This window comes from Gymnoscopelus microlampas (genome assembly GCF_963454915.1).
Source record: "Gymnoscopelus microlampas genome assembly, chromosome: 20".
NCBI lineage: Eukaryota > Metazoa > Chordata > Actinopteri > Myctophiformes > Myctophidae > Gymnoscopelus > Gymnoscopelus microlampas.
Genome location: NC_139957.1, coordinates 31,209,193 through 31,279,886, shown reverse-complemented (window position 1 = coordinate 31,279,886; position 70,694 = coordinate 31,209,193). Strand labels below are relative to the sequence as shown.

At 42.4% G+C, this 70,694-nt stretch overlaps 4 protein-coding genes across 11 annotated transcripts; 1 reads left to right on the top strand and 3 right to left on the bottom strand.

Moving 5' to 3' along the window:
• Positions 1 to 1,642: 1,642 nt before the first annotated feature.
• LOC311035594 (E3 ubiquitin-protein ligase pellino homolog 2) lies at positions 1,643 to 19,085 on the bottom strand. Its single transcript, XM_084043888.1, has 6 exons — positions 18,729 to 19,085; positions 9,664 to 9,793; positions 6,841 to 6,942; positions 5,680 to 5,877; positions 5,381 to 5,569; positions 1,643 to 5,116 (listed from the first exon to the last, which is right to left on the bottom strand). The coding sequence occupies exons 1-6, from the start codon at positions 18,803 to 18,805 to the stop codon at positions 4,538 to 4,540; spliced, it is 1,275 nt and encodes a 424-aa protein (XP_083900014.1). The 5' UTR covers positions 18,806 to 19,085; the 3' UTR covers positions 1,643 to 4,537.
• Positions 19,086 to 24,376: 5,291 nt separating this feature from the next.
• Positions 24,377 to 49,635, bottom strand: ktn1 (kinectin 1). Of its 8 annotated transcripts, none has more exons than XM_084045785.1 (36): positions 49,349 to 49,635; positions 43,203 to 43,864; positions 42,891 to 43,055; positions 42,663 to 42,788; positions 42,421 to 42,551; positions 42,221 to 42,325; positions 41,531 to 41,671; positions 41,151 to 41,257; positions 40,373 to 40,517; positions 39,533 to 39,629; positions 39,255 to 39,439; positions 38,797 to 38,886; positions 38,651 to 38,688; positions 37,398 to 37,488; positions 37,042 to 37,110; positions 36,541 to 36,578; positions 35,994 to 36,084; positions 35,620 to 35,688; positions 35,402 to 35,439; positions 35,216 to 35,306; positions 34,942 to 35,060; positions 34,273 to 34,369; positions 34,119 to 34,156; positions 33,896 to 33,986; positions 32,925 to 33,011; positions 31,202 to 31,291; positions 29,646 to 29,738; positions 28,933 to 29,022; positions 28,745 to 28,837; positions 28,542 to 28,610; positions 28,196 to 28,279; positions 27,498 to 27,581; positions 26,078 to 26,161; positions 25,871 to 25,963; positions 25,523 to 25,633; positions 24,377 to 25,391 (listed from the first exon to the last, which is right to left on the bottom strand). In XM_084045785.1, the coding sequence occupies exons 2-36, from the start codon at positions 43,861 to 43,863 to the stop codon at positions 25,362 to 25,364; spliced, it is 3,831 nt and encodes a 1,276-aa protein (XP_083901911.1). In that variant the 5' UTR covers position 43,864; positions 49,349 to 49,635; the 3' UTR covers positions 24,377 to 25,361. The 8 variants fall into 8 exon arrangements, with proteins under 8 accessions (XP_083901911.1, XP_083901916.1, XP_083901909.1 ...); XM_084045790.1 differs by having other exon boundaries at positions 42,663 to 42,785; XM_084045783.1 differs by having other exon boundaries at positions 34,119 to 34,159; positions 49,349 to 49,632.
• Positions 49,636 to 50,669: 1,034 nt separating this feature from the next.
• On the bottom strand, positions 50,670 to 57,739 carry msh4 (mutS homolog 4). The gene is made up of 18 exons (XM_084044958.1): positions 57,653 to 57,739; positions 57,397 to 57,507; positions 57,191 to 57,306; positions 56,482 to 56,655; positions 56,207 to 56,379; positions 56,033 to 56,100; positions 55,572 to 55,646; positions 55,335 to 55,399; positions 55,055 to 55,224; positions 54,813 to 54,949; positions 54,482 to 54,585; positions 54,122 to 54,246; positions 53,234 to 53,434; positions 52,886 to 53,004; positions 52,656 to 52,784; positions 52,277 to 52,451; positions 52,097 to 52,185; positions 50,670 to 51,173 (listed from the first exon to the last, which is right to left on the bottom strand). The coding sequence occupies exons 1-18, from the start codon at positions 57,722 to 57,724 to the stop codon at positions 50,964 to 50,966; spliced, it is 2,313 nt and encodes a 770-aa protein (XP_083901084.1). The 5' UTR covers positions 57,725 to 57,739; the 3' UTR covers positions 50,670 to 50,963.
• A 2,074-nt stretch (positions 57,740 to 59,813) lies between these two features.
• vcpkmt (valosin containing protein lysine (K) methyltransferase) lies at positions 59,814 to 64,873 on the top strand. The gene is made up of 6 exons (XM_084045112.1): positions 59,814 to 59,870; positions 60,288 to 60,507; positions 61,803 to 61,916; positions 62,979 to 63,051; positions 63,202 to 63,321; positions 63,448 to 64,873. The coding sequence occupies exons 1-6, from the start codon at positions 59,831 to 59,833 to the stop codon at positions 63,550 to 63,552; spliced, it is 672 nt and encodes a 223-aa protein (XP_083901238.1). The 5' UTR covers positions 59,814 to 59,830; the 3' UTR covers positions 63,553 to 64,873.
• Positions 64,874 to 70,694: the final 5,821 nt, after the last annotated feature.

Genomic DNA, 70,694 nt, shown 5'->3' with positions numbered 1-70,694 from the left:
GAGAATGGAAATAGTCATAGTTTGTGTTTTCTTTTTTAAGTTTCCTTTTCCTTTTTGGGGCGGTGTAGCCGCCCCCTATAAGTGAGTTTTGGACACCGACCAAAACATTTGTGTACCCCCTAACCCTTCCATTGTTAATGCAAATCGATACTTTTTTCATATCAGCCAATCACATTACAGCTAGTGTCATCACCACTAACTTTAATGTGATTGGCTGACTTTGCAAATTCAGGACTGTGATTGGCTAGCGAAACACATGACACATGTGCAGCCCTATGAATAGCAGTATGGACTTTAAAAAAAGTCATTTATCCTTTTTTTAAAGTGAGTCATGTTGTGATGACCACACACCGCCCACTTCACACTGGGTGTGATTTTTTCCTTTATACCTAAGTCAGCATCAGTGTCATCGTATGAAAAAAAACATTTAAAAAAAGTAATTGTATTTTTTGTATCATTCTACTTTATTTGCATAACCCTGCCCTGCTTAAGGGAGGGGAGCCAACCAATGATCTCTACATTAGCATGCTGTCACCTTCCCTGTCTTTTCTGTCATTCAGAAAAACAGGCTGGTGTGCGGACACATGAACCCCCCTCACATCCACTGCAGAAATGTTAATTAGCAAGCACGGCATCCCACTGCTCCCAAATGCCTGACTGACATGTTATGTATTTAAATCCTTTCCATATGTCCTTATTATAGGGGAGATGGACTTCCCATGCAAAGAGATGGAAATTGTCACTATGAATGTGGATGAACATAAAGACTAGAAATGATATGCAAATGTTTATATTTTCCACAAAAATGTCTTCAGGTTAATATAAATTATGCATTGCATTTAATTTGAGAAAGGCAAGTTTATATGATCTGAGAACAGCTGAATTTTATTAGTTATTCCAAAGCCAGAAAAAAGTTCTTACATAAATACATACACGTAGGCTCCTTATTGCTCGTCTTCTTTCTCATTCGTTGTGGGAACTTAACATAAATAGGCCCACTACTTTTTAAGCCACAGCCATAGGCAAGTTAATTCAGTTAATTAATTTACTAGCTAAGGGTTTGTAATGTATTTTACTAGCTATTTTTAGCGGCGCTAGCCGCTCTATACCTGGCTTTTGCGTCAACGTTCTGATTGGTCAGACACGTCAACAAAGTGATTGGTCAAGCTTCACGTGACACGTGGCTATAAACACATTATAAACACATATCGATGACAAAATGTATCAAAGGCGCCGCTACCTTCACACAGGGTGTGATTTTTTATATTCAACATCAATCTTCTATGTCTTTGCTCTGTGTTATAGGTTGTTTGATGCTTTGGGCCCCTACGGACAATGCCAATATTGTCATTGTTGATGAGGTAGTGCCCTCCTGTGGCTTGAGAGGAAAATTGCATCACATAACACCAGGGAATACAGCTGATGTAGTGTCATACCTGTATGCCTGGCTATAGTACTGTGAGAATTAAAATTCTATTCATCGTGTGTAAAATTTCAGTGAACAAAACAGACTTTAAGAGAAAAAGAACCGTGCTTCTCATCTAAAGCAAATACGGTGCTCTATTGAGCTTTCAACATTCGTTGTCAATTTGGCAACCAAGATAGTGGAGAATACCGAGGAATGATGAAACACGTATGCAACTGAATTATCAGACACTTTTATGTTATGCTGTGACTACACAGCTCAGACATATGCAGTTGAAATCAAGTTGCAGAGTAAAAAGAGGAACTTTTCCATTGCACAAAAATACATCCATCCATATACACCATTCTGTATACACCAAGTTAGATGTGATGATGCAAATCTTTTTCCAAATAGCCTCAGGGTCTCAGAGCATTACCTTTAATGGAATGACTCCTGGGACAACATAGAGAAGCACTTGAATAACACAAGCTCATCATGAGCCTATTCAGGATTATGATTATACATGGAGAATGACATTTCTTTTAAGGCGGTCATAATTTGAGCAGGGCTGAAGGCAGACATTCAACCACAAGAACACCAACTCGCTATACTGAAAAGTTTTTAAAATAAGTTTATTCTTTGCAACGCAGCATTCGGATGATCAGTGCGTTCTATGGCCTGTGAACAGAATTCCTGTAGCAGGCAAATTTATAGAACAAGCCCTTGTGTGAACTGAGGGCCCCACCCATGTTTACCAAGGAGGAATGTTTGTGGCAGCGATGTACGTTGCAGCTGTTAACAGAGCAACAGTCTCTACAGCAATGGGCACAGTGTCGTTCAGCTGAAATGTGTTAAAAGGAATGCTACTGTAGAACGTGGCTCAGTCCTTGACCCTGCACGGCAGTTATATTAACTGTTTTTCTTTTGAAAAATCAAGCCATTCAAGGACCTGTGTGTGCCGTCAGTGTCATGCTGCTGCTGCTGCTAATGGCTTCATACTGCCAAGTGCACACCTCGGCAGTCCACCGTTAATGACACAGTTTTGTGGTCTAGAGTTCATGTATATGTATTTTGACTCAAAAGGCGTTGAGTGTCATTCACTTTGACCTTTTTAGCTGACAATGCAACTTGGACAAATGCTTAAAAGCTATAATAATTGGAACACTGCTCTCAACATCATGCTCACTACCCTATTCAATAATCTAGTGGTCAATTTAAACTATACATATGGGCACAGTCCAGTAAGCCAACATTGCAAAGAGCAGTGCACAGATTTGTCTCTGAAATCTTTATTTTCAATAGATTTGCACTTAACATCAGGGTTTTGGCCAATTTTATTCATCTACACACAACTGGATTAACAAATTTGGCATCGTGTGCGATAATATCATTTTCATGGAGCTGATGAGTGCAACCAAACAGCCTCGACTGTAATCCAGAGCTGTCAGCATTCCACAGTGGTAGTAAGTTTGGCTTGGATCAGTTATGGGAACGCTTTGGATTGGAAGGAGAGGTTGTTGGGGGTGGGGGGTGGTAGATTGAGAGCGAGAGAGAGAGACTGTTCCTTATATTTGGTATAATCATGCCATGCTTCTGTGACTGTGCCCAGGTTTAATGGTGTATAAATCATTGGATCAGACCCAGCAGGGGATAAAGCTAAGAACAGTGCAGATCGAACACAGTACATGTGAGTGTGGGGCAAAAAGAACCACATCGAACCTGCAGGTGTGGATTGACGTGCATGGGAGTACACTTCCAATGTTCATTCTCTCTCAACACAGATGGAGAAGCCATTCACAGCCAGTTTTTTTACAGTACGTTCTTAAAGGAAACCGCTTTGCCATTGCGCAAAAATGAATGGCTTAATTCAGGATAAAGCACTAATGGTGAGGAAAGTCAATGTATTTGAATACATTCATTGTCGAGTCACACAAGGGTGATTCTTGTGTTCTCGCGGTTATGGTTGCAATCACGGGCCTTAGGATGAACTGTCTCCATGTTAGCAGAACAAGAAGTTTTAAGCACACCCACACAATCCAACCCACAAACACATAATAGTTACACAAGAGAAAGAAAAAAATATATTAACATTTTCATTACAAAACAGTACATGGGCCTCAGTGTAGTAAAATATCTCTTCTGACATAAAAATGTGAAGAATTTTTGTGTGGGTTAACATTTCATTGAAGTTTTTTTGTAGGCAACACCATCTCTCACTTTGCTTCCAACAAAATAGCTTTTCTCATGTAGCAAAAATATTCCCAACGTTTCAATGGGACTGGAGGCACTGGAATACATCTCTGTAAAGAAACAAAAGGGGCTGTTGTTTTTTGTTTTGTTCTCAAACGTCTGTTCACCAAGTGGACTGGCATCCACCTCTGGATGCACAACATGGATGCCATTAACGTCTCAGGGCTGAGGGCCCAATTGGGAGCATTTTACTCGTTTAGCCATGAACCTATGTGGACTCCATGGGCCTTCCTCCCAGCCAACAGTCCAGCTGTCTGGCTCTGTAAAAACCATGTGTGTCAGACCCAACAGGAACCAGACTACAAACACGCGCACGCACACACACACACACACACACACACACACACACACACACACACACACACTTCCATTTCTCAGCAGACCCCAAACTACACCTGTTCAGACTAAGGATTTATGGCAAGCAGTGAAAACAGCTAACTCCTACTAGGACCCTCATCCCGTGGCCCTATGACACGAGGCGAACGGCCGTTGGAGCCAAGACAACCCAAGGCTAAAACTCGGGTGAAAAGCAGCTTGTTGGCAAAACAGTTGGAACAGTTAATTCACTTTGGAGGAGTCTGGCATGTCTGGTGCAGTGTGTTTAACATGTTTGAATCCAACAGGGGCCGCCCATACAGCCAGAGGACGACCCAGTTAAAAGCACTACGTAACGGACCTCTGAAGGTTCCTCTCCACAGAACCTCGGCCCACAAACCATGTGCAGAATCCACAGTATATGAAGAGCCTTGATGGGCTTCACTCCGTTCCACAGTTGGGCAAAAAAAAAGAGAAAATCATAAGAGAAAGCACAAAATAATCTTAACAGTTTCACAGCATGTCGGCATTCCTGCCTAATCTCTTCCCAAGAGCAGAACCCCAGTCTCAGTCAATTGGGCCCTGGAAGATGAGCTTGGCACAGCCCTGGGTGAGGTTGAGCTGGGTGGCACAGAACGGACAGGCGGCGTGGAAGGCGTGGGTACCGTGAGGTAGCGGGATCTCGGACCAGTACTTAGCCGACTTCTCCGAGCACACGTGTCCGCACGGTACGAAGGCATGCGTGGGTGCGCCTGTGTCCACATAGAAGGCGGGCTCGCAACCCAACCACAGCGGCACATAGGGCCCCACCGTCCGGCACATGGGGCACTCCCGCTGGGCGTTGGGCTCCTGTTCCGAACGATGGCCCCAGTTGTGGTAGCCGTGCACATGGCCGCAGGCCAGGTAGACCCAGGGCTGCTTGTCCTCCAGAGAGGAAAGGGCGCGGCTGCGCTGCATGCTAGGAAAGGCCAGGGTGTTGAGACCTACAGGACACTGGGGACGTGCCGCGTTGATCTCCTGCCGCAAAGCCTCCAGGTGTTTCTGGGTGGGGGTGTGGAAGAGGCCATCGGCTGTACGCCACAACAGGGTGGCTCCACACAGGTCCACCAGGGAACCATCCTGCAGCACGTTGCTCTCATTCTCCACCTGCAGGGGGCAATGTAGTGTTTACACATTTCGCTCCAGCGGGACAAAGGGTTTGTTAAATTAATGTTTAGAATGCTGACACTGTGCATATAATGTGATTTACTGTAAGTATAGTGCTGTCTCGTATATCATAACATCGCACAGTTTCAAAACAGAGTAATCGACAGTTTTTGTGTTGATTCTAAAGTTTCACCACAGCCCCGAAGTATCTAAGTGAAGGTGTGTATATGTGTGTGAGAGAGATGGGGGGGGGGGACTACTAACCAGTTTGCCGCGGGTTTGTGCCGATCGAGTCTCCCTCAGAGTGTATACGTCCCCGCACACGGAGATCTCCCTCCAAACGCCAGGCTTAGACTCCTCTGTGAACCCGCCCCTGGGGTGCATCACCAACACGCCGTTGGTCGTCAACCCGTCCATGTGGCCATCTGGGTTCTTCCACTTGGCAGCTTTTTCCTGCGGGTGAGACGGAGCAAAGTCACTTTTTGCTTTAACCCTTGGAAAACAAGTGCTTGCAGCCCAAATCCTATGGATACAATATTAGCGTACAGTATATGAATAATTACCCCGAGAAAGATATTTTTGGAAGAGTCAAAGCCAGCTGCGAAGATGCGGGCGGTGAAGGGTGGAATGCGCTCACAGACCACTCTGCAGGCGAAGCGGGAGATGGTGCTTTGAGTGATGGGAGCTTCCTCTCCCTCCTGTCCCCCCGACACCGTGTCCGTCACCACAAAGTCTATAGGGCTCTCTGTGGAACGTCCAATCTGTGGAACAACAACACAGAAAGTAAGTTACCGAAACCATCTACAGCAGTGATTCTCAACTTTTAAGTTTCAAGGACCCCCAGTTTGGGACCCGGCCCCATTTGATATGTTTTTCTATCTCTGCGACCCAAATAGACCCAAATAGTGTTCATTTAACTTAGCGGGTCCACTGATATACATTACCACAGTCGACGTGACTCTGATGACGACAAGGCCACACTTTGCCGAAAATGTGGCTCGTAAAAACAATAATGTGAACCACACATGTGCAAGGAAGTAAAAAGTCCAGCCATTATGGGCGATGAGAAATGGTCTTCTGTTACTGTGAGCGTTCACTAATGGGCTGTTTGAAAAACGTATAAAGACCTTTTTGTTGTTAGTATTCCTCCCAAGGCATTAGTTTTTGTTTCTTCTGAAGACACACAGCATAAGGTTGTACATTTCTACTAAGCAGTACCCATTTCAAAAGTCCATTCATTTCAAGCTGAACAAACACAAGCAAATTACGCATTTTCTCCTTTTATTTTCTTTATCGTTTTTTGTCATTTCCTCTATAGTTTTTGGTCTCAACTTTTGTCCTTGACCCTCTCACTGCCCCTCCTTTAATCGTCTCCCCTTCTCCACTGTGTGTCTGCGTTTCTGTTGACTTAGTAGCGTTCACAGACACATGGACACAATAAAGGCCTGAATGTGAAGCACGTGTCTGCATCAACTTCACTCTGCTGGGAGAGAGGAGCCGTCTCTTTGCTGTACATTCAGATTAATGCTAGGGGGGGCCGGTAGAATGGTTTACAGTACACACACAGACAGAGCACATGCGCTCACAGTGGGAGGCAATGTATAACACAAACACTTATGATAGAAAATAATTAGTCTTATCGGATATATAGGATGGTATACATATGTAATGTGACGTAAAAAAAGGTGCAAAGCAGATTGTTGTACCACTAAGCTGGCTTTTACCTGAAACATGTCTGTATCTTTGTCATGACAGTACTCGACGACTACCGTCTGGTTCCTGGACAGTGTGTAGGAGATACTGTGCTGGCCTTTGCAATTCACAGCCTGAAACACAACAAAGTAAATCACTGCATGTTGTTATTGTTCACACACTATGCTTAAACAAACAACGCGCTAAGGCAAGTGATGAGCCCCAGTATAATGACGACGACAACAGGGTCTGTTTATTTTGGTCGTCTGTGTTGTTGCCATTATGAAATCAGGAGGAAACCATGTGACAAGAGTCTGTTCCTTCAAACGCTGGATCATGCAGCCACAGAGCGTCAACGGGTTTACAAATGGGAAGTAGCAAAATGCATTCTGCAAGCGGAATCACAGATGAGAGGCAAAAAAAAAAGAAGAAAAAAAAAGAAAGCTCTCTATATTACTGGATGGAAAACAAAAGGTTCCAGCCAGGAATTCCTGGAATGGGAGTTGCAGGGAGCATTATGTTCCTGTGAAGTAACACTCCTATGACAGTGACCATAAACACACACAGGCTTGGCCATCGGCTCAGCTCAGAGAATGTGTGGAGGGGTGTGTACGTGTGTGTTGGGGATTGGAGCCAATCGGGCCCCAGCTCACACAGACACTTTTCCACATGCCACTGCCATCCCACTGTAATCTGTGATTTCCATTTCCCTAAACATCTCCCCTCTCCGTCATGTGTGTGTAGGGTAGAGAGGCAGGGGAAATGGGTCATTGTTTGCAGCCTCCACTGCCATACTCTGCAGTAACATCAGAGGCAAACAGAGACGTTGTCAGCTGGTGTAGCGAGGCTTGCATCTTTCTTAACTGTATCGTATAGCACCTAGACTCATCCACCTGTTTGACAACCAGACAGAGTCCAAAAACACTTGAAATGGACCCAGTGAGCAAATTGTCACACAGCCAAAAATAACATGCAATCCCAAAGGTGACAAAGAAACATGAACAATATATACAGTAGATCAAGAATGGAGATTAGAGGACAGAGACAGGATTTGAATAGGAGGCTGGCAGTGCCAGAGATCATGAGAGCTCCAGTCATTATGTGCCATGAGCAACAGAGTGTGTGTGCACAGACATGTGACGTGTGCTTGTTTTCCCCTCTCAGTTCTCAGCCAGTGAGTGTTTTCAGCTCATTCGCATGGGACAGCTGCATTGTGGGAAGGACCCCCGGGGTGGACAGGGGTGTCGGCTCTAAGACAGGAGAGGATCATTTATAAAACGTTTCTTTCAATATCACCTTCTGTTTGTATGAATTCAACAGTAGCCTAAACTTATAGAATCAGCCGGGGAGGGAGGAAGGTATGTCTCCTAACAGGCTGCTCTCACTGCTTGCTTCTGAAGGACTGCTATTTTTGACTGTGTGTACACAGCTGGGAGTAGAGGGTTGGCCAACTGCAACAACGTATTCCTTCGTTTACCCTCCTGGTCTAGGGCCTGGCAACAGTGTGACAGAAGGGAGCGGAGGTGAAGAGGAAGGTCAAGTCAGACTCACACCTCTAGCCCGCATATACATCACCCAGGCATTCGTAATTGCCGGAGGTTGGCTATTACGAGCTACAACAAATGCCCAGACAATAATTTGTTTATCACATACTACATCAAAAAGCAATTGATCAACAGTCAGCCGGAGTTCCTTTCATAGGGAGGAGACTATAGGAATAGGTCAACATGTGGTGGCAATTTATACTGTGCTGATTGGTCAGCCCTAGGGATAACGGTACACCGAAGGGCAGCAGAGAATCAGGAGATAGAGTGGCTGTTCGATCCCCGGCTCTGCCTGGCTGCATGTCTAAGTGTCCTTGAGCAAGACACTGAAACCGCCGTCTGGAGGGGAATAACACCTAACAAATAATGTTTAATGATGTTACGCAATTGCGGGGTGTGTTTAGGTGAATGTGAAGTACTTTGTAAAGAGCATGTCTATTCACCATTTATCAGCCCTAGGGCTGATATCAGCTATCAGCCTCTCTGTCTCTTCATCACTCTTCTCACCCAGGGCAAATAAAGGCTGGGTATGTGATAAAGTGCACTATTCATTCTGGTGTGTTACACCCCAAGTACCACAAGGCCCAGTACAACATTGCTTATAGGCTAGACCATGTGAGAAATAATTCCTAAGAAAACCTACATAAGCTATACACTGCAGAATCAATGCAGCATTCTGCACACTCTCTCAACTGTGTTTGATTGGCACAAAGCACAGTCTAAACACAGAAAAATCTCAGGCAGATATTATAGTCAGGTTCCAGTATGTGAGAGTAACCTGAACCCAAGGGCCCTGGGCCCAGAGACAAAACTCCAACAAGTGTCTGAAATATTGGAATCAGAGGTGCAGACGTAAGCAGGCCCTATGGCTTGTTTGGCAGTTTTTGCTAGGGAACCAGAGGATGGAATGTAAGAGGACAGACGAGTTATACTGGCCAGGGCAGTTTCTGGCAGGCACTCTACCACAGAGCAAAGCTAAGAGGCCTGGCTACGTTATGCAGTCATTGTACTGGAAATGTCAACACTGAGGTCCACCAAGAAAACAGTAGTTTCCACGTTGCTCGCCCTCTAAGACACAAATAAACCTAATGTTTTGCAGCCACCACGCAAAGGTCTCAAAATCAGTTAGGTGGTTTAGCGTTTGCTCTTGGATTGACTGTTTACATTGCCCTTTGTATGCCAGTTGACATGAAAACTGCCATGTTTGGCCAGTTTGACAGCATATTAACCAGAGGGCAATTGTTTCACAGATCCACAAAGTGAAACAATTGCCCTTAATTAACAGTGTTAATTAATACCTCCATTCTTTACCTTGCTGGCCTGTGGTGTGTTGAGGATGTGCACGGTGCTTGGCTTAACACCGTTAGCTTTGGTTCTCCTGTATAGGGCGAATCTGCTTTTCCTTCTACCCCGATCTCCATTGGGCAGAGAGCCATTGTACCTGTCAGACAGAGGGAGGAGACAAAAGTGAGCACATTCTAACCACAGATCATTCAGTTGAAATGCAAAGTTGCAAACAAAGTCTGCTTGTTTGTGTCTGTAAAGGGATGGGCTCAAAATGTTTCAATATCAATTTGATACTTTGATTTCGATACCGTTTCCTGAACAATACTTTTTCCGATAGCAATTCTTTGAAAATCCATTTTTAAAAAGGAAACTATATTACACATTGAAATTCCTTTTAAGCCATTTTAAATTAGTTACAGCGTAAATAAAGCCTATAAGTTGTCTGTGACTTATTGCCGCCCCAACCAAGAATGTACAAACAAATTAAATAAATGTAGAAAAATAAATAAAAATAGGGCAAATAGTTTTCAGTTAAAGTTCCACATGCAGTAAGTTTTCACTAAAACGTAGAGTTGCTTCATACTAAGGCATGGCTTGACTCAAGAGTTCTTCAGACAAATCAACATGTCTGTTTTCTCAGGAAGGTAACAGACAGGCCTACTCCTGGCTGATGTTTAGAGCATAAAGAAAATAAACCTAGTGTATTTAACACAACTTGTAACTCATCTGTAACTGCACCAACAAAATGAGTTTTACACAAAAGTAATGTACATAAAAGAAACAGGTCAGTGCTAATGGTTTTGATAGCCCTTTCGAAACCCCTTAGGTTTTGATAACCCTTAGTATCTGTGCTTTCATTTCTATGCCATCGAACTTGTGTCAGAGTCTTCGCTGGAAGCAGCCCACTTCCATCCAGCGAAGTTAACCATGGTAGATCGAAATTAGGGGTTTGTGATATCACAATATTAGAACGTGAACGATTAAAATGTCTGATGATCTGCTTTTACAGAGACATTGTTCTAACGTGATACAGGGATTGAGTGCAGGTTCTATTAGTTGCAGTTCTACACATGATGCGAAGCCTGCGGAGCTAGTTCAGGCAGACAACTCAAAGGAGCGCCAATTCCAGATCAGCTGATCAGTCACATGCTCTCTCCATCTGATTGGGGTGGGCTATTTAAACCTCCCTGCTCACAGCTCTTTCTTCTTGTTGCTGCTCTGCCATCTTGCTGCTCTGCTATGCTGCTGCTATGCTGCTGCTTTGTGCTCTGCTCTATGAAGTATTTTTTGTGCTCCCACCACCACCCCAGCATCCACCTGTGGGCTCTGTTTCTATGATTCCCTTATGGGGGTCCATTTCATTCCATTCTCTGTAAAATCTAGTCGTCAAATCAATTATTATAATTTATACTTACAGGGAATTAATGAAATAAGACAGAGCCGTGACGTGAATATACTTAATTATTTGTGATCTATATATTTATGCAAAGTTTAGGTTTGCACATTGGATGGCAACACAACAAACCTTTTCAACCACCTCAACTAATAAGCACTATTTCCCAGTACGTCTCATCCCCGTCCCCCACACACAATAATAATAATTAATGAATAATAAAACCATAATAAAAAATATATAATATAATAATTATACAAATAAAAAGAAAGTGATTTATGTTGCTTTTCGTATTCTCTTGAGTTGATATGTGGTAGGGTTGTGTTCATTTCACAAACAAAGACCAATGTCTTTATGCCTCGTACTGTATGTGATGCATAGTGAGCTTGTAAACCTTCTATTTTGCCGCATGACACCATCATGATGATGAGTATAAAATCGGGCTAAAACGAAGCTTGGCTGACGGGCATTGAAAACAAAGATGCTGTGCCCGTTATACAGAGGTATTATGAGGGGTGGAGCTAAAATCATGGTTTGATGACAGTGCTGTAGTTATGATTGGAGCATATAGCAAGACCGTGGTGTGTCATCTGGACTGATTTCAACCCCATGTTTACATGTTTTCAGCCATGACATTTTTTACATGTATAATGTGTTGTGTTTAGAAACAAATCATTGAATTTCCTTTACAGTGTCTTTAATCTGGGGTTATTTCACATTGAAAATAGCATAAGTATGTACTTTTTAACGTGCCTCCAAGTTTGTGTGATTGGTTTCAATTCCCTTTACCTGTCCCTTCCTTGTGGATTTGACTCATTTGGCTTGCAATATTCTGTTCTCCAACGGACAGTAACAGTTGCACCGTCTGTTGTACAAACTATTTCCCTCTACAGCTTCCTCTATCCTGACGGCTGCAGACCACGACTGACACAGTGCTGGGTATATGCAACACTGGAGCACACTTTTCTAGATTTCTTCTTTTTTTGTTACCCTGTAGGGCTATAGTTTTTAATTAAGGAAATGTGTGTGTTTGTACTGTTCAGTAACTTGCAAAAAATGGTCTTATATATCTCTATACATGAAAAATAATTGTAATAAGATTGTGGATTGTGATGCCTGAAAACCTGTGATATCTTTACCATCGCCCACCATGAATTGAAATGTCATCAGTTTGGGCTGTTTTCTAAGTGTTCCCTTAATTTTAGACTAGGCGTGTAGTTGGTTACAAAATCACTGTTTAAAATGTTGGTGAAATTAGTTGCTGTGCACATCCCTATTAATTAAACCAAAACATTGCAGCATTTTCAGAAGCAGCTTTGGTGCTCATTTCATCACTGGAAGTCCATTTCTCCTCATTAGCAACTGAAAGCATCACCTTGGATTATGCTTGTTATTATTACATAATGCACGTTGGTGCTTGTCGTGATTTCAGCAAGGCAGCTCTACGTAAACTACTGCTGTTCCATGTGGTCCCATACATCCCAGGCAGGAGCAGGATTTAGGATGTGCGTCAGGTTCACTACCTTACTGACGAATTTGGGTGGAGCTCTGATTCACAGCTCAACCGTGCGTGCACACACACACACACACACACACACACACACACACACACACACACACACACACACACACACACACACACACACACACACACACACACACACACACACACACACACACACACACACACACACACACACACACCTCATGTCTGTTTTCCTGCAAGGAGATTAGGAAACTCCAGGGACTCGTTTAAAGTAAATACAAAACACACCTGAAAGTTTGGTCCATTTTGTCCTTTCACACAGTTGCTTCTGATACCCTCCCTGTCACACTTTTCTTCCAGTCGGCTGTGAGGCGAGCAGCGTAGGTTTGGTGAATGGAGGAGTCCCTTCCGGACCGGTCTGACCGTCCCTCTCCCTATCCACCAGCTGGTTACTACAGCTGGGACACCCCATGCTCTGCTCCCATCCAACACACAGGCCTTCTGTTACACTCCCTCCCCACACATAACCACAGTGCGTTTAACTGACCCACACTTTATGCAACAGTAAACGGTGCATCAAAGACTTCATGAGGTCAGGCTCATATGGCAATATCATTTCCCCCATCATGAAAAAAGAATGAACGCTACCAACCACTAAATAATCCAATATGTCTGCCCAACCTTTGAACATAAAAACACAAAACGGAACAGACCACAGCTTCTTCCTGCTCCTAACCCACCTCCCTCTTAAGGCTGGGCCACCTGTCCCCTGTCTCCACACGGCTGGCCAGGCAAGGAAACACATGGTCCCAGTCAGCAGAAAGCAGAGAGCCGGCCTGGAGGACAACCCACCCACAGAGACCTGGATATGATCATATTCATGAAAACACAATAACTGATAGACTAAATACAAAGTGAAGATGATAAGGCTGCGACATGTGAGCTTATAGATACATTTTGTTAATGTGGGTTAGTCCAGTGTATCGAAAATTCACAATTTATTTGTCATTAAATCAAAAAGACATAAAACATCCACAACTGCTTATATCATACATGGAGATCTAAGTTCTCTCGAATTCTCCATTTATGGTTTAAAAAGTTGGCCTAATTGGTCAGTCATTAGTGCATGTACAGGGCCCAGGGAATCCCCACAAAGAATGACTTCAGTTTATGGTTCCTATCCAAAGCACTTTACAGAGTGCATTACATTCATAGTTACACCCGTTCATATACTGACAGAGGGAGAAACCATAAAATGTACCACCACCACCAACCTACTCGTTGGGAAGCAGTTAGGGGTTCACTGTAGCCAGTATGAGCTGGGGATTGAACCGGGAAACCTCCGGTTCCCAAACGTTCACTCTACCTCCAGTCCTGAGCTCCTGTTACAACTTAATAGTCAGCAAAATGCTCAGCTGTCCATCTTTCTAACAAATAAATATAATATATTAATTTATAAGTACTGTATTATTTCAGGGCCAAAAGTCTGAGTCTGATAATGCCTCTGCAAATGGAATAGTTGTTGATTGCCATTTCCCTGTAGAAAAGCCTTTTAGATCATGGTGAGACAGACTCCACCTGACAACACAACGACATACAGTAAATGTGTTGCATTATTCATCATTACATCGAGGAAAAAGTGTGTTGTATCGCTAGCTTGGTTGGGACAGGCTCTATAGAAGCTGCGCTCCAACTAAATTGCAATCCCTTTCCCTTTTGACCTGTGCCAGACAGACAGCGGATTTACCTTCCAATCCCCAGCAGGGATTAGAGGCTTGCGAATATCATCACCTGTCCTCCAGGTTTGCGCTACACAACCAACAGCTCCTCCCACAAGCCATGCCAACTGAAGAGGATAGCAGAGGGAGATATGATTACTTCTGTTAAGTGGTAACCCTCATTTATGAATGAGAGAGAGGCTACAGAGGGCAGGTTCAAAGGAGTCTTAAAAGAGTATTAGAGATGAGACTGTGGTCAGGCCATTGTACACAGAGTTCAAATAGGACTAGGTGGATTTCAGCACACTCCAGATCACAATAAACGTCACAGCTGCACTGACGCATGCCTGCTTTCAGTGCTTTGGCCTTGCTCTGTGCATTACATTGCATCTCAACCGGCTACAACCAATCTGTCATAGACTGGATATCTGTGTTCATCAGGGTGGAAGACATGGCCCCAAGTTGGTCTTCTCCACTTCCTTTTACCATTGGTTCTTGAGGGAGCGATGTACAAACTTCAAATCAATAGGATCAGTCTCCCCCAGTCACAATGAACAGAGGGTAGTAGAGAGAGGCAGTGACTGGGTCTCTGGATCAATCCATCCATTCATTCCCAGGGTACCCACTCACTCAGCCTGCTCACTGCCCCAGTGCCAGGCCAAATGCTGCCAGGCAGAGCCAGGGAGGAGCCATGGAGGCACAAAAGCCACCTTTGGTCATGGAAAACAAACCATTGAGAGAATGGCTACTCAAACAACCTTTGTTTCCATTATACTATAGGCTATCTTGTCCACCATCAGCATTAATCCTAGAGGATGTGATGACATGGCAGTGTTTCTACATGCATCAGTGTGATCAAAATATACAGTCTCTATAGTTTTTCCTGTGAGAAAGAGGTGCAAAAGCAAAAACATCAACTTCCATCAACCCACACTTTCAACGTTTGGGTAATAAGCAGTCAGCACTTGGCCTTGTAATGATGAGCAGTTAATGTGACCGTCTGTGATTGTGTGGGAGGACACGAAGCACAGAACCACAACCCCCCATGCTTAGTAATAATATCAAGCTTTCGTGTCAACACCCAATTCAATTCACTCTTTCAATAACCACATTAACCCTTGCATCAATGTTTGGGCACAATTTTTAAAAATGTTAAATGTTTCTCAAATTTGTAATTAAAAGAAATGAAATCTTCAGAAATAGAGAAAATAGCATCATTAAAATAGCAGCATTATTGGATCTTGTATTGTTTTATTGGATCTTGTTTAGTCGATACACTTATTTGTTTTAGCTCTTGCTCATTTGATTTTGCTATTCTGTCTCATCTGTTTAAGAAAATAGGTAGCTGATATATTGCACTTTTACCTTAGCGCTAGGTATACTCTTGGTTGCTTGTTTTTGCAGAAAATGCACTTAAGACTTCTGGTGATTAGTAGTTTCGTTCCCTACCTATGTTGAATGCACTTATTGTAAGTCGCTTTTGATAAAAGCTTCTGCTAAATGACTGTAATGTAATGTGCACCCAATTCAATTCATTCTTTCATCAATATACTTCACACAGCCAACACACAAACAACTGAACATTGCTGATGAATGATTTCATACCCTTGATGTCTAATAATCACGGCTTTTCCAATCAAAGTACCCTGACAAGTTTCAGAACAAGTCTAGGAGAACTACATAGCATTTAGTAGGTGTGCCTGAATGGTGAAATAAAACCGTGACACTTGTCTGACACAGTTTCTTACACTACTCCCAGACACTGCCTATATTGGGATGCTCATGACATCTGCCAAGTTGTTTTTTTCAGCCTAAACCCTTATTTAGACCTCCTCACACAAGTTATGTGCTGTTCATTGCCATTATATTTATCAGTGTATTGATTTTGATGACTTTTATACATTTTGCTTAAATGACCACATCCATAGATGTCATTGGTGGCTGTAGATTAATTGAAACCAATAAGACACAGATAAACTGGCATGTAAAACAAAATGTTGTCCTCCCTACTTTCCTGCAAAACCATTACAGACATCAACATTAGAACAATACAATGTGATACTTCTAAATGTCCTGTGCTGGCCATGGTATGCTATAAGATGCCGTTATTATGCAAAAACTACTTTTGAAATGAAGGCCCTGCCCCAAGCCAATCTTATGCATGCATGTGCACCACCTTGCGTGTGTACCCCAACTATAAAATGAAACCCTTATGCATGGGCTCTTTATAGAAACATCTGCCATGTCAGCTTTGTGTGTGTGTGTGTGTGTGTGTGTGTGTGTGTGTGTGTGTGTGTGTGTGTGTGTGTGTGTGTGTGTGTGTGTGTGTGTGTGTGTGTGTGTGTGTGTGTGTGTGTGTGTGTGTGTGTGTGTGAGAGAGAGAGAGAGTGTATTTGTTATGAAAAGAAAACCTGTGGTCTTTCTGGCTCTCGATTCTGACCTACAGATAGACCTGTGGTCTTTCTGTCTCTGGGTCCTGGTCTACAGAAAGGCCTGCGGTCTTTCTTTCTGTCTCTGGGTCCTGGTCTACAGATAGACCTGCGGTCTTTCTTTCTGTCTCTGGGTCCTGGTCTACAGATAGACCTGCTGTCTCTCTTTCAGTCTCCTGGTCTACAGATAGACCTGCTGTCTCTCTTTCAGTCTCCTGGTCTACAGATAGACCTGCGGTCATTCTTTCTGTCTGTCTCTGGGTCCCGGTCTACAGATAGACCTGCTGTCTTTCTTTCTGTCTCTGGGTCCTGGTCTACAGATAGACCTGCTGTCTTTCTTTCTGTCTGTCTCTGGGTCCCGGTCTACAGATAGACCTGCTGTCTTTCTTTCTGTCTCTGGGTCCTGGTCTACAGATAGACCTGCGGTCATTCTTTCTGTCTGTCTCTGGGTCCCGGTCTACAGATAGACCTGCTGTCTTTCTTTCTGTCTCTGGGTCCTGGTCTACAGATAGACCTGCGGTCATTCTTTCTGTCTGTCTCTGGGTCCTGGTCTACAGATAGACCTGCTGTCTTTCTTTCTGTCTCTGGGTCCTGGTCTACAGATAGACCTGCTGTCTTTCTTTCTGTCTCTGGGTCCTGGTCTACAGATAGACCTGCTGTCTTTCTTTCTTTCTGTCTCTGGGTCTTGGTCTACAGATAGACCTGCTGTCTTTCTTTCTGTCTCTCTGGGTCCTGGTCTACAGATAGACCTGCTGTCTTTCTTTCTGTCTCTCTGGGTCCTGGTCTATAGATAGACCTGCTGTCTTTCTGTCTGTCTCTACGTCCTGGCCCCAAAGCCAAACAGATAGCTCTACAAAGTGTGCAGACTCAGAGCTGGGGGAGGGGGCCATCACCACTTCCGAATTCCTCAAACTCCACGAACCCAACTTTAGGTAGGAAAGTGCGCAGCAGCAGTCATAGTCGAGGAACAATGTAAAAAGAATCTACCCATAATAATACTGAAAACAAAAACCAAGTGCCGTTATTTGGTACAGAACTATGTTTTAATGGATGGCCCTTTGCCTTTTTTATCTTGTGCCTGGGTAAATGGAATGAAACAATGTTGCCAGCTCGGGAAATGGAAACACACACACTTGTTATTGCGCACGTGTCTGGTTTGTTGAGTAACGTGAGCACTGGGTCAGCTTTCTGCGGGGTTCGACGTTGTGTCTCTCGTCGTACAGAATAGATGAACCGTGGAGTTGGCTTTAGTTTGGGCACACGATGACATTAAAGTTCACGCACTAGTCTTCTAAAAATCCTACTCGCCAAAGAGGGGTATCGCTTGCAGAGAAGAACAGATCAACAAGCTGTTTGTGTTTAGCTTGTAGATCTGTTCTTTTCGGCAAGCGACACCGTCGGACACGTAATACCATAAGAGGTTTAAAAATAAAACTCTACAACTTGTATGTATAGTAAAATAAACTGAATCAGAAACACGCTAGGGTTTATCAGCGTGGAAGTGACTTTAAAAGCAGTGGTGTAAAGTAACAAAGTACATTTACTCGACTACTGTACTGAAGTACAATTGGGGTATTTTTACTTTTCTGGAGTAATTCAAATGTTCAGTACTTTAACTTCTACTCCACTACAATTATTTAAAAACTGAGTTACTTTGTATATTTTCATTATCATTACAAAACACCCAAAAATACCCACTTAAGCCCTAAATACTTTTCGGCCATTTGAAAATAGCAGATCCACAATCTGCTATTTTCGAAAGATTTTTAGACATTTTATACATTTGAAAACGTGTGGAATGGACGGGACATACTGCATAACGAGTACTTTTACGCATGTACTTTAAGTATGTATTGATACCAATACTTTTGTACCTTTACTCGAGTACATTTTTAATTCCGGACTTTTTCTTGCAACAGAGTATATTTCTACATTGCAGTATTGATACTTTTACTTAAGTAAACAATGCGAGTACTTTTTCCACCACTGTTTTAAAGTGACAACTGCATACAACGCATCCGGCACACAGGAGATCATTATTTGTCAGACTTTACGTTGCTTACCCTAACACCACCAGCTCCCCGTACTTCACCGGGTCTTTAGACGGGGCGCAGAACTCCTCCTGGCTTGAAGAAAACATGGAGCGTCTGGCTTCACTTCAGCGGCTCTCTGTCTGAATGTGCTCGAAAATAATCACACGGAACCCAGTCCAGTCCCCCCCCACCCCTCAGAAAACACAGGAAGCCGAAGGCATATCTGGCAGTAATATAATCCAGCCGCATACGTCTCTTATTACGACGAAAAAGTCCACTTTCCTGTTGTTGGATCAACTGGTCACTAAGTTGTTTTTAACGCGACATAGGAAGACATTAGTTGAGTTGTGATATCGCAACTTGCTTGGCGGTCGAATCCGCTCTGAAGCGCAGACACAAACAAGCGAGTAGCAGGGGAGGAGTGTTGCCCGAGTTTGTGAGAGAAACAAGCAACCGCGTCTATGAAAACAAGCCCAAAAGAAGCGAGCCTTTCACCCTTTAAACATAATACATTGGCTGTTTGAAAATAGCCAATCTACAAGCTCAGTGAGCACTTGTAGATCTGCTTTTTTTTTTTTATTATCTTGAAAACAATTTGACATTTTGACAACACAAATCTTCTTGTATGGGGGTCCCTGGCATAAAATGTTTTCATTGATTGATTGAATACTTTATTCACAATTTGCAAAGACATTAAAGACAAGTACAGTTCAATACAAGGTCTGTTAAGAGGATTTTAAACTCAAGAAAGCACTATGGCTTGTTTCCATTGGGGTCCTTTGAACTCAATTAATCGAAAATCGCACCATTCAGATGGGGGGTCCACAGACAAATACATATTAGTTTGGGGTTCTTGACTTGAAAATGTTTGAGAAACACTGGTTGAAACAACATTTAGAAAACAAGCCCAGAAATAAGCAAACACACTTTGGAAACAAGCCCAAAAAAACGCAACCCGCAACTAGCAACTTTACATAAAAAGAGGCCCAAAGTCGCTTATAATAAGCAGACATGGCAACACTGGCAGGGGGGTTGGACTGTACCATTCAATTCTGCACTTTGTGGATGGGGAGGGCACTTTGTCAAGTCTCCTTTTAACAACAGATTGCATGTTACGTATTTTGACGACACTATTTAAATCACAGCAACTATACACACAAGCTAATTTCTCCAGACGAGGTGCTAAATTGACGATTTTCTTGGTAATAAAAATCACCGTTTTCAGAGTGGACCTCCCTCTGACGACCGCCTCACTTGGTCCATGGATCGCACCTTCTGTTATGTAAACAAAGAGTAGGCCTACAATCAGTGTTGCCATGTCCGCTTATTATAAGCGAGTTTGGGCTTGTTTTTCTGTAAAGTTGCTTGTAAATATCGGTGATTGCGGTTTTTTTGGGGCTTGTTTCTGAAGTGTGGTAATTGCTTATTTGGGCTTGTTTACTATAATTTTGTTTAAATGTTATTATTTTATTGTTTTACATTTTCATTTGAAGGACCCCCCAATATTATGTATTTGCCATCTGAAAATATTTTGTACCGGGGACCCCCAACAAGATTTGTGTTGTTAAAATGTTTCAAAAATATTCAAAAATTGGCTTTTTATTTCCCTTTAAGATTTTTCTTTTTTTGGAAATAGCCGACATACAAGCTCACAACGCGTCGTATCGCGAAGCGCTTTCAAATAGCCTAGCCATATTCGCTTCCTTTTGGGCTTGTTTTCATAGACCTGGTTCCTTATTTCTCTCGCAAAATCTGGCAACACTGAGTACAATCTGGGAATTCTTAAAGGGATAATCATCAAACCCTTCTCTGTTTACATTTCAAATTAATGTTATAAAACGGTCTAGGTGCTTAGCAGATTATTTCTTTGATGGAGTTAGTTATATTAGTTGCAATTTTATAACCTACTCTTAGGAATCTGCAAATAAAATTGTATACAAAGTTATTATATAAACTGCAATTGGGCAATAATAAATTGAGGTATTACTGCTGGAATTTGATTTTAATTTTCCATCTTGTTTCATATGTCCATAGTGATGTAAAAATGTGCCAAATAGTCCTCCTACTGCTTATTCTGGTCAAATAGTTTGATTAGTTGCCTTTAAGAAAGATTTCACATAGACAATATAATCAAATGTCCACACTTTACATGAGAATATGGCGGTGTCAATAACTTCTTAACCTTTACAAGTGCCCCGGCACCCCCATCTCATACCCCATTCTGCAAGTCCAATTGTTGTCACACCTTTCTGGTGAATGTGCCACTTCTACATGTTTGTCTGGCAACCTCATCAACACTTTACTGTCTCTGTCCTGTTTTCATAAGAATCCGCAAGGTTGGAGGTGCCTCACTCTCTTGGGCCCCCTTAGTGGGTCTATTGCCTCTGCCATTATAGCTGCCTGTTTGAACTGGTGTTCAATTTCAAAGTGCAATAACACTTAACACAAAAACAAAAAAGGTACCAGGGCGCATCTTGGTTTGCTGTTCTACTCCTCCATATATATAGGCCTACCCCACTGCACCACCAAAAAGATGCCTGGCAACTGTAGGATATAATAGAAAAGGGACACCTTTGATGCTTTTTTCTGATGCACTAATCTTGTCTTTCCATCTGTAAGTAATACAACTCAGATTAATCCATGGCATTTGTTAGTTCCGTTCATGGCTGCACATACTTGTCCATTAATAGTACGGAGGAGTGAACTTCTGCTTCTTCAGCAGTTGTGCAGGGGGATCAAGCTACTTTGTGCCTTGAACTAACAGGCCTCCAGGCTGCCCTTAAAGCCTAATGAGTATTTACTGCTCTTTTGTGGCACTGTCTCTTTCCGCCTGCCTTTATCCACAGGGTATTGTCTGTGAAAAAGAGAGCACTACAACCTTTTCTCTCTCTCTCTCTCTGACTCACTCACTCACACACATGCAAACACACAAACTGTGGAGGGGAGGGGGATCAAAGGCTCTCTAGCACATACCACACTGATGGAGAGCAGATGCAGGGAGTCGGCCTCTTTTCCGAGGTTGGCCTGGTGTATGCGTGCGTATGTGTGCAAATCTATGTTTAGGAGGAGGAGTCAGTGTTACCAGGCAGGACGCATATGGAGCAGAGGCCCAGTACAAGAAGTTTGGATTGCGCAATTATAATGTGTGACTAACAGTATGAGCCACGATGACATAGGAAAAGACAAAGCCTCCATTAACATCTCAGCATGTCTTTCCTCCCCTGAGAGTTCTATAGACGTCGTAAGACTATTCAGTGATACCCAGAGGAAGCACATTTTGCTGTATTCTCCTGCAAACAAGATAACTTATTGTTCTGATTGTTTCAGTTAGTCTCTAATAGCATGGCACAGACTGTCAAGGACCGCCATGAGACAAATTACACACAAAAGATAACTAGCCCCAAAAAGATCAAATGTGTCATCATTGGGGAAGGATACACAGCAATACATAAGGTTATGTAAAACAACTTAACTTTCCACGTTCTACAATGGAATGAATTCAAATAAAAAGTGCTCAATGTTTCCTTTTAAGGAGTCGTTCCTCAGGGTCTACCAAGGGTCCTTGAAGGAGTTCCATGGAATCCCCAGCAAAATGAGGAACAGTTAAATTTCACTGGTTAAAAGTTAGAGAATGCATAAGAATGACTATTATCTAAAATAAATCTCTTATGGGCGACCCTTGCACAAAATATTTTCAAATGGGGGTCAGACTCCTTGACATTAAAATAAACACTGTTTTAAAGGACACTTGGTGAATTAAGAAATCTTGAGAACTATAAAACACAATGCCATTGGATGCCAACATTGTTTTTAATCCGCAGACGGTTTTCTCCCCTTTTCTCCATTTTGTGATGCTGTTTTGTAATGTGTTGTCCTGTGACCATCTATAACTTTGTCTGCTGTCTTGGCCAGGTCACTTAATTACATTTTCAATCCAAGTGCGTTTTCACCTGGTTAAAAAGATATAGCGCCTTCATCCAAAGCGCCTTACAGTGTGCATTACATTCACCAAATCACACCGACAGCAGAGGAAACCATGCCAAGAAGTTGGGGACTCAATGTCTTGCTCAAGGACACTTCGACACCAGCTCAGGGGGAGCTCGGGATCAAACGTTTCGTTCCCCAAGCGGCTGCTCTACCTCCCGAGCTACTGCTGCCCCCCAATTTACATAGATTAAGGACATCTGACAACGATTTACACCTAGTCAGACAGGTTTCCGTCATTAGCCTGCGATAGGCTGGCCCTGTGTGACCCTGTGGGAGAGGGGCATGTTCAAATACAGCGACGCCTGCTTTGTCGCTTCAGGCTTCCATGAAGATGGAGAGCAGGCCGCCTATCAGCTGACTGCAGCATGACAGTATGGGAGAATGTGAGGAATGTGCTGATCCCATGCTGCTCTCGACCCTGACCTGACCTCAAGTACGCACAAAAGTCGTGTTGTTACAGGGTGGGCCCTCTAATGTGCAGCACAACTGTAAGCAAAGACGACAAGCAGGAGCTTACAGTAATGAATACAGCGCTAATGTCAAGTCTGACGACATTATATAACCCGTCTTTCTTCTTTCCATTACCAAAATAAGAGTTGGAGCAAGCAAACCATGAATACCACCTTGACAAGTCATTACACAAAACAAGTCTACAACAGCACTGATATAGATTATACTGGCAGTGATTATAAATAAATCTTCTCCCCCGTTTCTCTGTTGTGATATCCATTACAACTGAACTGGGGTTATACTATCCTTTCCTACTCCGGATTCATGAACAAGGCACCAAAACACAGATGGTACTCCATCTACATGACAAATTTCATGTCTGTCCGTCTAAGGACGTTTCCAGTATTACAGCTGTGGGGGTAGTTGTCCTTGATGTTGTCCTTGATGTTCTATTATTCTTACTGTTACCAGTAGCAGTGTCACGTCCTTTCTCACCCAAAGTTCCTAATAGCAAATGTGTTACACAACCCCTCACAGCAGAGTTGAAGGAGATGCACACACCTTCTGTTCTGACAGATTAGATTATATGTTGCCATGGTGGGAAACCGGTCACGCCCTAAAAACGTCCATAATTGAGGCTCTCCATGGCGTGTCAGCTTCTCATCTGTCATACAAAGCACACACATTTCTAAGATGAGATCACCATTGAACAAATACTGTATGTTGATTTTAACAGGGGCGTGGGTTGAAGAATACCTTATAGTATATATAGCAACAAAACAGAAAAGTAAAAACCTTATCATGTTAAGTCAGATATATTAATTTGAAAATTCAGATATCTAGAACAGTGCTGCCCCAGCATGGTAGGGAGTGGCAAGTACAGGTCGCATGCTAGCGGAGAGGTTCCCAAACCTTTCCATGCCAAGAACCCCCAAATAGACAGTCTCTGGGTACCTACTTCTAAATCTAGAAAATAGCAAAAAATAGCCAATCTACAAGTTCACGACACGCTGTGGTGCAGAAAGTTGTAAGCTTGTAGATTCATAAAAAAAAAAAAAAATGTTGAAAATGTTTGAAACATTGACATGTCCAAAATAGGGACTCTGGGTTGAAAGGCCAGTTTATTTATGATTTGTTTTTATTTTCACCTCCTTTCCAATTGCCCCCCCCCCAGGAGCCCCTACTCTGAAAACCTGCATGCTAGAGTGCTAGCACAGTTGGGGGCAACACAGGACGCCAAGCAGATTTATCAAGCATCCCTTTTATTAACGGTCACCTGTTACAAAAAGAACAAAATATTCAGTTAATGAAATTAGCAACAAAGTAGCGAGTGTTGATTACAGATGATATGGGACGCCTAATCCTAGAGTAGTTACAGTGGGAATAAAAACCTCTAGACTGTCAACGTGGCCATCATCTCCCACACCCAGGTTCACAGACTGCCTCCCATTGGAGCTGCAGTATGACAAACACACACACACACACACACACACACACACACACACACGCGCACGCACGCACACACACACACACACACTGTCCATGCACCTCCGGTGTTACAGTTATGTAGTGACCCTTCTGACATGCTGAGACCCCTTCTCCCCCACCGCTGCCTCCAGCCAGTTCTGAACAGAAAGTATGCACGGAGCTATGAGTTCATGAATGCACGATCATGTACGGGTTGTGACAGAGGTCTTTGGACAGGAGGCAAAGAGCTCAACAACAATATTTCAGCAGGTCCTAACTGGTACATTTAAACAATTCATATCTTTAACTTAACAAAAACAACAGAAGGACTGAGAACCCAAAGTTTGCTTAGTGAAGGAGGGGGGGATCATTTAATTGCCCTCTTAACAAAGAGAAATAACAAGAAAAATACTACTGCTGTATTCAAAGGTTTTCATTGAAAAATAAGGGTGTTCTAAAACAGAGAGAGAGAGAGAGTGGGGTCACCACACAAAGTCTTAATTATTCAGGGTTGCTGCTGTAGAAGAGGAATGTGGTGGGAGTGTAGTAATATAAAGGTCAGGTGTGGTGACTGGAGCCCATGCCTGTTCTCATAGTGACCAGCGTGGAGTCTCGGAGTGTTATGCACAGGGAATGGGCCAGAGTGAGCCCAGGTGAGGAGAGGAGCAGGATGGATGTGCGGTGGTAGTGATAGACCAGAGGTCTCTGTAGTAGTGAGGTTGGAGGTGGCTGCCTCGGGGAAAGGCAATCCTCTTCTCCCTATACTTCTGGCAAGTCCTTGTCAGCTTCCTGGAAGAGAGCACAAATGAGGAGTCTCGAGTTTGACCTCAATACGACTGTGCTTATATAGTATATCGTTTGCTGGTTTTGAGGAATCATAATAGGCGTGGCATTTACAAAACTACAATATGGTGTTGTACCTCCTCCTGTCCCTTGGTAAGTTGTCGGTTGACAGCCTGTAGCAGCTGTTGCAGTTCTCTAACTGTTTGGTTCAGTCCTGCAGTCATTTTCTCCTTCCTGTCCATTTCCTCCTGCAGACAGACAGACAAGTTTAGACCCTCCGATATCACATCAAATAGTGTCCGTTTGAGACATGCATGCAAGGAACTACAGGACATTCTGAATATATCATAACACCATATGCGGCGTCTATATTTTAGAAAATTTGCCGAAAATAGGAATGTCAGCCATCATGTGGTTAAACTTATACTGGAAACCAATTACACCAGCCTAGCTGTGTGTGGCAATAAATGGAATGTGAGCGGTACCGTCTGGGACGAGAGGCTGCTGTTCTCTATCAGGTCAGCATTACCCGTCTCCTTGGAGAGCTCCTCCTGGATCAGGTCCAGAGATTGCTGGGCCTAGAGGCAGAGTCACAACAGATTGGGAAGGAATCAGTCTGGACCAGGCTCAGCGGTTCTTTCAATAATATGTTGTTCTGCTGGGCTTACAGCTGGGTCTAGAGGTCGTCTTACCTTGTAGAGATCACCAGCCACCTTCTGCCTCTCACTCTCTTCCGTCTCCAGCTTGGACAGAGTCTGAGTCAGCTGGGTTTTCAGCTGAAAAAAAAAGAAAAGACATTTCTGAACACATGATCGTTTTCCTGTGGACATCTGGGACTTCCCATTTCCCGCTGCATTTGCGTTCACACTCTAGAGAGAGTTAACTCCCAAACCTCTTGCCAAGACATTAGAGGGTCTCATTTGCATATGACGCTGTTCTACGCTGTTATATCGTCCAGTGTACCATAATCTACTGCAACTTTAACTATTCAAATGATCACAAAGAAAAAAGCAATTAAACAGCCAAGATTTGATGAAAAGCACAGAAAAGAAAGGTCATGGATGAAAGGGTGGCAAGACAAAGACAAGGTCTGTATGAAGGTATGAAAACAGAATGATAAAGTGTGCATGTTTAAGGTGCAGAATGGAAATGGTCCTAGCAGATTTAGGCTTATGCATAAACGGCAGGAAGTCTACTAGTTAGAAGTTTGTTAGAAGCTTGATGATGGCAGAGTGAACCCAGCCTGAGAGACAGTGACAGTGACAGTACAAGTAGTGAGTTAGTGAGAGGGCCAACTTTCACAACCTCCCATTCTTGATCCACTCCATAAATTAACACTTCGTCTGAGAGCTACCAGAACTAAGGCCTTTGCACAATGCACACCAAGCCTGAATGTTCTTGAGTGTTTGCACAAAAACTAAGTGGCTGTACTTTTTTGTGCGAGAAAACTAGTTCGGTGGACGGAGTCTTGTTTGCTTGTGAGATCGTGCGGGCAAAACTGTGGCTCGAAAAAGACTCTTGAGAACTGTCAAAATGGAGTCACCACCCAATGATGAGGGTTTTTTATTACTCTGTGCCTTTCACATATGGTACTTAGTCATGGTTTTAAATGGAAAGGAATCCAGAAAGACAACACCTGTCAATCAGTATGCATTTGCTTGTAATTTATGTTTTATCAAAACAGCTTGAATACTGGCTGATGATTCTCGCTCAAAAACATGAACTCAAGTGAGCCTAAATACAGTATATCTGGAGCTATGGTAGTTTGCAATAGAATGAGAAAGCCATTTTTAAGAATCACAGAAATTTAGATCCATGTATAATGTTTGCACACAGTTTTGTTAATGCATTTTCACAATGGCCCCGGTGTGCAGTTTATTTGAATTACGGTAAGTGATGCTTAATTGCAGTACTGATATAGATTATATATTATATTATAGAGTATTAAGCATGCAATTTGTGGAGTGTATCAAGCATGCTCATGGAGGTTGTGGGTGTGTTGTCCCATTCTGTAGCACTTGTGAGAACCCGTCCTGTGGAAGTGAGTGTGGCGACGTCGCTGGGTGCAGTAAAGACAGCTGGAGCTCTAGCTACAGGGTGAGCAACGCTTACCAAATTCAGCTCCTCATTCTGCCTGACGGCCTCTGTATACGAGCCGTCAAGTTTGCTCTGCAATTCAGTCAACAGATCTTTGAGCTGAAATGAAGTTTGAGATTAAGTTTTTAATGGGTGTCTATGGGACCGTGTCCAGGATAGCACTACGCTAGATGAAGCAGGAGGCAACGAAAGTCCGCCAAGGGTGTAAGTGTGTATCCTAAAAGTCATCTAATGCTATTGGAGCAGTCAGCTGGTCTAGCACTAATTCTGCCCTGAGCAATCTAAGCTAAAATGAATGTTTGCACTATTCAGCAGAGCTATGTGATGACAATGTGGAAATAAAAACACTGGACCGTCAATAAGGTTGAAGTTCTGTATGAATGTACTGCTTTCATTAACAATAGGAAAATCGATTGGATTAGTCAGCAGCACTACAACTATGTTAGTGCTATAGCTATAGTAACTACATGAAGCGTGTGCACCCTATCATTTTTCAGCATTATATGTTTGTGTTGTGTGAAAATGATATGCCTTTTTCTTTTTTTAAATGTATAAACAATGTAGTGAAGGTCACAAACCAAAAACATGCACCATAAACATATATTGCCACCCAGTCAACACACTAGAGAATCCCTCTGTTGCAGGTGGATGAACCACATGAAAGGACTGAGGATTACGGACATCGCAGAGTCCCTGTGTCCATGGCTGCTTACCTCTCTGACCTCCGTCACATAGGTGGCGCTCTCGCGCTCCGCCCTCTCCAACTCAGACTCCAAGTGCTGCTTGTCTCTTCTCAACTAAATAACAACAACAACAACAACAGCAGCAGAACTTCAGAGACAATACCTTGAGACAAACATATTCCAATAGAGAAAAAACTAAGTATTGGGCACTGTTTTTATCTTTATTTTGTATGGACCTGTAAAGCCTTTTTGAGACTGTAATATAACGGAATATTAGATATACAAATAAACATGACTAAACTTGTACAAATGTGATGTGCAATAATACTAAAAGTGCATAGAAAATGTGAAGTGTGTGCATCTGAAGAGGACTGACATTTTCCAACTCGGCTCCATCGCTTAGTCTCTCGATATCCTGCTCCAGTGCTGTGACTTTCAGATTCATCTGAGGCACAACAAAGAGCCATAAGATAAGTGTACTGTAAACATATTGTATGTAACAACAAAATATTCTAGAGCTGCAGCAATGTTGCAAGCATGTAGCATGGGAATTTGTACTAGGTAAACCTGAATGCCCACCTCTTTCAACTCTCCCTGTGACACCTCTAGCTTCACCTTCCAGCGAGACTCCTCCTGCTCAACACTGTTCTGGAGGCGCTGCAGAATGCCCTCCTGTGGACATGGTAGGTATGACAACTCCAGTTCTCAAGTTTAAAGTTTTAACATCATGCTCAAATCATGTGCTGAAATCAAGAAACTCATCTCACCGTCTCTGCCAAAACCTTCTTGTATGTCTCGCAGTCTTTCTGTAGGACCTTCTGGGCTTCGTCAGACTCCCTCAGCTTCTCAGCCAGACCCTGGTATAAGAATAAAGCATATTTTAGTTGGTCAAATAAAAAAAACTAAATGTATGAATGTTTGTATACATTAAAATCATGCTGGATGATACAATTAAGTCATGGCATCAAGTTGGCATCAAATATATAAAACAATGTTTTAAAAAAGTAATTTAGAGAAAGGGGCACATTTCCCAGCAGCCATTTTGGACCCTCATTTACAAATTATACTTACTAGAGATCAACTTAATATCTAAAGACAATTTATTTATAGCGGCTGAATACATGAAGGTAGCATAGCCCACCAAGCAGTTGTATCTGTGCTAAGCAGTTGTACACATTAGCTCCTGAATAACCTGTTCTTCAGACAGGCACACTTCAAAACTCCAGATCCATTATAGCTGTGTGTCATTTATGATTTTGTGCTAAACTGAGTTCTAATTGTGTAGCTCAGCTTTCCAACAGAAGACAGCAGAATTGTTGGAAGCAACTTTTGTCAATGTGTGTTGGGTGGACCAAAGTTCCAAGCTTATTAAACCTGACTTCAGTTTGAAAGCTGTGAAGCTCTACCTTTGGTCTAAATTAAAACATTCCTCAGCAGTGGAGGAATGGGGTGTTCAGTAACAGGTTTTATTTTTGTTTACCTCCATGTCCCCTGATGCAGGGGTGGAACTCGAGTCTGCAGCCGACGTCTCAGCTGCTGCCCTCTCAAACATCTGCAGCCACTCCTGGTGGCTCTAGTGTACAGAGGACGGGGATGAGTGATAAACAAGACATTTAAGAGGCGACAACAGTGTAAAAAGTGATAACCCTGGATGATTTTATAAAACGTGCCTGTGCTTGCCATCTCCTCTAAACTACACTCCCAACTGGAGATGTCTCCACTTTAAGCTGCAGAGCTTTAGCTGCAAAGCACACCATAAACCTTTAAGTAACAGGTTTTTAAAACTTGCAACACTCCAAGCGCCCTTTGAAACGTTTACTAGCGACTGTAGTGCTAGTCACTGTAGAGCTCTGCGCTACAGCAAAACAAAAGAAAAAAACACATCCAGTCTGATCACACACACTAAGAGCCAGTATTTAACTCATTCACTGCCAATTAAATAAAAAAAAGAATTGCGAACTGTACCAACAATTTTTCAAATTTCTTATACCTTTTTCAAGTAGTCACAGAATATTTATCTCCAGTATAATCGATCCCCTGATGGGTGCTAATCACTGAGGGTTGCACTGTGTGGTTTCACAAATGTCAACGATGTCATTGGACCTTGTTGACATTAATCGTCTGCCTTTTGAAAATAACATAATAACATTGAAAAATACATAGTAAAAAAAAAGTGCTCAGGAGCCGAGATACAGCCTTTTTCAGTAATAAGTTAAACAAGAAGTGAATGGAGCAGCACATCTTCAAATGATGATATCTTGGGTTCTGAACGTTTTTTCCAACAAAAACAAAAAAATCACACCCTGTGTGAAGGTAGCGGAGCCTTTGAATACATTATGTCATCGATATGTGTTTATAATGTGTTTATAGCCATGTGTCATGTGAAGCTTGACCAATCACTTTGTTGACGGGTCTGACCAATCAGAGCGTCGATGACAGATAAAGTTAGTTTAAATAACTTACCTAGAAGGAGACTTTAGCCAAATAAAAATATATACAAAAAAAAACATGAGGAAATAAAAAATAAACCTTGACATCATAGTGATGTCATGAATAGTCCCCTTGCCTGACAAATCACAACCTTGACGGGCCTGACCAATCAGAACCTTGACGGGCCTGACCAATCAGAACCTTGATGGGCCTGACCAATCAGAACCTTAACGGACTCTTGGAAAAACACGTCAAAGGCACGTTGCGCCATTGCGGTAAAACACGTCAAGGGCACTCAATGAGTTAATTGCAACTCTATTTGGAAGAAGCAATATCCCACTCTAACACGTAATTTGTGATAAGCTACAACTAGGTTATTTTGCCTGATTTGTGATAAGCCACAACTATGTTAGTTTGCCTAGAGAGGTTGCATGTGGGAGTTAGGAGGTAACGGTCACAAGTCTGCCATGTCTTTTAATACAGTACATTTAACACCCATGTTAAAATCACATCAAGTTGTGTGCCCTCGTAGCCAATCAGGACAGACCAAGTGAGTGGCTTATACTAGCCAATTGGTCATAGGCTCACAGCTAAAAAAATACATACCTTCTCACTGGGTAGAGGCACGTGGGGTAGAAGTCTGTGCAGAACATCTCTGCAATCAGCCTGGGCAGTTTCAAGCACCGTCTGGTTTTCCTACAGAGGTGATGGGGAGGGAGGCAGGAGTTGGGGGGGTAAAAACAAACAAAACAAATTAAGAGATGAAATTGAATATAAACTAGACTGACGGTTCACATGCATTTGAAAAGCACTGCGCAGTAGTCATCCGAGCAGAAATGACTGTAATCTCTTGCTCTACTCTCCCACATCCCATTTTAAACCACATACTGTCAACTGACAGCCCAAGTGAAGGGGCAACAAATCATTAATAATCTCTCATCTTGAACAATATCAACCTAAAAGTTAATTTGAGTAAAAATGTTCTTGGTCCCATGTCCTGTGCCACGTTTAGCATCTCTCAATGTCAGCAGGGCCTACGTCACGTTTCACTTGACCTCAGCGTCAAACTACAGACGCATGCTCTAGTCAGCACTCCTAGGAAAAACCAACACACTGATCCACTCATCAGCCACAAAAAAACAAGTTGAAATTCCTACTTATTATGGGCAACCAGCATGCACTGTAACTGAATCCTGACAGGAGCTGATGCATCTGAAACATTAGTACGCTGGGGCATTCACCACTATTCCTATTGCCGGCCTGTGCCAGAAGGGAGCTCTCTGACGTGTTTGGGTTGTACACAACTAGTGTGCACTTTTATTTTTGTTTGACGGTAGGCCTACATAACAGGTGCCAAGGATCTCCCTGGCTCAGCGCCGAGGAGGTTCTTTCTACTGTACTTGGATGGCAAAGAACAGCTGCTTCCCTGACAGTTCAGCCTGTACCCTAGCCTGCTGCATGGAATACACACTATACCACTACTGTTTATAGCAATGCTCTCTGGTGGCCCCCTCTATACCCAAAATGAATGAGCCTGTAAATATATAAAGTATATCTTTGGCGAGGCTTTATGTCATGGCTGTTACTGAAGTTAACACAGCACTGAGCACAGCGCATTGAGAAGTCAGATTGTATACACTCATTAAAAATGTTGTTGTAGGATCAATTGTCATTGAAATGATTGAATTGAAAGCAGATTTTCACTGAAATGATTCAATTGAAACTGAATTAAACAAACTGGTTAATTAGCTGACTAATTAGGTGGTGAAACCGACAGAATGTCCAATGTACATCACAAAGCAGAATGAACACATGCTGGAGATGAGTGGCATAAGAGCGAGGGACACGGAGCAGCATAATGAATACCATGAATCTTAAATATAATGACATCTAGTGAATACATTTCTAGGGCACTGCACACTCATTTCCAAACATCAGCCTCTGAGCTTTTAGGGCAAAGGTAGAAATATTTGACGTTACATAGCATTGGGTGTAACGTATCCATTAACAATACCAGTTTATTATAACAGTCGGCTTGTTGTAAGCAGAATACGCAGGAGGAGCAAGTTAAATAATAAAAGTTAAAAGGTTCTTGAGGGGAAAAACAGCTCAATGCACAGCCAATTTTAAATCTGAGGCCAAACAAAAAGCACACAAGGAAGGCGAGAGAATGCGTAAAATGAGTATGCAGCATCGTTATGGATGATGGTGCAAAAAAAACAAAAAAGGAATCTCATTGAGTCGATCATGGCAACATTTGGGGAGGGGGAGGGGGGTGCATCAGATTCGGAGCTAGAGAGTGAAGCAGACTGGAAGTGGCGTATCGAACCTTAACGGCCTTGCTGAGTTTCCCCTGAAGCATGGCCTCTGTGGCTGACAGAGCCTCCATAGCGCTCCAGTTTTTCTCCCGAAGCTCCTGTTTTGGTCGGAGCCAAGAGAGATATCTACTTTCAGTTCAGCCTCAGGGAGAAAAAAGCATTGATTTCGATGACCCACCCAGCCCAAACAAACACAACCGGTAGGGATGACCAAGAAGTACTACATATAAACCCTGTTCTCTGAACTCTCTGTTCTTCACCCAGTGCTGCTCATGTCAGAGCCTAGAGTCTAGCTAATCCACGCTTCGCTGCGAAAAATGCATACTGACAGCCCAGAGTGCCGATTTGCCACCTCTTGTGGATAAAACAACAACAACAAAAAGCAACATGCATACATGCCAAATGTGTACATTACCTGTCACCCGTCTTACATACTTCCATGTTTACGTAAAGGTCAAAGGTTGTGAATAGTTTTAGATAAAAAATAAAGTCAAATGCCTTACAAGCCAAACCTGCGCTGTCTCTTCAAACAAATGAAATGTGGGCAATTCGTTTATGCCCACTATCACCCCCCCCCCCCACACACACACACACACACACACACACACAGTCATGGCCAATGCCCAGCACGACAGGAGTAGGACAAGTATGTGGTTGTGCAAATTTAGGTTGAAGCAATCAAAATATACTTCCTGTGCTGATGTGTGTAATTTATCTGGCAAAAAGACAACCTTGAACTGGATCAGTTTTTGGTTCTGAAATGTTGTCTTGCAGCCCAGAATAGTGGGTAGTAGAGACTAGGAAAGGAAGAAGTGGTAGACTGGAATGTAGAGGTTATGGGAAAGAGCGACTCCGCAGTGAGGGGTGCATTTCAGAGGACCACACACACACACACACACACACACACACACACAAGGGAGACTTTCTGGGCTAAACTGGAGATTTGTAGGTTACATCGTCAGGGAAACGGCAGGAAACCTACGTTGTTCTTCTTCCTATGGAGTTCCAGCGAGTCCCTCAACTCCGCCAGCTCCGTCTGTAGATCAGATACCTGCTTCTCCTTATCTGACAGCCTGGGAGAACAGAAAAGAGTGGCAGAGCGAGGGGATGAGAGGATGATCACCTGGCAGAATAATTTATAGAGTGGAGAACATTCACAACGTGTTGTAATGTGTTGTGTTGTGTAATTGTGCTGCAGCACTCACGCTGTAAGCAGTTCTGGGCTTGGTGCTGCTATGTGGGACTGCTGTTAGAAAATAAAATATACAGTATGTAAATATACACATCCATTTCAAACAATGTCTTTGTCTTCTTTGTCACTCTTCAGCGAAGCAGTGCATTGGAAGCTCCAGCCCTCACCTGTTGCTGGAGCTGCTCCACCTTCACGCCCACCTCTTTCGTCTTTGCCTCCAGCTCCACCTGAAGTGCCTGGACCTCATGGTCTTTGGCAGCCAGCCTGTAGGGTCAGAGTTCACGTGATTATGTGTTCCGTATGGTCAGGTCTATAGTCGTAGGTATGGTCAGATCAATGCAAGGAAAACACTACATATGGTCGGATCTATGCAGGGAGAATGTTATGCCGATATTGGACTGTCAAATATTGATTTATCATTTATGATTGTATGGGGGCTATTTCATTACTCCATTCTATCTGTAATCATTTAGAAAGCTCAGGGTACAGGCCCTCTTGGGCTTAGGGGACAGGACATTCAAGAGAAACATGCTTGTTTTTGATGCTGTTGGATTCCACAAATCAGCTTCACCTCGACTGGATGTATACATTTTTCCCAGAACAGTACATATGGTTGGGTTTAAGCAGGGAGAACAGTGCGCATGGTCGGTCTATGCAGGGAGAACAGTACTTAATGGCAGTCCTATGCAGGGAGAACAGTACGTATGGTCGGTCCTATGCAGGGAGAACAGTACGTATGGTCGGTCCTATGCAGGGAGAACTCTATGTATGGTCTGTTCAACGGAGGGAGAACACTATGGTCGTGTGGTCAATGGTGCTGCATGTTCGCAACTTACTGAGCCTGGAGCTCTTGAAGCTGAGCTTCGGTGTCTGCACTGGCCTGCTCCTCAGAGATCTCTGCTCGTCTCAGCTGCTCCGTCTCTGCCTGCAGGGCAGCCAACTGCTGTGCCAGAGCCTGGAATGAAAAGGCACAGCGATACTTTCAACTTAGGACTATCTGAGGAACAACATACAGTACACCAACCCCAAAACAAACAGCTTCTACAACAACAGGTAAACCGAAGGAATTAATGGTGGGTTTAAGAGGTGTAATAGCAGTTAAGTCCTCACCTCAATGTTCTGGTCTCTGGCCGAGCATGAGTCTTGTGCAGCCTGTAGGCTCTCCTCAAACGATTTTAACTGCTCGTCCTTCTCATGGATCCTGGAAAACAATAGTGAGTCTTTGACACAGAATTGTCACATTCGAGGACGTCAAGAAACAGAATGAACACCTCTATACCAAACATGTCAACTTACTTGCTCTGTAACTCATCCACTATTGACTCTGAAGACATCTGCAATACATCGCAAAGAGAACAGAAGTTAAACAAACAAATTAAATAAACTAGCGGGTCTGTTTATGGTTATGTCCGAGTTATAGTGACATGCCTATATATGCCAATTTTAATATATAGGATACATAATGAAATAAATGGTTATGGATTATGAAGGATATTGGTTTTAACCCAACTCACCTGTTCTGCAGTCTGTCGTTTTAAAGACTCCACCTGTTGTTTCAGTACCTCACTCTCTTCCCTGACCACCTACGACAGAGAAAGCAATTAGCAATTTGGCTTTTCTTTAGTGGCCATTAGGAACAATGATTACAAAGCAAGTCAACAAAATGCAGAGTCACTTAAAGACAAGCTGAGGTCAGTGAAGTAGGGCGTGAAAGTGGGCGAGCACGAGTCGTTTCCTGAGCCTGCTACTTTCTGATGCTGCGTTAGAATCCTGTTTCTTCCTTATTAAACTTAATTTATACTCTGTGGTACAACAGTGTTGCTTGCCGAAAAGAACAGGTTTGATGCGACATGTTAGCTTGAAAATCTTGCAAACTGCACCCACACACCTTGAGCTCCTCCTCCTTGTTGGCAACTTCTATCAGCCCAGTCTTCAACAGATCCTCCACTGTTTTAATGTTCTCTTCTCTCTCCTGGACACTGTGGGCAGAAGACAAAGGTAGGCGGGGGCAATCTTACTCTCACAAGTATTTATTTGAATACGTTAAAGAGGAATACAGTACTGTGAGAACGTCATCTCAGTGTGGGAAACTGACTGCGTTACCCGTTACCTATTCACTTCGTGCCTTATGGCACATAAGGCCTTAACTGACTGTGCTATACAAGTCATACTGGGTTTATATACTGTAATGGTACCAAGTTATGCTAAAGTAAAAGTAAAATAACCAAAAATAGACGATCTACAAGCTCTGAACGCATCATGAGCTTGTAGCGTTATATATGTGTATATATATATATTCCCCTCCTTTACAGATACAGTATGCCCAAAATAGGGATCCCAGGTTGAAAGTGGTTAATAAAGGGGTGGTCCTAACAACCCCCAAAATGTAGTACGATCAGGAATGTATTTTTATGAATGTATGTGTTGACACGCACCTCTTCTGAATCTGTTCCAAAGCAAGCTGGGAGGCAGCCTGCACAGAGAAAGTCAAAATCAGACAGAAACATAGAGGGTGCATCAAATAACAAGCCTGCACACACAGAGTTGTTGTTTTTTCTCTGTAAAGGAAAATAATAAAACAACTAGGGATGCATGATTAATTGATCATATCAGCAATATCCGCTTAAAAAATGCTATCGAACAGATATCAAAATAATATTGTGGTTTTAGCCTATATTTTATTTTTGAATGTGAACCTGAAAGGGCCTTTTGTGATGATAAAAGCTGCAAATAATCCTAACCCTAATACGTTTAGAAGTCTGCATCTGTACCCTGAATCACAGTTACTGTACAACAGGTGTAAGATAAACCCTACTGGAAACTTGTACTGCAATATCAGTGTCTGTTGATTTGACCACGCAATTAATTAGTAATCGGATATCGGCCAAAATTTCAATATCGTGCAACCCTAAGAACAATCGCGTTCCACAACTGACCTGTTCAGAAATCTGAGCCTGCAGACTCTGCAGCTCTGCCTTCAGCGACATGTTCTCATTATGCATCGCCTGTGGAGGAGAGACAAACCAGATAGTCAATGCCTGCATTCAGACACAATGGCATTTATGGTGGTCTCAACAAAGCCTCTGCAAAGGCATTCTGTCATCACAGCCCTTTTCAAATCCAAAAACATTTGTATGCCATTTGACAGTGTCATTTCTCAATAACAACTATCAGTTTGTTGCAAACGTCCTCCTTTCAGTACGTCTATTGGCACCGAGAGGCCTGCGACGGTCCAACACATTCCTGCAAACTAACCAACCAGAGCAGTGTTGGTACAAGGCAGTGGCTCTACCTGCATGTTTGTTTCTCTGTTGGCCAGGCTACTCCGCTCTGAGTTCAGCGAGTCCTCCAGACTCTTCCTCTGCAGCTCTTTCTCAGCCAGCCTGGACACAATCAGCACATCACATTAGCAAGAGTCAACAACAATATAGCTCATAGATAGGATCACTATTGGTGCGTTTTCACAAAGCCAAAATGCTTGCAGTATAGTAGAACATCTGAAATCCATGTCATGTGAAAATGTGCATTGATCTTGTACGGCGGCAGTTTTGGTGTTCAAAAACGTTCCTAGTAATATTTCCGGCATGTATTGGCGGATTTACATTTTCCCTATAGTGAAAACGCATGACATCATTTTACCGGATAGCGTCATGACGTTGCATAAGGATAAAGAGCGTATATTGAGAGAGCATTTTAGTCGGTTGTTGTGGTCGAGCAAACATTGCTTTCAACAAGATAGAGCGTCCAAAATGTTTCAGAGCAATGTTGACATAACTGAGAAAGGTGGAACTACATATGTTGCATGGAGATGGCATGTCCAACCTATACGATGTAGGCAATGTTAAATTATCTCTGTTAAAAGGGAGAGGGTGGGCGAGACAAGAGAGAGGCACACAGAAGGGCAGCAGCGCACAGCTGTCTTTAATATTATTTAATAAGTGGCTGTTTAAAAAAAGAGTGATTAACAAGCAATTAAGCTGACATTTCAAGATGTCACATTGGACATGAGATTTTAGGCTAGAAGCATAACTGCCAACTCCACCAGTTAAACCCTGTGTCCCCATGATAATGAATGATTGAGAATTTGTTTTAATAATTTAATTAGAAAATGTTAAATTAAGATTACATTAGCTTGTAACATGCAGATAGAAGCCTTGCATGCTTACAGTCAGTCACCTCTCGAGTATAAAGTACTATGCCACTACAAATTAAACAAATGAAAACGGTTGCTTACCAGGCATTACCAATACTTTTACTGCCAAGGAGGGCATGTGAAAACAACCGTCCCACTGCCATTCCAGCAAGTTATGCTATTGTTTTGCTGCTAATATACAGTGTAGTGAGAAACACTAGTGAGAGAAAAACACTTTTAGTGAAAATAGCTGCAAGCTCACAACGTGTGGCAGTGCAATCAATGCCTAGTGAGCTTGTAGATCAGCCGTTTTAGCTCATTTTGACACCAATAATGCCATGCCTAAAATGTCCACACCAGGTAGAAAGTGGTTAAGAAAAGAAATAAAAAAATAAGTAGAGCATCTCTCTTACAGTTTCTGCAGCTCTTCAAAGTGGGAGACCTGGGTTGCCTGGATGAGGAGACAGTTCATTAGCCTACATAACAATAAACTAGACCAGATGGAATTTGTGTGGTGCATGTGAATCAGTGGTGAGTGAGGTCAGTCCATGTACTGTACCTGTGAAGACATCTGGGCCTGCAGGCTCTCATTCTGGACTTGCATGCTCTCGGTCTGCAGCTTAAGGGCTTTGTTTTCATTCAACAGTTCCTGTCAAACAAAATGTAATCATCAGTTAACATTATGGGTGTGCTGATATACTAATTTCACGATACGATACATGATATTGGGCTCACGATATCGATACGATACAAAAAAAAGCAAATGCAAACAAATACTTCTGTTTTTGTATTATTATTATCCTTTTTTTAAAACGCCAAAACGATACATATCGTCACGAAAACGTATCGCGATACGATATATCGGCACACCCCTAGTTAACAGTTTTTTTATTTCATTATATCCTGGATTTGATCCGATCTAGTGGTGCTTATTTTATTAAGTTATGCTCAGCTGCGTCGGTCACTAAACCCATGTTCTCTTTGGTCTGTAGTGTGATGCTGTCATGCATGCGTTACCTGCACTTGGCTCTGCAGTGAGTCATCAGGTAAGCTGTGCTGGGAAACTTCCAGCAGATGCATCACTTTCTGCTCCACCTGCTCCTTGGAGACGATGGTGTCCGTCAGGCTGCTGTGGAGCGTCTGAATCTCCTTGTTCTTGTTGTTCATCTCGGTCTCCACCGACAACAGCTGGCCCTGGAGCTCTGACATATGCACGCAATGAATATAAACTGCACCCACTCATTAATATTTTGAGAGGTATAGTCAGATATCTGCACAATGTTTTATTGCTGTACCTTGTTTTGCGGCTTGAAGCTTTTCTCTCTCTGCGTTGACATTGTGGAGGTAATTCTGGAGCTCTTCCCAACGCCGCTTAGCATCCTGCAGTTGAGCCTTGCCCAAAAAACAAAAGTTTTATTTGTTGAAAACTTTCCTCATATAATCTCATACAATTTATTAACAGAAATGGAACTTCTGAAATGTGGGAAATGGCCACACAAAAAAAAAAGTATTTCCTCCAACTTTGCGGCAATTTTAATCAACCAACCAATCTGCTTAGAACCAAGTATGTTGTTACGCGTTACTCCCTTTATGCCACACCCCGTTCCTCTTTGTTAGAAAAAACAATGACTGTGCCAAATATGGGTTTAGTCCAACATGCCAAACACGTTTCACATATGTGTCAATGAATGTGCACTCACAAATACCAATTCCCTCAAAATTCTGTTTGTTTCTTCGCCCGGCAGTCGAGTTGCTGTTGTGGCAAGACAACGAGGTACATTTCCAACTGTGCTTATGGTCGGGATAAAGACAGGAAAGGCTGAACCTTGGGTCGGCTGCAGGGAAGTGGTGTTTACGCCCAGCACAAAGCCTCAAACATCCCCGCTTCCTGGACCAATACAATCCTTGGACCTCCACTTCCATGTTCTATTCTACAGCGAGTCCACACACACAGCCTCCTCCCAAAGACTTCCACTGACCCAGTCCACCTCCCTACGGAGACCGCTAGCCATCTTTAACCCCACCTAGGCTGCTCAGGCACTGTTCACCTCGCATCATTGCCTATCCAGTGTACGGAGTTGCTTAGTTAAATAAACACACACAGAAGATGCTAGTGTGCATTTAAGTTAGCGTACCTCCAGCTGGGACACGTTCTGCTTATAGCCGACCTCCAGTGACTTCCTCTGGTGTTCCTCCTGTTGCAGCTTGCTGTTGTTCTCCGCCAGCTCTTTCATCAGGCCAGCATACTCCGAACGTAGCTTGTTGAGCTCTGCTGAGTTCCTGCAAAACACACACACGCACACACCCCTCAACTTCAGTCACACTTCAGTGTTACGTTCAGAGCTAAATAACGACCTTTTATTAAATATAACCATGGCAATATCCTTGTTATACTTTTTATTTTTACTCCCACACAAGCTGTGCAGGGGATTTCAAATGTTGAATGTATTTGGATCAGAATTTAAAAACATTTTTGTTCTCATCAACTACCATTGAATGGGTGATGATGATGGTGGCCATACGTTCTACTGAGCTTTATTGCAATGTTTTGTATTTGTATTATATGCTGGATATTACTGATATTACTGCTGAATTGAGTACAATGGAAACAGATTGTTTTGTATTAGTGCTGATTTTAAAATACATTAAATAGGAGATCAAATGCAGAATTCTGACAATATCTCCAATGTTACACACACAAACACTCTAAATATTTAGGAATTTGTTTCACTTCTAGTTAAAATAAAATAAAATGTGAATGACAGCCAGCCCTGAAAGAATGTTTTAGGCTGGAATTCTAAAATACAGTGTGTGACTGTTAACTGTGAGCGCTTTCAGTTTGTGGAATGGACTAGGAACATGCTGACGGCCCAGATGGTGTTAACTACAAGCTGTGGTCTGAGTGGTACTAACTTGCTCTCCATCTGGTTGGTGGCAGAGCTGACAGCATCTCTCAGGATGCCATTCTCCTGCTGCAGACGGCTGATCTGACTCTCCAACTGTTCCCTCACCTGCTGGAACTACATATGAAAGCAGAAAAAAAAGAACCAATGGAACCAAAGAAATCAAAGACATGGGGACAATGTTTTCTGCTTAAATTATTTTACATGTATTTAGTTCAGAATGATATCTTAACAAAAATAATATTTCATGGAAGGTAAACTTTTTAAAGAGATTTTTTAAATACATCTTTATAAATTCCACAAAAGAATATCAGAAATACTCATGAATAATGAAATGTACAGCCTTGAGAGAGGCATGGCTATATTAGGGAGCTTCGGAGTAACCCTCACTTTAATCTGCATGGTCTGGAGTTCCTGGAAGCTGCCCTGGGTTTTTGCCTGCATACTGCCAAGCTCCTTCTCCATGGCTCCACGCTGGTCTCTAATCATGGACTCTGCTCGACCAGTCTTCTGCTTCTCCACCTGAAGCTCCTGGCACAGAGAAACGACACACACACACACACACACACACACACGTCATCAGAGACCAAGAAATCAGTCAGCAAGGTGGAGATTAAGCATATTAACCCGTTAAGACCTGGAACTGTGTCATTTTTAGATTTGAGCTAAAAAGCATTATTTTACACTTTGGGCTATTCAAAAATAGCAGATATACAAGCTCATAGCGCGGCACCGAGTGCCGCGCTACGAGCTTGTAGATCTGCTATTTTTGAAAAATCGGGAAAATGTGTGCAAATCTTTGAATATATATATTTTTAAAGCGAACATTTTTAACTCAAATCTTTGCTTCTGGGGGGTCCCTGGAACAAAATATTTTGATGGGGGTCCGCGGCCAAATACATATAATTTTGGGGGTCCTTGACATGAAAAAGATTGAGTACCACTGATATAGAAACAAACGTTTTTGAGAAAACTGTTGAGATTTAGGAGACACGTAGAGTCGGCTTCAGGTCTCAATGGGTTAAATGGAAAGGAGGTATGTTATCTCTTTGGACAGGCGATGCATGGGGGTATCTCTACCTGGCTGAGCTGCTTGACTTTGTCCTTGGCGATAGAGGCCTCCTCCTGCAGGGTGGTAAGGAGGCGTTCCCTCTCCTGAGCTGATGGGTCAGCCTTGGTCGCAGACTGTTGGAGGCACAGAAAATTAACAAAAGACAGAAACCTACATTTAGAAATGGCATGGTCGCTGATGCTGTGCCCTGAACCCCTGCGCTACTTGCCTTGTGCCAGGCATCCAGGGCACTGGGGCTCTTCTCTTTGAGGAGGGTCATCACACTGACCGCCTCTGCTTCTGACAGAGCCAGACCAGCCAGACCGGACAGCAGCTCCTTCAGCTTCACCTCAGCGTTTTCTGTCGTATGACATGAGAAGGAAATGAAACGTGGTATAGTGTGAATGGACATCACACAGGAAGTAGGAATCACAAGTAAACGGTAAATATTAACACTTCTTCTGCTGCTACCTTTGTCAGTCTCGTTCTTCTGTTTCTTTCCGCTACCCTTGGATGGCAGGTCGTCATTGTGAACCACTTGATGGTTAGCAGGAGCCGCAGAATCAGCCAGAACATGGGACTCCTCTACCAAGGCTACTGAATGGACAAACAGTTTTTAATACTTAGCCCAAACAGTCAACTGGGACAATCTGCAGTTTGACAAGATGTCCTGCTGCCGGATCTTCCCAGCATTCTTACCGTGTTCTGTCTTCTGCTTCTTGGCAGAGTTCTTCTTCTTGCCGCTGTTAGTCGGAGGGGCGGCGCCATCCTGAGCTTTGGTCTCTGCCACCACCGGAGCCTCCTTCTTGACTGGAGCTGGGGCAGGAATCTGTTCCACTTTACCATCTGGCTGCTGGTCATCCACTGGATAGGGACAGATCAGGTTGATGTTTCAACACAAAGATCACTTTTATGAGATTTATATAAAAGCGGTAGGTTCAACATTTCCAGAGATAAATGTGCGCTTGACAAATCCACCCACACCACTGTTCAATGCTCTTCTCTACTTACCAGCCTCTGCCTTCTGTCGTTTCTTCTCCTTCTTCTTCCCAGAGGTTTGAGGAGGCGTCTGGGCCAGAATCTGGGTCTGGACCTGGACCTCAGGCTGGTGAGTGGGTAGACTGGCTTCTTTGCTCAGAGTCACAGGTGACTCTGCCTTGCGGCCGGTCACCTTGGCACCGTTCATCTCTGGTTCTTCAGCGGCAGGAGGATGATGATGAGAAAGAGCTGAGGCTGCAGCCGCAGCAGCAGCTTTTGCCGCCTTCTTCTCCCTCTTCTTCCTCTCCCTCAGACCAACCGGAGCCTCCGGTGGCGCCATCACAGGCACAGGGGTAGGAGTCGGGGGAGCCACAGGTGCCGGCTCCTCCTCCAGGTCTGGAGTTGAGCCACTGATGGCGTCGGTGATGTCAAATTCCCGTAGATCCTCTTCCGATTCTCCTCCCCCGCCACCGCCCGCACTGGCGCTCTCTTTCTTCTTGCTCTTCTTCTTCTCATTCTTCTTGCGGGTGTCCGGTTTGGAAGGTGGCAACTTGAGGTCACGTTTCTGCCGCGCCAGCACCTCATCATATGACGTCTCCTTCATGAACAGCCAGAAGAAGAGGAACATGAGGGCGATGACCAGGGAAGGAGCCAGGATAAGCAGGTACTGAGAGTCGTAGATATCCACCGCCATTCTGCATAGAGAAAACACAGATAGTGTTCAGGTCAGTCATAAAGAATGCCCCATCCAATTTACAAGATAAAACATTTGACAATTTGACACTTTGAGAGTTTTACTCAAAAAAATGAATTTCAGTAAAAAATAAACCAGACAGTATTAATCAAATCACGTCTGGTGTGACAAAGCCTTTCAAAAACAAATAAAAATAGCAGATCTACAAGCTCACAACATGCCACATCCCGACACATTGTGAGTTTCAAGCTTGTGGATCAGAAACCTTTGGAAATGTTTTCAATAGGGCTTAATTGATGAACTAATTTCAGGACAGCCAAGTGCAGCAGAAAGCATGCTGGGCAAGACCTAGGCGATTGAGTGTCTTAACGGAAATACTGAGATTTGGCGGAAGTACCGCTCAAGGAAATGACGTTGACTTTACAAATCTGTTTACATTCTCCGTGAATGAAACAAGCGTTATGATTGGTCGAAAAATATAGTTTCCGAGGGAAACGCGTACAACGGAAGTCCTGCCCTATAGATACTATGGTTAGGGTCGTGACTAGGCTCTTCTCTTCGCAGATAAGTGAGGCTGGGAACGAGGCTAAGCAGAAAGGGGAATTAGAGCCAAGACCAGCAACTCCCGTCTTGTCTTGTTAACCTGAGGGCATTTCACTTCTGTGTGTCACCTAAACACCAGCTTGTTGCTCTCACACACACACACACTCTCCTCCAACGTAGGTGCTACATGCTATCATAACCTTCTAAACATGTTAATTGACAGGTGAATAATCACGGTCAGTGTGGCATGTGAATTGGTGCGGGTATGAGAAGAAAGAGGGGGGGGGGGGGGGATTAGAACATCAAGATCTCTTCCTGTCCTCTCCTAGTGATATTATTATCCTATTAGACAGAAACACACTGCCTCAAAGTCTAATGCCTTCCTACAGAGATGCCACTTCCCCCAGGGCAGATTGATTATGACGGCATTGAAAATGCAAGGCTTGGCCAGAAAATGCCACTGCCTTTGCTAAGTTAAAACAGAATGAACTAGAAAAAGTGCTCCTCGGAGCACAAGTCTCCGCCAGCAGACTTGTGTTGGGAATGTTGGGAATGTTCTAATTCTTATGTTCTAATTCTTACAAAAAATAGAACATGTTACTGTGTCATAGTAACATGACACAAGTGTCCTATCCGTCTGTATAAGTGTCCTATCCGTCCTGTCTGTATAAGTGTCCTATCCGTCCTGTCTGTATAAGTGTCCTATCCGTCCTATCTGTATAAGTGTCCTATCCGTCCTGTCTATGTAAGTGTCCTATCCGTCCTGTCTGTGTAAGTGTCCTATCCGATTGTTACAGTATCCGCCATTTCTCAGCCATTTCGTGATTATTCCTGTCTTACCTCACTTTGAAAGAGGCACAGACTCTTTCAAAGTGACACATGTATTTATAGGCCGCTATACGTCACTAGCCAATCAGATCACACTATTTCACCGTATTGTCACGTGTCACGTGAGGCTTGCCGCTTGACCAATGTTAGTCCCAGTTTCAGAAAGTGAAAACAAACTCTCCTGGTGGAGACAATTAGGGGCACAACAGGAAATGGACAACCAGGCAAAGGGAAAGCCCCAGTCCAAGTGACTGTCAGTGGTCACTAACCTCCTCCGACCCTTGCTTACAAGGATGACATTCTAAACTCAAATAGGAAGGCTTTGCGAGGGGCAAAAATACATCCATGTGTAAATGTCACCCACTAAGGGTCCGCAGTTTGGTCCTTGTCTGCGTGCCCCTGAGGGAGGCACGGAGTAGGCACACTCAATAGTTTCTCTTAAGCCTTAAACCTGAAATCCCTCAACTATAAAAAAGACCATCAGTTGAAGAACCCTGATATTTACTTTTTTTAGTCAGTTTAGTGCCCTAGCAGACTGAAGACGCTATGCTAGCAGCCAGTCTTTAGTCCCTTGAGGATATATGTAATAATCAATTACAGATAGGGGGCTTATGGAGGCAAACAAAAAATGTCATCACGGTCAACAGACAAGACCACCTACAGAAGCTACAATGAACAAGTTTCAACACAAGTTGCCCCTTGTGAATCATTTCTTGGCAAAGTAACAGACGAAATGCTTGTGCATGTGCAGTGACAAGGAATGCTTAGCTCACTCACAGTATCAAGTATTCACACACGTCACTTATACTGTACAAAGGTAAGAATGTCGACTTCATACATTGTTGACCATTATCAAAGATTTTACCATTGCTCAATTAAGAATCATCCATCCATATAGGAAGCTTTAAAACCCCCTAAAACCCTAACTCAACTGCATTTTAAGATGGCTTTAGTAGGACCACCATGTTTGTCATCGATGTGAAATGACGTTGACAGTGGCTGCCCCGAAGTCAATACCCTCCTGCTCTCTACTCAGATTGGTGTCTGTAATAAAGCACGGGCGTCAGCTTCGTGTAGATCTCCTATACTGGGCCTCTTAGGTAGGCCAATTTGGATTAAGCAGATTACCCATGATAATACATTTAAGAATAACTTTCCGCTGCAGTGCTTCTTTGGACCTACTGACACTTCTCATTACTTCTTGTGTGACACACAGCATCGAGTGGGGCCTAGAATAACGTTGCCGTGTGTAATACACTTCTCTTCTTTCCCCATCCTGAAAAACATGGGTAAAAGGCACACTTCACCTGCTAGCAGCATATCAAATAACTTACTTATTACTGCAACTTTTATACTCAGCTTTCACAAAGTCAAAATATTTTGACGGAGAATTTTTGCCTTGCACATTCAATCCCTATCCTGACTGGAACTTAACAGCGACGGCTCGCGGCTGTAAGGCATTATGTGTCAAAGAGTGTGCATTCCTCAGCATTCAGGAGGCTACAGGGTGCCATGAGGGCTAACTCTTAACAAATACATGCTTCCATTGTGGGCGGAGAATGCGTTGTTAGACAGAGAGGGACATTGTGTGAGTGTGAGTCAAATGTAAGAAACTAGCTTGATGAATATAATATTCTGAAGGGAAAGCAAAGTCTTGTACTGCTGATTTATTTGCATTCAGAAGTAACCCAATTTCTGTCCTCATTAGAAAGTGCTTCGTCTTGGTCATGGCAGTAGAGGAACAACATTTCAAAGTACATACTGACATGAGGTGGAACAGGCTGGAGAGAGTGGGATGATTAGTTTACAAAACCTGAACATAAATCAGCTAGGCTACTTTATCAGATTAATTCGCATTGACAAAACGAATGTACCGCATACATGTGTTTAGGAAAACAAGGAGAAAGCAGCACAACTTCAAACCCCTTTTCTACCATTTTACAGAACTGGATAGCAGTTAGAAATTCCCTCAAATTTTCTTATGCAGTTTTTACGAGAGGCTGTGACTTCACAGCAGCTGGGCATCTGAAGATTGGGCATGCATGGGATCAAGAAGTGCAATTCCTGTTGTTGCGTTCTTTTAACACTATGCCTCAGCTCAGACTAGAAAGTGCAAAAGTTTCTTCTGTGTAGCCAGAGCCATGTCTGAGCATGGAAATGAGCCGGGAGGACAAAGCCCTCTCGGGCCATTGGCTCCCCGGAATCCAGCCACTTGGCGGGTCAGACTGCTTTGGAGGCAACAGACACCAAGGGAACCCCTGATAACCGTCAGATAGGATATGGAAAAAACATGTAGGACTCAGTACTTAGGATTGCAATTGGCAACGCCATTAATGAAGCAACATTATTATCTATTGCTGCAGGCCAAGAGAATTTTTAAGTAGTGTTTAAGCATAGCAGACCTACTCTTCCACATAACCTGCCTCTAGCTGATATTACAAGGAAATCACTAGTTTTCCAATGAATGAAGAATATTGGGGACAATGTTAATGTGTCACAAATCTTTCAAAATCTAGGTTATGCCAAACAGCTAATAGCTGTTGTGGCCATGTTTCTCATCCCACAATGCACCTCGAGTCATAGGCTGATAAGATGTCCAGCTACCACCCTGTTGAGTCATACCCATGTAATATGAAAGCATGGAGTAATGCTGTGTAATTAACCTGATTTGACAGTGTCTCCAGTTTAAGGATAAACTAGAAACGATATTGCTAGTAATGGTCCAATTCATTTGTACAGTTATGCTGTGGTGGTAAAAAGTTGATAACTAGATTTGATTCAGCACAAGTGATTCAAAATAAACAGCCCTTTGAAACACATACTAAGGATGTCACATGGAAATGGACAGGAATTTCAAGGTCACTGCTTGAGTAAAACTAACATAAATATTATGTACACTCACACACAATATATAGAGAGGTGTGTACTAGTTTTTCAAACAAGTTACACCCAGACACAAGTCAAAAGAGTAACTCATAAACAGATAAATGTTGATTTAATAAGTAGTATTTCTTAAAAATTGGGTCAAATGTTCCATGAATTTAAAGGGCCAAAAGAAAAGTTTACTACACTTTAATTGAGTCATTGTTCACTTAAAATACGAACTTAGCTGTTAGGGGAGAGGTACTTTATAACAGCACCTGCACCACATCCATTGGCTATAACCTGGTTGGCTGACTGTAATTGTGTTCACAGTAAGACATTAGTTTAAAGCATACATGTTTATGATATAGACAGGCTGGTGGTCCTGCTCAATGTGAGGATGAGTGAGTACTGAATGTTCCAGCCAGCCGTCATGCCCATAAGTCGGTCTTGCACAAATTATATCAAGTTATTCGAGCCACCTAAATGATAGCTAAACTGATGGTGGAGCCTGGAGGTAAAACGGCTACATAGCGCGAGTAAGAAAGAAAGACACACTGAGCGAGCCTCTAATCTCACCGTCTAGTCAGTCACACGTTAGCTTGAACATGAACCTTGAAAAGGCAAGGAGGGGCACCCACACTCACACACACATGTCGACGGCAAGGCTCTGGCTCAGCCGGCCGGAATGACTCGAGCCACGGTTATGACGAGAAAGAACCCCGGCCAATTTTAGCGACCCAACCCCCGCAGAACGGCATGGCCGGTACCGTTTACAGAGAGACAGCGTGGGGGTGGGACCCCCGTGTCCGTGGGTCCTGCAAGGCTCAGCTGCTGTCAAGTCAGGAGTCTAACCTCGATGAATGAGCTAACTAACGTTAGCTTGGCACTAGCAAGTTGCTGGCTAATACAAATACGGGGAATACGGAGTAGTTAAAAAGGACTGTTAAAAGTACGTCAATTATCGTCAATTAATAAAGAAAAAGTGCCAATTATATTCAGATTATCAATGAATGTCCAGAGGCGTGGTGGGGACCGACAAGTCCACGGCGGGCCTCCTCCTAGCTGACCCAGCCTCCTTGTCTCCTGAAATCTCTGACCCGTTCCTGCGTCCCGGTTTTCCGTCATGTTCTTAAAGGCCGTTCCCAGGCCTGGATGAACTGCTTAGCCACGCAGAGACCAAACGAGCGGACCAATTTAAGAAGACAAAAATACAACATACATCAGGCAAATGCTGCTGATAAGGGCCTACCTGGAGTGTGTAACGTGCGGTTCTCTAGCTTAACGTTAAAAATGTTGAAATGGCGTTGCTCCTCCGCGGTGGTTGAAGACAGCGGACCCTCCAGGCCAGCAGCTCCTACCCTAAGCTAAGCCTTCTGTCAGTCTATCTACACTTTGTGTTGCCATGTCCGCTTGTTATAAGCGGTTGTTATTCTGTAAAGTTGCTTATCTGTAGTCGCGTTTTTTGGGGGGCTTGTTTTTAAAGTGTAGTTACTTATTTTGGGCTTGTTTCCTGTTGTTGTTTTATCCATGGTTCTCAAACATTTGCATGTTCTAGGTCTGCCAACATGTCTCCTGGATTGTCAGGAGATATGGATTTGGTATCAAACTACCAAAATTCACCAGAACACAGGGAGGAAATGACATCTACCATGGAGGTGTGGTCAGTGCATGCCATCATACAGAGATATTAACTTTTACGTAATGAATTGTTATTATTAAAGATGGGCCTTACATTGCTTCAGTCATCAAATCAATTTCTGTAGGCCTACTTTTAGCGTTTTAATGGATGAAATTGTACCCATCATTTTCCAATGCTAGTAAAGCCAGCCTGACAAAAGTTTCAAACTCACAAAATTCACCAAAACACAGGAAATTATCTACTCAGTTAAACCCCCCCCCCCGACTAAATGAATAATTAATAATAATTATCTGCAGACCGGCAGACTCCCATCTGAAAATATTTAATGCCAGGGACCCCATACAATGTTTGTTGTTAAAATGTTTCAAAAATATTTGATTCAAAAAATGTTTCACATTTTCAAGATTTGTTTTGAAAATTAAAAAAAATAACAATCTACAAGCTCCAATCTACAATCTTGTAGATCGGCTATTTTCAAGCGTGTAGCCTAGTCGCTTCTTTTGGGCTTGTCTTCATAGACCTGGTTGCTTATTTCCCCTCACAAAACCTGGCAACACTGCTGCTGTAGCTTGGCGAGGGGCGGGTCACAACCGAGCTGCTGGGGGAGCGCATGTTTTGTGTCTCGGAACACACCGATTTGTAACAGTCTTTGTTTCAGACAGAGAACAAAACTCCACCCTGTCTGCTGATCCAACGCTGACAAATCAAACGAACTTCAAAGCTAACATGGGAGTGGTGTCTGTCTGTACAGTACACCTACTATAGTATAGGTAGGTAAGACATTATTACACACATTCGAATGATAAAATGTGTACTTCCATGTACTGATGTTCTCATGTCTTACTAAATAAAGTACATCAATACATCATGCTTTAAAAACAAATTATAGTCACAAAATAACACGTTTATTGTTAAATAAGCAACCCACAAATATCTGCATTAAATAGTTAATGTTTTTGGTTTGTTCATTTATCTATTTTACATTTCTATCGTTCTCCCCTGGTGTGTGTGTGTGTGTGTGTGTGTGTGTGTGTGTGTGTGTGTGTGTGTGTGTGTGTGTGCGTGCGTGTGCGTGTGTGTTGAGGTGGGTATTGATTTATGTGTGGTTAATGTTGGTGTTGGAAAAATGTATCAATAAAAATAAGATACATCAAATATTTAAGAACAAAGTTATAGTTTCTGTGTTTTAATTGCTATTCGATTGCCCCTCCCCACCCTGGGTCAGTCAGTCCCTCCCTGGGTCAGTCTCCGTCTGCATGGATTCAGGGTGTCCTATAGCCTGCACTTCGGCCTCATAGTGCTTCTTCAGGCCCTTCAGATAGATGCGCAGACTGTCAGGATCTAGTCTGGAGTTCCTGGCAGCCTGCAGGAGGCGAGTGGCCAGGTGGTACACAGCCCTCTGCCTTTGGGTTTCTGGATCACTGTGATGCTTTGCCTGGAGCACACAGGATAAAAATCATATATAAAATAAAATAAATCTCTTTTCAAGTGCTTCTCAGATATCAGGCAACAAATATCACTGTCTAGGCATTCTAGGCAGGGACACAGGTATATGTGTTACATCTAACTGTCAGAGCACTGTAGCTCATTGGTTACTTGTAATGTTAGTGATCAAGGCGTTTAACCACTTAAACCATATATATATATATATACTTTGTCTATATATATATATATATATACTAGTTGACTGGAGTCCACCATGGTTCTATTCTAGGCCCCCTTCTGCTTTCACTCTACATCAGGGGTCTTCAACAGGGGGTCCGGGACCCCTAGGGGATCCTCAGAGATACTGCTGGGGGGCTGCCAAATCTTTGTGTGATTGGGACTTTATTTTTTCATTAACCACTTGAACCCTAGCATCCCTATTCTGGGGGGAAGATTAGATCTACAAGCTCACAACACGTTGCAGACACGTTTTGAGCTTGTAGATTGCTATGCTAATGCTATTTTCTGCAAAGAGGCTAGTGTACAGGGGAAAAGGAGCAGACCACATACAGTACACAGCCAAAAGTCAAGTTTACAAAGTATTGAGGGTTTTAAGTGGTTAAATGTCTGAAAACACACATTTAACATTAATCCAATATGTAGTGGGGGGTCCCTGCTTCATCTCTCTCTCAGCTAAGGGGTCCTTGGCGTTCAAGACCCCTGCTATACATTAAATATCTCCCCCTGAAACAAGCTTACAGTGTGTTGTAGATTGCCAAATGTTCGTCCTAGGATAGGGACGCTGGGGTTAAAATGGTTAAGCTGTTAAAACCACACTGTAAGACACTCTGCATAAGAGGATCAGCAAAATTCCCAAACTGTAAACGTGATAAAAAATATGTAAAAAGTATAGACACATTAGGAAATGCATACCAATAGCTGCTGGCTGACTTTAGAAGCAATTGCCTTTGCCTCTTCGACAATGCTTGCAGGGAGTGCAGTCATCTCTGCTGCTTTCAAGCCTAAAAAGGGAAACAAATGAGGCAAATTGCTTTCAGTGACTGACTGCCACAGTGTAGTAGTAAGTAACTGCCTGTCTGCATCACTTTATACCATAATTTCTTTCCTCCGAGCATCCTCGACTCAGCAAGTATGTATAGACCACACTCTCAGTGCCAGTGTCACTGGAGCGTGTGTGCTGAACTTCCATGTGCTGGTTCTCAACGTTGGGATAAAGTGTCTCAAGTTGGCAGAGCTCCAGGTAGTGCGTGGCGAACAATGTGAAAGCCTGAGAAAGGTAGGAAAACAGCACACACGTTAAAGACTTCCTTACATCCATAGAATACCCTGTAGCCCATAACACACCACATACTCAAATAGTTTGCTTATATCCAAATGTTGACCAAAGAGGTGTAGTAGATAGAATGTCATAAATCATCTTTTGATGAACAGGAGAGTATGGCATACAGTATGCATTGCGCAAGTACTGTACCCTGAGGCCGAGGAGGAACTCGCAAACCGCATGGCAGATTCCGATACCCTCCTCTGCGCTTGTGCCACGCCCCAACTCATCTATGATGATTAGAGACCTGTCACTCACATTGTGGATTATATAGGAGACCTTTGGGATACAAATATGCAAAAAATATAAATGTTTGTGAATTATTTAAACATAATAAAATAAGTTAGTGATAAGTAGCCCATGTGTGAAACAAAACACACCTCCTTCATTTCCACCATGAAGGTAGAAGAGTTGGTCTCAAAATCATCATCTACCCCAATTCTGGTGAAAATCTGATCGGCTACACGGAATGAGGCATACTCTGCTGGCACGTAAGAGCCTGAGGAAAATATACAGAAGATCACAGTTTATGCGGTGATTGACTCTGAAAATGAAATCATGTTACTGTGACCCACTAGGGTATTTTAACCACTTTCAACCTGGCACCCCTATTCTACAAGCTCGCGCTGCGATGCATTGTGAGCTTGTGGATCAGTTATTTTCGCTATTTCTAAAATAGGGCTTAAGTGGTTAAATCCATGTGAGGCTGGAATGCTTTTTCAACATACCTATCTGAGCCATGATCTGGCACAGTGCCACCTGTTTGAGGTAGGTGGACTTGCCACTCATATTGGGTCCAGTGATAATGACAAAGTTGCTGCCCTCAGAGATATAGCTGTTGTTGGACACAGGCTGTTGGCCAGCGATGTGCTCCAGAATGGGGTGACGGCCCTGCTTGATGGCCAGTGTGTCTGTGAACTCCGGACGAACTGCAGGAGGAAAATGTTTCCATGAAAAATGTTATATAACATATAAAAGATATATATAAGACTGTAAAAAAGATTGATAACAGTTTATCACTTAGATGGCATATATTATGTATAATGTAAGAATGTAAATAAACTGTAGTTTAATGCTCACTGCTATCACATCTATTCCACAGTTAACTAACTACTTATAGATGGTATTGCAACAGTTATAATTACTTTATTACAGTAAGAGAAAAAATCTAAATAAAATAAAATAAAATAATGATTCCAGGAAGCGGTGTATGCAGAGGAAACAGTCAATTACTGTAGGTCCGTTGACAGGGAGATTTGTCTTGTTAGATACTGTGCACACTTATGTAACAAGGGTGATCTGAGTACAAGCTGGCTGAGGTGGAGGGGGCGATCAGCACATGTCTATGGAGAGATGCTTTCAGACAGCTGAGGGCCAGTGTTCACCATCCATGTGGCTGAGAGCACTGGTGTTAACCACAACCTACATGAAAAGCACCGCAGCCAGCAAGGATATCAGCCTCTGGATGACATGTGCAGTGGATGACAGGGTTAGCTGTTCATTTATATTCATACATCACTCCCTCAGACAACAGGTTGGCCATTTCCACACTAAAATGAATGCAAGACTGACTTGGGAACCAAAAATAAAACACAATGCATAAATTCTAGACTTACCATAGTCTGAGATGGTGCATGAATTAGCAAGGGACTGCAACATGTCCAGCATGGATACAGCATCAGAGAGCTTATAGAGGCAGTGGATGTGCTCATGGACAGTAGTAAGTAGTTGACATATCACCCTATAGAGAGACAAGTTAGGGTCTAGAGATGGTCAAAATAAGACAAAATAGCCCAATACCTTATAAATAGCACCCTCTGCTGGAAAGAAAATCAAATCAATCCAAACACTGTAATTGCTGTTATTGAGTGGAAGAACACATTCCATTCATGTTGCTAGTGCATTCATTGTAATGCAGCAACATGCAATTATGTTGTTGTGTATGTCTGTGAGCCATTAGCATCATAACTACTCACACATAAGACATGTGAAAGATCTCCCTCAGGGCCTCGTCACAGCGGTCGTTCATTTTCATCAGGTCTGCCGTTGTGAAACTGTAGTTGTTCTTGTGCTTGGTAACCTAAAGGACCAGTACCGTAAATAACAAACAAACACAAATAAATAAATAAAATACAAAAGAAAGTAGGTACATTCTGTAATTCTTTTCTGGATCATAAAAAAGTTAAACTGGGAAACACTGAAGGTTTTATTACAGTATAAGATTTGAAATACTGTAAGGTTAATGCACTTTATTTTAATCAACTGCTCCTAGGATTAATGTCTTCATCAGTTTGTTTTTTTCCATACCTTGATGAACTCGGTTGGGAGTTTCCCACCAGGTAGGGTTCCTCCCTCAAGCTTCACCTGAATGAAGAAACCTCGAGCAGTGCTGAAGCTGGTACGCATCGGTAAGCAATACCTCTCTGCCATCTGGTTTACAAGCCCTGTGGATCACACCACTGATGATAATTTGTGTAGGTTGTGGTGTTATCTAGTATTACACAAACCTTGTAAATGAAGGATAAATATGCACTATCCAGCACAAATACCTGCAATGTCATCCACTATTTCAGTGTAAGCTCGCCGGGCAATGTCAAGGAATTCATTGATGTTGGGGCGCACAGCGTAACACTTCTGTGTGCGCATGTTGAGGCTACCCTTCATGTAGCTGGTGTCGTCATTAATCACCGTCTTGATCTGCTCTAAGATCACATCAAATCTGATGATGGATGTACAGATCCAGCAGGTTACGTTTTTATAAGCCTCTAATGATCTCACTGCAGTACACAATTAACTTCTCAAAGGAGGACTAACTTGGACCTACAGTACCTGTTGTCTTCCAATGAGGTGTTGTACGCCTTAAGCAGAGCAGTGTTGCAGTTTTTCAGCACCGTCTGTTCAAAGAGCATAATGTTTAAAAAGACTCGCTAAAGTAAGTGTAAACCTCAAGCATGAAGCTTAATGCTTTGTTGTGTTGTCTTATATTTTTGGGAAGGAGAAAGTCTACTTTATTCTGTTCATGGTTGTTATAATAAAATATAAACAATATTGGTATAAGACATATACCCTCAATGGTGGCACCAAATCCAGTGTGTGCTTCAGCTGAATGATGTGTGTAATCTTTGCTTCAGCAACTTGAACCTGTACATGAAAAGTCTAATTACTTTACCTGGACAGGTGAGCTAAAAGTATCTCATTCATCCAAAGCTCAGACTTCAACTTATATCACTTGACAGGTTTACAGATGTAAGAAAAGTCGGTGAAATTCTTCAATTCTTCTGTTGTATAAGCTCCCATCGTTTGCAGTTTTTAAGAAAGTGGAAAAGAATAGAGATATAAAGAAAATAAGGAAAACTAGACTTTACTATTTAAGAATAGAAATGATGTTGTAACAGAAAAAATACATTTTAGCACCTGAATGTAAGAAGATTTATTTTTGGTTATCTAAACTGTTAACTTATTCTTATTCTAACAAGCTCCCTTAATAAGGATCGTATTCATTTTGCAAGTCTCTGTACTGTACATACCGTTTCCTGCTTAGGTATCTGGACAAGGACAGAAAGCAGTTGGTCTATATCAAGGAAATGACCTATGGCTGGATAATGATGGGAAGAAAACATACAGATTCATATGTTGTGTCCAACTGCCAATTAGTAGAATGTACAATGCAACACAACTAATCCATTCTAGCAGTACTTTACCATTCTTCAGACCAAAGAAAAGCTCCTCGTGTTGCAGCAACTCTTGTATGCTGTCCAAGCGGATATTAATGGTATCCACATCGAGCAGGGGCTCTAGAATATTGGAGCGTAACCTTCGACCACCACCGGGAGTTTTGGTATAATTAAGCACCCCTAAAAGTGTATGCTCACTCCTGCACATATACAAACAGACACACAATACTGTCTATTTTTATGCTACTGCAATACATAAACATAGCTTTCCAATAATGTCTTCACCTTGCTTGCCCACTTACCTGTGGTCCCTGTTATTGACCACCAGCTCCAAATTAGTGGCAGATGCTGAGTCGATCATGGCAGTCTGTTCACTCCCTTTAAAGCTCACTTTGAGAGACTTGGGAGCATAGACAGAGTTCTGGATGAACTCTAAGTATTTTAACAGAGCAGCTGCAGCTGCCAGACAGTAGTACCTAAATAAAACAATCAGATCATGACATTTTGGATGTACATTTTCAATACACCTACTGAAAGGATCATATCAGTCAATAAGGCTAAACATGCCAGACCACTATTACTCACAGTATAATTTACATTACATCCAACCACTTTCAAAAGCATACAGTTTGATATATTGGAGGCAATGGATCCCATTAATAACAGTATGGTATAAGTATGGATTAATTTGAAAAGTGTCGTTGAAAATAGTACCTGGAGCCAAATTGATTTATAAATTAAATTCAAATACTTATACTATGCAAAGATGATGTTAGCCAACATTGACTGAATAATTGAGGTATATATATTCAGAGAATATGTAAACAAATGTGAAATCTAAAAATAAGTGCAATTGTCTATGTTTACATGGTATAATATGAATCTGTGTGATATGTGAAAGACAAATGTATTGACACTGGTATGGTCCATTAAACATTTCATTTCAATTATCCATGACTTAAGCGATTGTGAGACTATTACTACAGTCTCTCTTAAGATAATCACACATACTTAGTTTGCACTTCCATGGCCACGGTGGCAAATTCTGGTGCACACAGCTGCTGAATATACTCCAGTCCATTCCTTTCATTGAAATATTTCCTTTGGATAGCAGTAAAAGCTACACCCTATCATAAGAAAATGTTACAAGATCAGTCCAACAGGTAGAAGGCTTCTTTGTTTTGGAGATTTTTTTTTACACTCGGTTGTATTTGTACCTGGAAGTTCTCTGTGATGAGGTTGAACAGCTTGGTCCCTTTCCCCTTCTCACTGGCTGTGTCTGGCATCAGTATTTCCAATGGCACCAGGATATGAAGCTTGGTGATAGCCTGCCATTGTATAAGATGATTAACTTACCGGTATAAGATGACTAGGAACTGAGATACCCTGCACTCTCTGCCACCATCTCTTTTGAGAGTGTAAACAACAATGTTATGTATGATTAAAAGACTGTCATTTAGGGATGCACATTACCTTCACATAAGTGCCCGTGTCTGCAAACTGAGAAAGTACAAGCTCCGGACATTTCAAGTTGATACTGGCCATGCCGATTTCTCCTCTGGCTAATCCGCGCCCTTCGACAACTGCTACTATCACTGAGGCACCAGCGGGTGTTGAAGAGCCTGTTGTTGCTGCAGGAATAAAAAAAGGAAGAATCACAAATGATGCACATGCCGTTCTTCACAGTTAACACAAAATGTGTCAATGCTTATATCACCAATACGTTCGGTCAGTGGTGTTCGTGGAAAGTGTGTGCCTGCAGAACCGGGCGTCTTCCTGTATCTTGGGGTTCCTCCATGGCTGCGGAAGGAGGAGCTACCAGTAGTAGTTGGAGGGACTGTCGAAGTGGTGGTCCAGCAGTCCGGTCTGAACCTATGGTTGAATTGACCTATGTCAGAGAGAGAGAGAGAGAGAGAGAGAGAGAGAGAGAGAGAGAGAGAGAGAGAGAGAGAGAGAGAGAGCGCGCATAGACATCATCAAGTATAGAGCAGAGTCAGAGGTCCAAGGCAGATCACCCCATCAGTCTGTGGGATAGAATGTGGAGCCGGGCAATATGTCAATAATATCACATTTGTGTGATATGAGACTAGATATTTTCTGTGATTTTAAAACCGATAGACTAATGTTGGCAATGTTCACAATTAAAATCAGTTTTCTCACATGGATAGATCATAGATCATGTTGTCCTAATAGCCTATAGTCTGTACATTTCACTCTATTTTTATTTTTATTTTTTAGATACATACATGAAGAGAGACAGACACACACACACACACACACACACACACACACACACACACACACACACACACCACGGATGGATGGACAGCAGGCAGGCAGGTAGATAGACAAATAGATACTTGAGCAATACATGTGTTTTACCCCAGTGTAATTGTGAGGTCCATCAAGCTAAACAAATAGTAATTGAATTCGTGTAGCACTGTAGGCCTACCTGAAGCCATTTGGTTAGAGCCTCTTGGCGTGACATGGTTGGAGCTGGTAATGGCAGTGGGACCATCCTCTGAACTATGAAGAGATGAAGTGGAGGATTGTGGTGCAGTGGTGTTAACCGGTGCCGTTTGTACAGGCGACACAAAGCTTTGGAAAGAGTCATAAGACTCTAACGATGAGTCACCGCCTGTAGTCACCTCCTCTGTACTACTTCGAGTAGGGAACATTTTATAAATCTTCAAACGAGCGAACCGAACCCAACCGGGTCAATAAAATACAGTACAAAGGTTCTGCCAAACAGATAAAGTCTTCCCGCGTAAACCAGAAGTTCCAGAACAACGTCGCTTGTTGCTTGCTGATGCTAGCAAAGGCCTAGCCGCGTGATTATCTACATTTCCTTAATCGTCGTAGGCCAGTGCCATTGAAATTGTAGTTATTAAATGAATGAAATTATGTTCTGGAAGCAGCTCTAGCAAATAAACAGCATTGGGTGATATACAAAAACAAAACGTCAGCCTGTGTGAACTATTGACATTGCCCCTGCTCTCTCAGTCAGAGCTGTCTTTGCACGAGGCTCTGACTCCTCCTGGCTCCTGCTCAGAGATGTAGTGGTGCTAGATGTCAAGGTCAACACCAGGTAACTTTATTGTCTTTAAGCAGCAGCAGTAACAATTATCATCAAGAATAAACACAAAAACAATAAATAAGCTAATACACAGGTGTTTAACAGGCCAATAGCAGCAGGGAAACGTTTTTTTTTTTATCTCATATGTAGGCCTATGCAAAAATGTCATATAAAACATCATATAAAACCTAATCGGAGGGAAAACCGGAAAAGAGGTAACTTTACGTTACGTCATCAGGTGGCCGGAACTACCAACCGGAACCACCGGTGCCGTGCACCTCCAAAATAATTCCCCTAGTTTAAAATTGGTTTGAATTGGTATAATCGTTTCGTTTCTTTTTGTATAATAATCGTTTGGTATTTACATCTTTTATTCCAACTCGTATTGCGACTAGCGATAATAAACTAATTGATTCGCATTATGTGGTTGTGGGGAACAATAACAATGTGACGCCAACACAATGGGTCCACACTCCAATCCAGTTGGTGTCGGTAATGCACCTTTGTCGGTTTGCCAACCGCCGATAAACGCGAAAGAAGAAGAAGAAGAAGCTCCTCATGAGACAACAATCAATATGGCGGCGGACACAGAGGAAGGCAGCGACTACTTTGTAACAAGCCCCCAGAGCCGCTGAGAAATCTTGAAGCTGCCACCCCAGTGGCCAAAGCTGGAACTGCAGGCGGGGAGAAATACATGCGCGAGCAAAACATACTGATATATATTTATATATAGAGATATAAATATGTAAACATATTATACATAAATACATATGCATTTACATATACATAGGCATCTCCAGTGAATTTCATAAATATCTCGCGTTCAATCCTTGACACACGGGCTGCCGTAGAACGCAAAAATGACACTAGTGCGCATGCTCATAACTTTACGCCAACCCAAAACCGTCTCAATAATTCTACTTCCGGCAGGCTTCCGGGTGCTTCAAAACGCCAGTGAGCACATTCATTGAAATGATAGCTGGGGGCGGGGCAATCCTCCCTCTAGTTATATTATACCTCTATGCTTTGTAAGAGAAATTGAGAAAAACGACGGATGTATTTTTAAAGTGAATCAGTGCTACAAAGGAGACGTCGGCTTTGTGGTCTGGGATGCAGCGATCGTGCTTGCAAAATACTTGGAAACGAAACCATTTTATGATCCTGCCTCAGGCGTAAACACATGGGCTGACAAAGACGTTGTTGAGTTGGGAGCTGGAACAGGAGTTGTTGGTCTGATGGCAGCAGCACTGGGGTGAGAATCTCTGCAGTCAGTTTCTGATGGCACTGTCCTAGCTGTAGTTTACAACCCTCGTAGACGTATTTACGATTCTGACGTCTTCAATCTACGAGAGTTGTAGGGTGCACGTCCCATGCAGGGGAGCACTTTCTGCACTTTACCCCGCGACACTCCAAACATGTTCAAATTGAAAATAAAAGGTGCTTACCGCAAAGCCCCAAATGTTAACGACCTTCGCGGGGTAGTAGTGATCCCCGTCGAGGTATATCTTTCAATAAAGAAGTCTTTTAATCCAGCTTGTGTCGGAATCTTCACTGTTCTTCTTTTGTTTTAAATGAGTTTGAACTGCGCATTAGCGATTTGGCGGTCGGGAGGTGTATTGCGCATTGAAAACACAATGTATCAATACACCTCCCGACCGCCAAATCGCTAATGCGCAGTTCAAACTCATTTTAAACAAAAGAAGAAGCAGTTCGCAATACACCTCCCGACCGCCAAATCGCTCATGCGCAGTTCAAACTCATTTAAAACAAAAGAAGAACAGTGAAGATTCCGACACAAGCTGGATTAAAAGACTTCTTTATTGAAAGATATACCTCGACGGGGATCACTACTACCCCGCGAAGGTCGTTAACATTTGGGGCTTTGCGGTAAGCACCTTTTATTTTCAATTTGAACATGTTTGGAGTGTCGCGGGGTAAAGTGCAGAAAGTGCTCCCCTGCATGGGACGTGCACCCTACAACTCTCGTAGATTGAAGACGTCAGAATCGTAAATACGTCTACGAGGGTTGTAAACTACAGCTAGCACTGTCCTGTATGTATGCAAACATTAGCTCTAAGCACGATGGTGAGTTTTCTAATAATACAGCAACTTGCCAGCAAGTTATTCTGCAGTGTGGGTGTTTTGAAATGTGCATTTCAAAAGACCCATTGACAGTGCATGTCATGCCAATTTTTTTATTTATTTAATTGTTGTCAAACGTTTACCATATATGTTTGACAACCATGCAGTCTTATGCAGGTTAAAATGTAATTAAGATAGCATGTTATTTAGACAGATGCCAGGTTCATTTGTTGACCTTGCATCTATATTTCTATAGTGGTAATGCACAGAGATTACTTTAAGATATATTATACTGTTTAGAGTTTAGACTGATTCTATGTTCTTGGTTTACTTTTGATCCTATATTACTGAGGCACTACTGTCTGTATGCAATGCATTTTATGTATGTGTTTACCTTGCTTACTATAAGTCGCTCTGGATAAAGAGCACCTGCTAAAGCCTGAATTCTAAATTCTTACCACTCAGAGCTCAAGTTACTGTAACAGACCTGGAGGAGTTGCAGGCCCTCCTGAAAGTGAATATCCAAGAAAACAAAGCACTTATCAGCAGTGGGTCCATAACTGCCAAGGTACTGAAATGGTTTGTAACTCAATTAATACTTTTTCCTGTTATATTAGTTATGGTTAATTATCAATATATTGCACTTCAAGCCCATCACCAGAAATGTGTGAATACAAAATTTACAACACTAAAAGACATTTCTGGCCAGTGTTTAACTCTCTGCCTGCCAGAGTTTTTTCAGAACAGTCTGTAGCCTCTGCCAGGGTTTTGCCATGATTTTGGTACCTGTTCGCGTAGCCACAGATTTTTTTCCTCCAGTATGATTGATCCCCAGATGGTTTCTAATCACAGATGAGATTCAGGTGTGGTTTCACAAATGTCAACGAGGTCATTTTGACCTTGTTGACATGTGTTGTTTGATGTTTCAATATAGCTCAAAACCAGTAGTTTTAAACCAAAAAACAAAGTGAATTGTTTGTCCGTTTGAATTTTAACATTGAAGTGAATGGAGCAGCAAATCTTCGAACATTTTTAGCTCCTAATCTGTTCGTAATTCGACAAGGGTTGCAAGCCATTCATAATGTCGATCCCTGCTTGATGCGCTGGCATCTTTATGGTAGTTCGGACATCGTTGCAATTGCGTTTCTCTAATGGGATAGAGAACAATGGTCATCAAACATGCATTCATTGTAGCTTTGAGGAAACACTCCTGCCAAGTCCTTGACCAAGGTGTAGAAAAGGAGAAGGTCTGCACACCGTCTTAATGCTCCCAGAAATATTTATTTATTAAGCAGTAAACACAACGTTTTGGCCTCTGCGGCCTTCGTCAGGTGTACTGACGAAGACCTGTTTGTGGAGGAGCGTGCACCTCTTGGACTGTTCTTGACCAAGGTGGCCTTAGAGCTAGAGCTGACTTATTGTGGCTGACCTTGGGTTAAATGCAGAGGACGAACTTTCCCCACTGGGATCAAAGAAGTGTTTACTTATAGTTGTAAATTGAACCACTATTTTCAGTGAAGATATTTAGTGTAGAATAAGAAAAAAAGGATGGGGCCTAGTATAGACCCCTGGGGGACTCCGGCCAACTAAGTATATAGGGTTTAAGTGGTTAACTTAACTCTTAATTTGTATATTTTAAAGGGGTGAAGAGGTGTCTGAATTCCTTACACATCCACATTATGTCCTAATGGCAGACTGCATCTACTATGAACAGGTATTGTATTATTTGAATGTGTTTAAAATGGCCTTTCCACGTTTACACATCATCTTAGCCCGATGTAGCGTTGTACTGATTGGGTATCAGGCTGAATGAATACAAGCAATTACAATAATCTCTAATGGCTAATCACGTATTTCCCTATAGTCTGTTGTACCACTGGTTGAAACATTGAAGCACCTGGCTGGATCAGAGACTTGCATCATTTGCTGCTATGAGCAACGCACTGTAGGCGTTAACCCGAAAGTGGAAAGACGTTTCTTTGAGGTGAGCACTGCACTTCAGTTAATAACTAATGGTAAACAAATTGTAAGAAGCTGAACTGTCATGCATTGTGGAACATCAGTGCTCTTTCTCTCAATGACCAACTGTACTTCTTTGTTATGCTTTCAGTTGCTTCAACAGGACTTCACATGTGAGGAGGTTCCTTTGGACAAGCAAGACCCTGATTTTAACAGTGCTGACATTCGAATTCTTCACTTCCAGCGCAAAGTTTGAGTTTGTGTGTTACAAATTGTTAGAACAAGGGTGATGGAGAGAATCGTAATGCTGAATTCACACCAGCAGTCTCATGACGCTGGAACGTTCTGAGAATGCTTGTCCCATAGGATCAGGAGTCACACAGAGACGGCTAAATGTGCTACTTCCATGCAGTCTGTTCTTTCACCTTGGTAGCAGACACACACCTTGACACACAGTGACAGGCTGTCACTTATAACCTCAGACACATTTAGTATTGTAAACAAGGATGAGACGCTGCTGGTGGGAATTCAGCGTAAGACTATAAAGGGGAATTTCACAAAAACATTTCCGGGGTCATTTTCACGTTTACCCAGACAACTTGCTTGATTAAATATTTAGATATTTGAATTTCTATCAAACTCACCCATCCTATATAAGCCCATTCAACTCCACGTTAGACACATTGCAAAGTAAACACACTTCCCTGCTTCTCATGCCATGATATTTTCCTAATGAATGTGTCAGTCTTTTCATTTTGTCATTGGTCCTACTTTTTCAGATAGTGATCTCAGCCTGATCCTGACAACCAGCCTGCAAATTAGCCAGCTATTCTATGTATTCCTGCTCAAATCGATAATTCCATGATTATAAACAAAATCAATGTTATTTTCTGCAGGTACACTTATAAGAGTTCAACACTAAAATGTCAAAGGTCTAACCAGCCAGCCACCAGGCTTTCCACAGGTTTCTATCCCGATTTAACTGGTCTGATCCGGTCTAGAGGCCACCCACTGTATCGTGTAAAATGTGTACACACTTACGTGTGCATGCACGTAACGTCTGCTCTAGAATAATACTGGATCAGCAACCTGCAAAGCAAATTGATCCCAGTCTGGCCTTGGTCTACTTCCTACATTTGTAAAGGAAAGCAACAAAGCAGCATTAAGTATTAACATGATGAAATAACTAATCGAAACAACATTCATTATAAGGACAATGTCAGTCATGAGAAGCGGTGATGTGTGTTGTCCAATGTGGAATTTTAAGTTAAATGGGTTTATAAGAATGGGGGGTACATTTTATTTAATTAATATAAAATATCTAAATATTGAGTCAAGCAACCTAAAAACGGGTGCTCTCAAAAGGCCAAGTAGATGTGAAAATGACAGGGCAGGTTTATAAGGATAGCCATGAGAATATTTATTACACTATACTATATATGTGTATATATACTGTATATGTGTATGTATGTATATATATATATATGTGATATGTATGTGATTTTGTATTACGAAATATCAAATGTAACGATTATTGTGGCCCTAGATCCTAATAAATGTATTTTTTATATTTAAAATGTTCATGTGTTCTACATTTGGTTAAGGTATAAGTGTTGCATGTTCTGCACATGGTCATATCCTTTTATGTATATCGTCTCTGTCAGGTGGAAACCTCATGTCCAAAACTGTTACTTTTCAGGATTCCAATTCAAAAACAGCAAAAGTAGCAGATCTACAAGCTCCAAACACGTCACTTCGCATCTGCTACTTGTGATACTTTTGTGTGACACTGTAGTATGATCAAGTAGGGCATTCATTTACGAAAAAACAGTTCAAATAAGGAGATTTAAGGAATGTATGCCTGACAGCGACGATATGTATGTATATATGTGTATAAATGCTGTCAATGTTTATCTCTATTACCTTTTATTAGAACACTTCAACAGACTTATTAGAGCTGTAAGCAAGAAAGGACACAAACAAGAGAGACCGTAAACACTGGTGTCCTGCCTGGGAGAGACTGTGAACACTGGTGTCTTGGGGAGACTGAACACTGGCGTCCTGGGGGAATGCAGTTGGAGCTTGGCTTTCACATTAGTCTTATGAGGGCATGCCATTTTCTCACGCATGCAAAGCACAGTGAGTTGTTTGTTCAGCATGTGTGAAAGACGAGTGCTTACACACCAATGAACTGCATGGAACAATGAACATTAAACTAACTATGCTCTTGTCATGTGTACTGTCCTGAAGCTTAATTTATACTTCATCTCGCGACAGTGTTTTGTTGTGTCGTTATTTTTGGCGAGCGACACTGTCATGCAAGAAAGTATAAATTAGGCTTTATTCTACAGTAATAGTGCATAAATAGACATGCAACACATTGCTGATTTAGGCTGTTACACAATTACCAAGTAGATTGGAATGGATGATGGCATATCATCTCCTGTTTCTGGCCTCTAGGATTAGCACCCACTATCTGCTCCTCATCCTTTTTTAGATATAAAGACCATTTCCTTCTGGAGCACTAGAGGGCAGCAGTTGTACAAACTCCAAAAAAAAGAAAAGCTTGAAAATCATTGTTAAAGCTATCTGTTTTATGATAATGTAATAGGTCTTTTAAAACATGGTGTACTTAATGTGCCTATAAAGGCCTGGCTAATTAAGTTTATGCAATTCCAATATTAAATAGGAGGGCACTGATTACTACACCAAGAATAGCTTAATCTTTAAGAACACACCAAGTTACATTTTGGCCAAAATCCCTGCTCCATATACTGTAATTGTTTTAATTAATAGTTTTTACTATAACTAATTTAGCGCATGCCAGCTCTCCTGAATGGTTTTGCACTCCATGCGAGGGGAATTCCACTCCAAGCCCCAGATTAGTTGGAAGATTATGGCCCTTTTTCAAGCATAAACCATGGAGCACGCCCCATACTCCCACAGGCATGCAGGGGCCCCCTCACAGCCTTTTATGCTGCTCTCTGTTTACACAGTAGGGCAGCCTCCAATGCACTTGCGTAAATGGGGAGTCCAGATGAAAATATTCATGCAAAACAGTGGTAGGAAGTTGAAGGGTTAAGACTTCGGGTCCCATTAAGCACAAAATAAATCAGTGTATAGTGCAACTGCAATCTAATTTGATTGATTGTCTAATAACGAATGGGTTTTCACAGGCTAGTGTGGTAGAATGGGGCTGAGCTAACCTGCTCGGTTGAAACCTGCTTATAATAAACCAGGACCAGCTGTGAAGGGATAGTGCCACAGACATTAGTATTCCATTTCCCATCCCATTATTCCATTCCATTCAATTTGGGCATTTGGTGATCAGAAATATAATTGCTTTAACTCATTGGGTTCATCACTTAAAGATGGACACAGAATGAGTAATTCAGAAGCCATTTCTGGCCATTGAATATATATACAATGCTTTAGCTATTAATGTGTATTAGGTGTAACATTAATCGCAGAAAGGCCTCTACAACATCATAGCTGATAGCCTGATACCAAATATTTATGCTGTTGTGCAAAACCATCTTGATACCACACTTGCATGAACAAACATGTTCCTTACAATCCTAACAATTACATCAGTGCACCTTCAAGGCTTGTACAGTATGCGTTGGTGAGAAGAAGAGAGAGAGAGAGATGTGGATCTGTTTATGTGCATGTGTTTATATACAGTCAATTATGTATACATTAGTATCTGAAATCCCCTGGTTCATGATATGACCTGGAAGCCCCATCACAACAGGAAAAGGGAGGAGGGAGGAATGTACAGGGATGTAATTACTGTGAGATTAATTGCCATTTGTTGTAAAAGCTATAAATAACTGCAACAGATCATTTGAGAAAATTACTCCCACTGGCCCTTGCAGCTCTCTCCTGCCTAGTGCAACTGGACTGCTGGAATCAAACTAGTAGCGTTTCCTATTCAATTCTCCTTTTGGCTCTGGCCAGGATATGCTTAGCCTAATTAATCTGACACAGCACTGGTATTGAGTCCCTGTCCCCCAGAGGGGTGGGGGTCAGGGTTGGGAGTAGTGGACACTGACAGACACTGGACAGTAGCTCCAGTACAACATCAACAATTCATCTCTCCCACCCATGGCCCTGGTCTTGAAAAAGAAAAATTACAAACCTAATTGCTGTGCTCTCCTGTGTTTTATCCTCTATAAATAAATGCTAAAACCTAATTGAAATGGTGTACTTACAGTCTTCTTATGTTAGGCTAATTAGGCTAGTTCTACAGGGGAATACAGGATGTCTAACACAAATGAGGACAGCCACAGTGCAGCGCTGTATCTCTGTAATCCCTTACTATCTACATATTACATTTTTGACTAAATATTATAGTATAAATAGTATAAATATTCATAACTGAACGTGGAGAACATGCTTTGTGTGCCAAGACATAATGGGGCCATTTTCTACCAACAGATGGTGCTGTTAGCAGAAAACAACTTGCTTACCTGAGTGGTAAGTCTGCAGTAGGAGCAACAATACTGTTCAATCCAAGTAGCTGAAAATGCTTTTTTTTTTTTGTCTGTTAGGCACACTGTTTGAATAGCAACTCGTTATTGATGATGATCCGCAAACTTTATTTTGTGTTTGTGCCACTGCTTAAATATGACACATTCATGCACATTTTCATCCGCATGCAGGCCTTGAAACCCAGGTTTGCAGCACCCTTCTACCAACCCATAAAGCATGGCAACAACATTCTGCATGAATTCCGTATTCAAAGTGTTGTTCACAGTTTCTTCTTGTCTAAAACATAATGACATGAGGATGCAGTGCAGCACCACCCGAACCAGATGAGTGGAGGAGAGAGCCCGTCGTCCCAAAGGCTGTGTGGTGTGTTCCACCCTGCTGAATCAAAGCCAAGTGTCACAGAGGAGTCTTTGTGTCATCATCATGATACCAGGGGACAGTGTTCCAGAAAAGAAGACTCATTTTCACACTAACTATTAGGGCGTGGCTCAAGAATAGAACTCAAACTGGGGTGATTAAAAAGGTGTTATGTCTGATTTTTGCTTCGTCATAGGACAGTCCTTAAATAGGCTTTCAGATGTGACTCCTCTGAATTTCCACTATTGCTGCATCCCCTCCACACCCCCACCCTTTGCACGACACTGTGAAACTGATCAAATCCCACCTCACAAAATAAAAACTGGAAGGAAAAGATATGGCTCTGACATCAGACGTTCTATTGTAAAGAGAGCATGTGATGAAGGTGCTGTTATTCTGCACTCTCGTCCCCATCTTGAATAATGAGGCACGACAACAAAAGCTGATTATTTTGTTCAATGGCACTGAGAGCAGAGGTGGTACAGCAGTGCCAGTGGAGCAAAGCCCGACAGGACAACTAGTTTATAGAATCACAAAGCTGGCTCCACCCCCCCTGGCCCCCTGCAGTGAAATGGGAGGGGGTGCTGTTAAGACAGCTGTGCTGCGGTTGAGAGGAGGACATGGATCCAGTAGGCTACTATTTGTGAGATTATTTGTGCCTCCTTTCTGTACCATTTTAATGCACTGCTGTTGTGGTGTTCCCGGTCTAGTGTAGCTACATCTACCGTGTCAACCACAATCATAAGCATGTAGTGGACAGATATACAGTACATCAGTTAGTGAATCAATCATAACATCGTATTATTAGATCTACTACTTAGAGAGCCACAGGGGGTGCATTGCTGAATGCCTATGATAGCTGTCCCTGTCGGCACTCTTGCAGAATAATGTTGGATTTATCGTCATTACATTGAGTGGTGGCAAAACTAACTGGGGAAAGCGAGGGGATGTAGCCTATGTACTGTATGTGTGTGTGTGTGTGAAGCGTTTCCCTGAGTCATCATCGCCTCTCAAAAGCCCCAGGCCTGGGTTGTTTGTGAGCAGCCAGTGCCATGACTTTTTACGGATCTTAGGTTCCTCCAGGCCCAGCAGTTGTCTGATGTGGGTGCACTGTCACTGTCACTGGCACTGCAAACACTGTAATTATAGGGATCTTGTCAGGTAATGCACAGATGTAGTCAGTCATGGAGTGTGACAGACAGGGCAGTCAGAAGCTTTGCTCTGCCTGAAGGAAGCCTCTCTCTCTGAGTTGGCCTTGCTGGGTATACATCATCCTGTCACTGATGGATGTCAGTCTGTGGAAATGGTTGCATGACTGGAAGAATGCGAACAAGGGTGAACACTAAAGCCTGATTTATACTTTGTCGTGCAATGTAGCATAAATTAGGCATAAGTCATGCATTGCACCTATCACTATTATTCTATATTATCTTGACATTAAACATATACTGTTCAGTGCTGATAGGGAGGTTGATATGTGGTTGATTATGTTTGACTGAATAGGTTTGGGCATTTGCAAAGGCAAGTGAATACAGTTATGAAATGGGAGTCCTGACTAAACCATGGACAAATATAGAAAGTAAATAAAAGTCCCTCTGACCTCTGATCTATTCCCAGAAATAAATGGAGAGCAAATCTCTGAGTGTAAACTTCATGAAACAAGTTCAGGAATCCACACAATGTACAGATTGTGTTAACCACAGGAACCCTATAGCGTCTCTATTTGGGGCGATTATTTGATAAAATTAGCTGATCAGATCTACAAGCTCAAAACATGTCACAATGTGATATGTGAGCTTGTAGATCAGTTATTTTCTGTAAAGAGATTCGGTGTAGAGGGAAAAAAGGAGTGGACCAAGTATAGAGCCCTGTGGGATCCCGGTCAACTAAGTATTTAGGAGGGTATAAATGGTTAACATTTCTATGAATTGGAACCTGCGCCTCTGCTGGCAGTTACACTGAAGCACCATTTTGTATTCATTTACATCAACACATTGGATTGCATGTGGAAGAGTTAAATTCATAAGACGTCTAAATAGTTATTTTTTAATGAAAGGCTTATGAGTATAGCTTGATCGTGTACAGTGTCTGAACTCGGCAAACATCTCAAACCATGACTGTGAACACACAGCAATGATCCACCATGGCTCCTTGTCTTCTACAGCTGGTCAAACACTGTACAAAAGGCAAGGGGGGGCAAATATAAATCAAATTGCTTCTTTCTCTCTCTCTCTTTTTTTTCCTGCTTCACACGCACACAGCTGTGGAAGACATGCTGCAAGTCCCAAAAGGAACCACATGAGGACAAACTTCAGACTTTCACATAATGAAATAGAAATAGATAAATAGAAGACCCAGGTTTCCATTAAATTGATTGCTATATAACTGCCCATTGAATGGGAAAAAAACATGACTGTAGGCCAATGCACAGTAACAGATAACCAGAACAATGGGCAATGGATATCCTATCATGTTTGTAGGTGTATGAGACAGTCTGCTTTGGCTAGATTGGATATTTGAAATACATTTACAATACATACTTTATTT

What these genes read in the sequence shown, in the direction of transcription:
- LOC311035594 (XM_084043888.1), bottom strand. Translation starts at nt 18,805, where the DNA reads ATGTTTTCTTCAAGCCAGGAGGAGTTCTGCGCCCCGTCTAAAGACCCG. An exon ending in GGGGAGCTGGTGGTGTTAGG is followed by an intron (nt 9,794 to 18,728) that starts GTAAGCAACGTA and finishes TCTGTCTGACAG; the next exon opens with GTACAATGGCTCTCTGCCCA. An exon ending in ACACACCACAGGCCAGCAAG is followed by an intron (nt 6,943 to 9,663) that starts GTAAAGAATGGA and finishes GTTGTGTTTCAG; the next exon opens with GCTGTGAATTGCAAAGGCCA.
- ktn1 (XM_084045783.1), bottom strand. Translation starts at nt 43,863, where the DNA reads ATGGCGGTGGATATCTACGACTCTCAGTACCTGCTTATCCTGGCTCCT. An exon ending in ACCAACCAGATGGAGAGCAA is followed by an intron (nt 40,518 to 41,150) that starts GTTAGTACCACT and finishes TGTGTTTTGCAG; the next exon opens with GAACTCAGCAGAGCTCAACA. An exon ending in AACGACAGACTGCAGAACAG is followed by an intron (nt 35,440 to 35,619) that starts GTGAGTTGGGTT and finishes GATGTATTGCAG; the next exon opens with ATGTCTTCAGAGTCAATAGT.
- msh4 (XM_084044958.1), bottom strand. Translation starts at nt 57,724, where the DNA reads ATGGCCAGTATCAACTTGAAATGTCCGGAGCTTGTACTTTCTCAGTTT. An exon ending in TCATCACAGAGAACTTCCAG is followed by an intron (nt 57,307 to 57,396) that starts GTACAAATACAA and finishes TTCTTATGATAG; the next exon opens with GGTGTAGCTTTTACTGCTAT. An exon ending in GTCAATAACAGGGACCACAG is followed by an intron (nt 56,380 to 56,481) that starts GTAAGTGGGCAA and finishes GTATATGTGCAG; the next exon opens with GAGTGAGCATACACTTTTAG.
- vcpkmt (XM_084045112.1), top strand. Translation starts at nt 59,831, where the DNA reads ATGGCGGCGGACACAGAGGAAGGCAGCGACTACTTTGTAA. An exon ending in ACTGCATCTACTATGAACAG is followed by an intron (nt 63,052 to 63,201) that starts GTATTGTATTAT and finishes ATTTCCCTATAG; the next exon opens with TCTGTTGTACCACTGGTTGA. An exon ending in TGGAAAGACGTTTCTTTGAG is followed by an intron (nt 63,322 to 63,447) that starts GTGAGCACTGCA and finishes TTATGCTTTCAG; the next exon opens with TTGCTTCAACAGGACTTCAC.